This window comes from Aulonocara sp. 'chitande type north' Nkhata Bay, linkage group LG18 (assembly GCF_057382095.1).
Source record: "Aulonocara sp. 'chitande type north' Nkhata Bay isolate Kocher_YH1m ecotype deep benthic linkage group LG18, A_spYH_male_GT1.1, whole genome shotgun sequence".
Taxonomy (NCBI): domain Eukaryota; kingdom Metazoa; phylum Chordata; class Actinopteri; order Cichliformes; family Cichlidae; genus Aulonocara; species Aulonocara sp. 'chitande type north' Nkhata Bay.
Window position 1 is genome coordinate 2,707,039 of NC_141361.1, and position 60,181 is coordinate 2,767,219.

A 60,181-nucleotide genomic window follows, 5' to 3' on the forward strand; every position below is an offset into this window, starting at 1 on the left:
AAGTACATGAGAAAAGTTAATCTAATAATGAAAAGCTTTTGTAGAATACGCAAACGGGTTTAATGAGAGTGACATAGCGCACAATTTAAAACTTCCTCTTCAGATTGTTTATTGTTAATCATGTGACCATAGTGGATTATTTCATGTCGGCTGCTATAACAAAGAATTTCCCAAACATGGAATAAAGTGTTTAACTTTTAAAGTTGAAACAAAATGTTTAAAATAGTTATTTACACTTTTTTCTTGGAATGAGACTAAAATATATATTGATCAAAATGTCTGTTGTAAACTATAATAAACATTTTCTAGTAGGATACATTGCTGTAAAGAACATTTATATAACCCGTGATGCAGATAATACAGATGCACGTGTGCTGTGTTCTTTTATGAAAATGTTTTCTTTGTGTTTATTTTTCCTCTGAAAGCAAAACATAAACGGGGGATAAAGTTAAGGCTATATACTAACATCCTTTATTTGTCCCACAAGGGGAAATTTGGTTGTAACAGCAGCCAGAAAAACACAAATACAAACAAACAGCACTTTTTTTTTAAACTTATTTACATCATGGACAATAGTTACCAAAAACAGAGTGTACAGTTATTAAAATTAAATAAATTAAATACAGGTAAGAGGCAAAATGAAACTTGAATGAAGGCTGAAGCATTACAAGACATTCTTGTCTTTATATCTTTAGATAAGTACAGTGCTGAGCATAATCCTGTAATTTTATGTGAAGATAAATATGTTATTTAAATATGTAAAAATCTTATTGAATTCATTCAATTTAATTGTAATTATGTTTTTCCGCAAACTGGTACTTTATAGAAATCTCAAAAAAAATAAATAAAAAATAAGCGAGCAAACACAGTTGCCATTTAACTGTATTTCTGTTTTTAAAAGTGTTTTTCAGTTTCCATGTGATGTTTTTCCATGTAGTTTCCAGATCAGACTGAATCCAGTGTATGTAGTGAACTTTGTGCTGATGAGTAGTTTAGTGATCAGAGTCCATGTAGTTTCCAGGATCAGACTGAATGCAGTGCAGTGCTGGAAGCTGCTGCTGACTGTGTGAATGTGTGTCTGTGCTGCTTGTTGCTGCTGTCAAACTTCAGATGAGCAGGTAGTGAAGCCCGTGGTGAGCGTGTACCCAGCAGCATCCAGAGCCCACCTGGAGGGGAACAGCTCCCTGCTGTGTGTGGCCTCAGCCATGTTTCCTCCTCTGGTCCAGTTCTCCTGGAAAAGACAGAAGAAGAACGGCGGAGAAGCGGAGGAGCTGCCCCCTGCTGAGGGAGAGCAGCTGGAGCTCAGAGAGGCGGGACGCAGTGCCTCCATTTTAGTGGTTAATCGGGATGATCCCTTCACATACATATACAGCTGTCATGTGAGACATCAGGGAGGCACAGTGGAGGCCCAAACACAACAAGGTAAAAAGATTTGGCGACAGGACGTCATTGATGTAGCTTTGTAAATTTGACATTTTCAAATCTGAGGGCTGATATTTCTTAAAGCATTTTATTGCTTTTCTGTTTCAGAGCTCCTCTCTTATGTTCTCCAGTCTCAGTGCAGGGTGAAGCTGCTCTGCCTGCTGTACACAGTGCTGATAGTGAAGAGTCTGGTGTACTGCTGTGGACTCTCTCTGCTGATGATGCTCACAAACAAGGGAGCGTCCACCAACTGCACACATGCTGACTGCTTTCTGATTGGCATCTTTCACACTCAGATTTCCCCACATGAGCAGGCAGACATATAAATTAAGTTGTGGCTGGTAAAATCCATCCATCTTCTTCCTCCTATTCGGGGCCGAGTCGCAGGGGCAGCAGCTTAAGCAGAGAAGCCCAGACCTCCCTCTCTCCAGTCACCTCCTCCAGCTTGTCCGGAGGAACACCAAGGCGTTCCCAGGCCAGCCGAAAGAGATAATCTCTCCAACGTATCCTGGGTCATGCTGGGACATGCCTGGTGGTTTGGAGAAATGTTTATCATTTATACCCTTCTTAAATATAACCACCTGAAAGTATAAAATAGATATGCAAATATTAAAACAGTCGTTGTTTTAAAGTGTAAATGTTTCATATGGAGTCTTCTTTCTTTTGTATAAGGTTTTGTTTTTTTTCTCAGTCAGGTATGCAAACTATCAAAACCCTGCACAAAGACGGGGAACATACGTGTGCTATGATCATTATAGTAAAGAGCTGCTTGGTTTTTTTTTAAGGAATGTATATTTTTCTTCTTGACTGATAACACAAGAGGAAAGGTTTTTTTCTTTACATGACATTTGTTGCACTTTGTATATAAGAAGAAGGTGGCTTGTTCCCTTTTCCACCAATCCAAATGCAAAGATATATTCTTTCTCAGTTCTGGGTCCTTGTATAGTGAATATGTGAGATTTATTCTTACAATCACAAACTTGTTCTGTACAGATTCAGCACAGGTTTAAAAAAACATCATCTAGCGCTTGGAGAAAATAATGACGTTTTCAGTGAGCAGAGCAGTCCAGCACATCTGTGTTTGAACCAGTTATTCAGTTTCGGGTTTCAAACATTCAAAATCTTTTCCTCTTTAAACGTTACAGAAAAAGTAATGGTGCCTCTTGGCTTCACTCCAGGATCATGCAGCTGTGCCATTCATGTGGGTTGATGCTTGAAACCTAGTGTAACAGTGTAGTTGTTTTATGTAAAAATAAAGACTTGATTCTGATGAACGTGTTTCTCGTTTCAGTCTTTGATGCATAACGACGTATATGAATGCAGCATTCACAGATCAAACTTGCTCTCCTGCAGCAGACGGGCTGTGTGGGTTTCTGCTCTGCAGCCTCCACACCGTTAGCTGTGGCTTTCACTTTAATAACACAATGACAGTTACAAGCAGGAACTCTGCTTCAAGAATGATTCCAGGAAGGATCTGTGTTCTTCACCTGTGAGAGAAACAGCTCAAATCCTCAACTCACAGCTGACAAATGAACTTATTTGAACTTTATCATTATACATGTGTAAATCCAGGGTGATGAAATGCACTTTTAATTTGGTTTCATCACAAAAGAAAAATACAAAATGTCTAAATATTATCTCACAGAATCATTGCTGGAGTTTTAACTGAAGAAGTGGATAAATCAAGACAATGACACTTGTAAAAACAGTCACAGAAGCCAACAGTCAGTAGTACATTGTGTCTTTGATCTGGTTAATTATTCAGACTTTTTATTAATTTAAAAATGAAATAGTAACTGAAAAAATAAAGTCTGTTGTAGTTGAGGATCAGTATTAAATGCAACTCTGAACATATAATCAGTTATCACATTTAAACATTTCTGCGCCTGACTCTGCTAATTGTAAAAATTATTAAATTATTTAGTCTGACCCTGGTGACATAATAGATTATAGCGCATGTGAAACGTGCAAGAATATCAATATTTTGAGCATCATTTTTAGTTTATTTAACCTTTATTTATACATTTAGTCCCATTGAGACTCATGTCTCATGTACAAGAGAGACCCGTTTCCTCCAAACATGAAAATGTTTATTTACTGATGAAATTTCAAACAGATGTATTTGAACTCCTCTGTCAGCTGACATGTAAATGTTACATTTGAGAAACTTCTGTTTCTTCTTGTACGTTCATGTGAGAGACCGAAGCTCTAAGACAAAATATGCAGAATAAAATTTTGATTAAAACTCTTATTGATTTTCTGATGAACTGCAGTGAATTAAAACTGACAAAACATGAAGCAGATGCTGATTTTTATTATTTATAAAAACTTTTAGAATATTAAATGAAAAGGAGTCCATCTACTAGAAAACTGTTGAGTCCAAGTAAAGAATTAAATGAACATGAATGTCAGGGTAAGTACAAAAAACCAAAAACAAACTTGCCCCCCTCCCCATAAACCCCCCACATTGAGCCACAACACATCGCTTTTATTTTCACCTACTGAGAGTGTGAGGAAACAGTCAGTCAGCATGTGTGCAGTTGGTGGACGCTCCCTTGTTTGTGAGCATCATCAGCAGAGAGAGTCCACAGCAGTACACCAGACTCTTCACTATCAGCACTGTGTACAGCAGGCAGAGCAGCTTCACCCTGCACTGAGACTGGAAGAGAGGCCTGTGGAGCCTGGAAGTGAAACACAAAAGACGTGTGTTGTCCGTGTCTTTAAGGGGATTCACAGTGGAACAGGCACCAAGGCTTAAGGGCCTTTTTCTGGTTGACCCTCCACGTTCCCCCTCATGCTTGACATAGCAGCTGTATCTGTACGTGTAGAGATCATCTGTATAATCTACTACAATAGAAGTTGTCCGTCCCGCCTCTCTGAGCTCCAGCTGCTCTCCCTCAGCAGGGGGCAGCTCCTCCGCTTCTCCGCCGTTCTTCTTCTGTCTTTTCCAGGAGAACTGGACCAGAGGAGGAAACATGGCTGAGGCCACCATAACCGCATTAAGACGGCAAATCTGCTGTAACGAGTTAACGCGGATCGCCTCGTGCGTGGGGCTGCACGGCGTCAACGCGTTAGCACGGTTAGCTCATTAACGCGTTAGCACCGTGCAGCCCCACGCACGAGGCGATCCGCGTTAATTCGTTACAGCAATAGTTACAATATAACAACAATAATAATTTTACAGATGAAATATTTCACGTGAAGCTTTTGCAAACATTTATGTCTGAGGCTGAAATCAGTCTAAATGCTCATCGTTGTGTTTAATCAAATCACTTTTACTGTCACATCACATGTGCTGCTGCACTGAATCAGCACATGTGAGTTTAATATTTAATCAATATTTAAATGATAGTTAATCTGAGCAGTTACTAAACCCCGTTCGTCGTGCTGCTATAGGCAAAAGAAAAAAACTAACTTTCACTCATTTGCTTTCTAAGGTTCATTTTGCTTTCACCAGGTTGAACCTCGTTTTACTTTCATTCTTTGGGGCATAGATTGAACACAGCGTTGCAAACCTTCCTCAGAGGTTCATGTCCACATTGATGATGACAGCGTCACACAGTTTGACATGTTAGCTGCACACACATGATGTGAATTTGCTGTTTGACCACATCCCAGAGCTGTTTATTTCTACTTTACAATCATTACAGGTTAAACAATGTTCTATTCCAATATTGAAACACTTCTGTAGAGATTCCTCTCCAAATAAGAAATGTGATCCAACCAAGATCAATAACAGTAGTGCTGCATTAGCTTCAAAGTTTATTGCAATCCAGATGTTTGGTATTATAAAGAGACACCTTAATTTATTAATATACTAACATTTACTAAAACCGAACCTCAACTATATTCAGTCAAAACAGTTTTTATTGTCCTGCGATTGAGCCACAGGAAGTGTTTCCAAACTTGTCATCAAAAGACATTTTTATTATTGCATCATTTTACAATAGTTACTTATTGCAGAAGTTAATAAATGATTTATTTTGTTGTGTCTGTGATTTCTTGCTGACAGCTGCTGAAATATTAATCTGAAAAAGTTTCATTTCTGCAGCAACTTCTGATTGTGGTAATTAAGTCTGTGAGCTCAGTATGTTTGTGACTCTGAGATGGAGGTGAAACATGTGAAGCTGGGCTGTGGTTTACTGCTCTCTTCCTGTCACAGACACTGTTTGACATCTGTTCATCTGTTGGTTTTTGTTCAGGCTGCAGGGATCATTTGTTATTGTGATGATCAGTTTTGAAACAGGAGCTGTAGTGTGTGGCTGCTTGAACAGGTTTAACTTTGTCTCTCTGAAGCTCACATCCATTCTGTTTATTCACATTGAGAAATCATCTTTCTGAGGAAGATTACAACTTGATTCAACTTGACTGTCGAGTTTATCTATGTTAAGAATCGCTGTAAAAACTTATTTGTCTGGTTTCTGGTACCAGAATACTAATCTTCCATCACGCTGTTCAGTCCCTCCTCAGCTGAAGGAGGAATTTTCTCCAACATTCCTGGTCAATGTTAAATCACCCTGAGTCAGCTCTGCTGCCACAGTAACCAGCACTGTGGACACACACACACACACACACACACGGTTGTTTTCATGGTCTTTGTTAAAATTGGATGTCTCCTGATTGGCTGGAAACACTCACCTGAACACAGACAGCACAGAGCAGCAGCTGGGAGGAAAAGCATTTTGTGCAGTGGTGTTTCCTCTGGTGAACCTGGGGAGAAGTGGCGCTCTGATGCAGCTGAGGCCAAACAAGGACGAGCTGAAATGTAACGAGTCTTCAGACTTCCTATTGGACAAAAGACAAGACTGGTGGTGCTTATGTGCTTAAAATGCATTAAAATAAATGTGTTAAGTCTTTAGTAACATGATGAATTTGGAGAAAACAAGCGTCTATTTGACTGATTTAAGTTTAACGTCACAGTAAATAACTGGAAACATTTTAGTAACCACATGTCAAAACACAGTTATGTTTTCAGTGTCTCACACAGCTGAATGAAATTAGCAATAAAAACATTTTTTCTCTGATCATTTTTTCTTTTTAATATCAACTCATACTGACCTGGATGATTGAGCACGCATGGAGACATATCAGTTGATACATTTCTTACAGACCTTTACTATAAATATACACTTGTTTGTTATTATTTCAGGAACCAATATAAATACAAATATAATATAAATATTTTGACTCTACTGTACGTTGTTATGCACAAATGTTCACAGTTTTTGTTTTGTTATTTTAGGGAAGACAACAAACACACTGTACGTTCACACTTTATAATATCTTCTGTAAATGCTCTTCTCAGTGGAAAATTATGGGTAAGAACGAAGGTCGAGTGTTGAGCCTGAGCATCGTCTCTCCTCTGATTCCACTAAAGTTCATTTCTCAGCTCTGAGTCCAGGACTTGAGCTGTTTCTCTCACATGTCAGGTCGTTACTGGAATCATTCTTATCTAGAATTGGTGGTTGCAGCTGTTGTTGTGTTGAAATGCAAAGCCACAGCTGACAGTGGAGGCTGCTGAACAGAAACCCACACAGCCCGTCTGCTGTAAGAGAGGAAGTTTGATTCACACAGGTCAGCGTGTGTCACTGAAGGAAACAAGAAACAAATTCTTCACCTTAAGTCTTAAATTACAGCCACTCTGGTTTCACTGTGTAGTTTAAGACTCATCAAAATACATTTTCTGCACTCTGACTGTGATTTACAAAACTCCAGATGTTGTTGGGTTACGTTTGCTTTACAATTACAATTTATTACAATTATCAAATACATTCAGTTACATAAATGTGTAAAATAATGCTCGACTATGTAGTCATTCATATGGGCAACTCATTAAATACAAACAACTTTGCTTGGATTATGTTTGACTGTTGATTCTGGATTTTGTACCTTAACAGTTTTACTTCAGATTCCTATAACAAACATGTAAAGGCTGAAAACAGGTTTGTGACACGGCTCTGGATGCTGCTGGGTACACGCTCACCACGGGCTTCACTACCTGCTCATCTGAAGTTTGACAGCAGCAACAAGCAGCACAGACACACATTCACACAGTCAGCAGCAGCTTCCAGCACTGCACTGCATTCAGTCTGATCCTGGAAACTACATGGACTCTGATCACTAAACTACTCATCAGCACAAAGTTCACTACAGTCATAGTTCATTTGTTATCTGCATCATGCAAATGAAAATGTAATCAATAGGTTTTACAAAATCATTTTTAGTGTTTTTCTTGATACAGATTCTATTTAAGAACATAAATATCCTGTAATCACTAATAAAAGAGACGATTTTCAGCGATTCAATGATTTTGTTTGGATGAAAGTTTTAATTTTAATTCATTTTTTTTCTCTTTTTCCTCAGAGCACTTTAGGGATAAACAAACTATAGATACTGTTTGGTGTTTTGTGGACATACTTCTAGCTGAAACACAGCTGGAATTAAGGTGTTTTGAATTTAAATAGAAATATGAGCTCAGGGGAAAAATGATCGACACTAGAATATGATGTTGACCTGCACTGTATGACACATTATTGCCCTTTATATAAAACATCTTGTGGATATTTCAAGTCATCAACATTATGAGTCGAACATTGTTTGTGATATTTTGTGTGGGACAACAAAGTGATTTTTTTCATGCCCACATGTTTTGGCTTTGTGTGGGTTTTTAATAGGTTATGACATTCAGACAGTAGCACGAGATAATGTGTTAATACAAGTGAGTCGGACCCACTGATGCTGATAAACAAAGACTGAAAAGTCTGTTTTTCCAAGATGGAACATTTTAGAAATTTAAATGAATAAAAATGAGAGCCGCTGAAGGCCCCGAGCACTTGATCTTTTACTGCCTGCGGTAAAAGATATGGAAAAAACACCCCAAAACCTGGGGGAGTGCTTTGCTCTTTGTTATATCTGTTTTTTGAGTTGTTACTGAAGTTTGTAGTGTGTGTTTGTGTCATGTTTTCACCACAGAGATGTAAATATAGTTTAGAGAATAAAATAAGGCCTTCAGTCTGCACTCCCCACTTGCCCCGGGGCGGTCTTTAATCTGGGAGCTTGAGGGCTCCTGTGTACGGCCGGGCGATATGAGGAAAATCTAATATCACAATATTTTTTGGCTATATCACAATACACGATATATATCACGGTATGTTTAAATAAGCTCCAATAACAAGTTTTAGTTTCAACCATATCGTGTCTAACATTGGTACACTCATTCACATCAACCATTTTTTGCTTTGAATACAGAAATATCTGAATGAATTGAACATTTTTATTATAACCACTTTTAACCATCAGTTGCTCACTGAGGTTTTTCACCAATGTCAACACCTGACAGTAAACTCTCTCTGTGGTCGACACTAACAAACACAAACTATAGCAACAAAAGTGGACCTCAAGGTAGACGACACAAACGAAAACAACTGAAATTACAAAGGTGCTCGTTTGTGCTTATAACATGTAAAATTGTAAAAAAAAGAAAAGAAAAAACCTCTTCTGACCTCAAATGACAGAAATAGAAGTCTAGACGGTGACTATAAAACCGACTGACGTGGAACATTACAGGTATCACAGCTCGTTTATTTAATGTTTCCTTTGGTGTGCGGGGAGACGTTGAACACGTTCATGTTTACAATTGTTTTCATTAGCAGTAGATGACTCTTCCGCTGGTGGAATAAATCTGTGGTATTGCTACCTTTAGCAGCAATAGTTGTCAAATTTGCAAATTACCAAAAGTAGGAATATTTGGAAACATCTCTGTGATCTCTACTAAGACAAAAGGATGGGAGAGGCTGGTGTGGTCTCAACACTGTTCACAGTGTTTCCTTCAGTGCTGCTGACAGCGTCTCACAGCGTGCTGTGATACCTGATACCTTGTAAATGAGTCATTTACCTCAGAGCCGATTTTTAGGCTCTCGCCTTTAGTTCATGTTTGTTTTCATCACTCGTTGTCGTCACACCGAACCTCCTGTAACAAACTTCACTTAATTCTTCGCCATCGAGCGTCTGAGTTTGTCTGCGCCTGAGTCCACTCCTCCATGACAACATCTGTTTCATATTTGCTCTTTTTCACTTCATAGTAAATCACTTAACTTGTTAGAGATTATTTACCCTGACATAAAACACAAATCTGTGGAATAAATCTCATCAGATTTTATATTTGCATCTAAGATTTTAAAATCACAGATTCTTTAAAAGCATCACTAAAGTTCAGCGAATTTCTAATTTGTCCTCCTGCACTTGTGTCAAATATGGACACGCCTTTGTCCTCATGAAGGTTTGCCTTCACTCAGACCCATGCCCTGCTGTTCCTACCATGCCAACATACAGACACATGTCAGGCAATGAGTTGGAATAAAGTTGAATCAAACCTTGAAACACAGAGATGGATGATATTTTATACCTTTCATTTATAAACAGTCAAAGCAGACGGGGTCATTTTTGAGCCCAAAGGAAAACCTGATTATTTGCTGCCAGTAAAAAACTTGAAGTCGTTTAAAAACAGCTTCCTACATTAACTTTGACATAAAGCCGTCTGTGATCATCTGTTAAAGCGACCGACTCTGGTTGTGAAACAATGATCACAATAACTGATCATTTCATGTATTTTTTACACTGAATTGATCGACAATTTATACTTTAAAAACACTGAAATGAAGTGGGGACATTTGTGACCCTGAGGACCACAGGTGTGTGGAAATCGGGACATTATGAGGGTTAAATCTTAATATTAATATCAACAGAATTTACAGCACAGCGTGGGTGAACTTAATAAATATTCAGCACTGGTTCAATCATCAAATTGATGAATGTTCTTTGTTTGAGTTTGTCTCTCTGTGCTGCTCTTAATTATAATAATTATGTTTTATTTCAATTATATTATTTGTATAAATTGTACTAGTCTGAATAATTAAGCTGATTAATCAATGACACATTTTGATGAAACATTTTACATATTTATGATTATTAGAAAAAGATGGAAAGATGCTCAACATCCATCTGAACTGATGGTGTTTTGTGAAATTGTTTTTACAAATCTTGTCTTAATTTATTCCCTTTTTCAGTGTTTTTAAATCATAACGGTTCAACTTGAGTTCTGTGGGATTTAATGTTCAGACTTCATCTTGTATTTGTCTTTTGTGATCGTACTAAACATCAACTGTGTAACAGCTCTGAGTTCACACTTTGTTTCTCTCACACACATGAACACAGATGCTTCCTGAACAACTTGAAGCAGAGTTCATGCTTGTAACTGTCGTTGTGTTATTAAAGTGAAAGCCACAGCTAACGGTGTGGAGGCTGCAGAGCAGAAACCCACACAGCCCGTCTGCTGCAGGAGAGCAAGTTTATGATCTGTGAATGCTGCAGTCACACAGGTTATGTATCACAGAAGAAATGAGAAATGCATTCTTAAAATCACAATCTTTATTTTTACTTCAGACAAATAACTACACTGTTATTTTGTTATGGTGGGATCTGAATGCATCAGTTTTTCTGCAGAGATGTACAAAAGAAATCTTCACATAAAGAATCTACACTTTTACAAACACATCAAACATGTTTATCTGTAAATTTATGTTACACAGTTTAAGATGATTAAATGAGAAAAGGTCAAATGCTCAGTAATGAAACATTGAACCAACCAGAAGTTAATTTACATTTCTGACTGCTGACTGGAGGAAATCTGATGGTGAGAAAAGGCGAGCAGGAAACAGTCAGTCAGCATGTGTGCAGTTGGTGGACGCTCCCTTGTTTGTGAGCATCATCAGCAGAGAGAGTCCACAGCAGTACACCAGACTCTTCACTATCAGCACTGTGTACAGCAGGCAGAGCAGCTTCACCTCGTGTATAGAAGGAAGATAATCTGTGGGTGGATAAAGAAAAGGAGTCAAATGTTTGGAGCTGCAGTGAGAAATGTCAGTCCTCTGCTGCTCTGCTCTCTTTGACAGCATCTCCACATGAAGCTGAATCACTGCTGAACACAGTCAGCAAGCCTTCATTACCTTGTTGTGTTCGGGCCTCCACTGTGCCCCCCTCGTGCTTCACCCAGCAGCTGTATTTATATGTGTCAGAATGGCTCCCATCAACCATCCTGATGGCAATGGTGCGTCCCGCCTCTCTGAGCTCCAGCTGCTCTCCCTCAGCAGGGGGCAGCTCCTCCGCTTCTCCGCCGTTCTTCTTCTGTCTTTTCCAGGAGAACTGGACCAGAGGAGGAAACATGGCTGAGGCCACACACAGCAGGGAGCTCTTCCCCTCCAGGTGGGCTCTGGATGCTGCTGGGTACACGCTCACCACGGGCTTCACTACCTGCTCATCTGAAGTTTGACAGCAGCAACAAGCAGCACAGACACACATTCACACAGTCAGCAGCAGCTTCCAGCACTGCACTGCATTCAGTCTGATCCTGGAAACTACATGGACTCTGATCACTAAACTACTCATCAGCACAAAGTTCACTACATACACTGGATTCAGCTTCATATCAAACACAGTCATCACCTCATGTCATCATGGCTCACATGAGGAACACTCAGCAAGTTGTTAAAAATAAAAACTTTAGTTGAAAATATATCCATTTGTCTTGATACAAGTGAAAATGTATTTTCCATATTAGTCCTTACAGGATTTCTAACAGAGATCCTCTTCTGTATAAAAATGCATTAATCTTAATTCATAATATTTCGCACTAAAAAGGAAATAAAAAGTAATTCCACATAATTCAATTCATCCAAGAAAATTCACATTCTTGTCATGTATAATACAATTTATTTTAAAGACCATATGTTGTTTTTTCTTTATTTCTTTTAGTTCAAAAATTGGAAGAAAACTACTTTGATAAATGAGTTACAGCTAAGGCGAGCTGTGTGGAGTGAGAGAAGAACCCAAAGATGTAGAAGAGTGCGCTTTATTGACACTGGGTGAAAATGCAGAGTAACACAAGGACAGGAACTAACTACAAAAACCTGACAGCATGACGCGCAGGATGATGTGCGGGATAATGCTAGGGTGAAACACAGAATAACACATCGAGGTAACACAGACGGACCAGTGACGAACTCAAGAAAACACACTATAAATACATATAGGGAAATAAGGAAACTGCACACAAGAGCGAGACACGGCTGAACCAAACTGACATTCCTTCAACTTTTTCTCGGTGTGATTTCATATATATTATATATTATTGGGCAATAAATATAAATTTTTCTTAATACAACTGAAATGATATATAAAACATATTATAATAAATAACATACTTGTTTTACAAAGTGAATGATTCTGAACTATTTTATTACAATGATGACAAGAGCAGAACATCAGTTTTGTTTTTGCTATACTTTTTAAAAATATGTGAATGTATCACTGCACACATTTAAATGCAATTAATATGAAATTTATAGTAGAGTAAAACAAATTCATTAATCCGTGTTTATGATATAATATCTAAAGAATGTGAAATTATTTTACAAAGTTGTGTTTTCTGCCAAAATCTTTGAATTTTGCAATTAACACAAATCAAACAAGCAAGAAATACTGAAAGACTGTAACAATCTCATATTTTATCCTGCATTTTTTAATCACATTTTACACAAATTTTAAATGTCTCAGTTTTTATGACAATTAACATATTCATATATATATATATATATATATATATATATATATATATTTAAAAAAAAGACTGATTGAACCAGGAAAATGTCTCTTTGACAATTATCAAAAACCATGTCTACATTTTCACTTCAGCATTATTTATATTTACAAATTTACTGCTTCGAGATTACTTCTAATGTCAAATATGATCTTGTGTTGAAAACCAGCAGAATCACTGAGAGGATCAAATCCTAAATATTTGTAACATCACTAATATTTGCAGAAATAAAGAATAACTTTAGTTGTTCAGTGAGATTTCAACATGTTTTCAGAGATTATTGAGCTTTTCTTATGTAACAATGGCTGCAGATGAATTCTCTACTAATGATGAAAAACTAACATGTAAAGCCTGAAGCAGCAGAAACTGACTTTAAACACATTTTCAGCTTCTACAATAAAACAACTGAAGGAAAATAAATGTTTGTTCTTACCTGTTACATACAGTTTAGTTCCAGAGCCAAAGATGAGGTAGTACCATCCTCCTCTCACAGTGAGACAGACTGCTACAAAAACCTGTCTGCTGTTGAACGTGTCAGCTGAGGTGAATGAGTCCAAATGAGGAAGCAGGATCATATTTCAGCTCCATGATGTGTTTCTCTAATGTTCATATCAACATGACTGTCTCTTCTTCTCTTTTCTTTTAGCCACACTAGCAGCACGGCTCTGATGTTAATGTCAGTCTGTTGGTCAGTCCACTACTTTAGTCCACATGAAAACAGAAAATCACTATATAAGCACCAGTCCATTTATCCCATCAATGATGCACCACTACAATGAAACATGCTGCTGATAGGATCATGGTTTGGCCCATCTGGCTCACCATCATTATGAGTTTTGAATTCTAGCAGCAAATTGTAAAGAAAACTATCAGAACATCTGTCTGTGAACTGAATCTCAGGAGAAAGTGGGCCATGCAGCACCACAATGACACAAACCAGTCACGTTTGTTCTCTTTGTTCCAAATAATGGTGAAAGAAAAAGAATCCAGTGAATCCAGCGAGTGATGTGATGAGTCTCTGATGTCTTTCTGATGTGGTTTTGTTGCGTCCTTCAAACCACACCTGGTGTATTTTAGAAGAGAAACATGTTGGTCTGCACAGGCTCTTCTATTTTCAGCACTGACAGGATTTCCTTTGCTGTTTCTTCTGTCCTGCACATTTTCCTCTGTTTTGTGCAGCTTGATGGAGCTTCTGTAAAAAATAGAGTCAGAGTTATTTTTAGTGGTGCAGAGCAAAGAGATGCTTCAGGGATGCTTCTGAAATGTGCTGTGGCATGTCTGCTGGAATCATCAGAGTTGTACTGAGTGGCCTCAATCAGCTCCAGCAGCCTCGTAGGAACACACAGCGTCCATGCCTGCTGTTAAAAATAGAGCTTTGCAACAACCGAGTCCAACAGAGTCCAACAGAAATGGTGTGAAAGAGCTGGAAGTTCATGTGAGAAAATCCAACATGTCAGAATTAAAGCTGCTCTGTGTCAAAAATGGAGTCAAATTCTTCCAAACTGATGTGCTGGACTGATTATCAGTTACTGCAGGTGCTCCAGCCGAGGAGGAGCAGGAACCAGCAGAACTGCCAAACCCCACCGACACACATCACACACCACAAATGCCACACTCACAGAGAGACAAAGATAGAAAACAGAGGGAGGAAAGATCGATGGTGGGTAGGCAGCAGAGGATCAGGGGACCATAACACCATCTTACACAGTTATTAACTAATGAGCTCATTGACTAATCTGAAACATCACTTTGATTTTTCTAACAGCTTCATTGGAAGTTCAGCTCACAGTGGATCTGCAACATGAGCAGCTGAAGAGCTTCAAGAGCTGAACTTGAAGTTTAAACACACAGTTGTACAGAAACTGTGGCAAAATGGTTTAAACAACATCTAGTTATCAGAGTGACCGTCACAAATCTGATCTCAGCTCAATAAAAAAACAAAAAGTTTCTGATGGAAGAAAAGTGACAGAGAGGCTGAAGTACTTTCCCCTGTCATCACATCTTTGAGGGGGTAAAAGGATTTAACATCCAGCCTCATGTGTTAGACCCAGATTTGTGGCATCACTGTAAGAAAAGAGCTTTTTCCCCATGTGCTCGTAGTAAATCATCTTTATTTTTCATCAAAGTTATAATCAAAGTATGATCCTGATCAATATGTTAAATAATAAATGTAGTAAGTAAAATAACTGCTGATCTTCTGTAAACACAGTGATTGGTGACGACCTACCAGAGGGAGGAGAGGTGGGGTGAGTGAGCACTTATCAGAGCATAAATTGGAGCCTCAGAGATGTTCAGGTTCTGTTTCCAGCAGTTCTGTGTGATGAGCAGTTCAGATGATCGGATACCAGAAATTCACCTTTGGAAATTCTGGCAGAGACACCAGAGACATCAACCAGCTGCCCAGACAGTGGACTTACAAATTCATCATGGATTTGGCTCCATCTCTGCTCATCATCATCATCATCTTTGCTCTGTTGGATTATAATTCTAACGGTTTGGACTCCCATCATTCTACTGGTGGATTGCAGCTTCTCCCAACACTGAGAAGATCTGGGGTCTCGCTGTTTTCCTGAAGTATCGAATATTCAAGGATTCCTGCTTTCCTGTTGGATTGTTTCCATTAGCACAAAACACTGAGATGAAACAAAATTCAGCACAAGATCAGCTCATTCTCTCCTCCAACCTCTCTCATCCTTTAAAATCAGCATTAGCTCAGAGTAGGTTAATGAGATAATTATGATTGATGTGATTTTCTTATTATTTTGTGACTGTTATTATCATTTAATTCTGCCTCTGCTTCTCTCCTGCCAAATAAAGTAAAATATCCTGTAATTACAGTCTAAATTGTGGACATACCCTTTTTAAACCTTTGTGAAACAGTAAAGGTAAATATAAGAATATTAATCATTTTATTATAAACAGTTCTTAGAGGTTACTCCGGGCCTTTAAATATAACTCTGTGGCGTGAATAAGGCACGGCGGGACCACGGAGCAACGTTCAGAGCCAACTTTATTTAATTCACGTCACACCACACACACACCAACCCCTGAGTCCCCGTGTTTTAACACGGCGGGCGTGATTGCGGATGCCGTGCAGGTGCGTCCGCACGGCACCGCAGACCACGCCCCACCACAAACTCTCTCTTGGGGCTGACTGTTCAGGCCTCTGACATCAACCCTGTTACTAACAAGTTCCACGATCTAGGGGGGGAGCTGTCATACTGAGGGGACTGGTAGGATTTGACCTGCAAGGCTACTCAGCTCTTTGTTTCTTGTCAGTGGACAGAGGGACAACACCTGGACTTTGGTCATTAGAGCTGGGCGAGTCCCCTCACCCACACCGGCTCCATGTGAACTCTACAGACCAGCTTAACTATAAATCAGCTGTGCAGATGTGAAACTGGTGATCGTTGCATCTCCACTTTTTACTGTGTGCATGCTTGTGTGTGGTACTTATGTGGCTGGGGTGAGTTTGTTACCTTTGTGGTGGGGAGCCTTTCTCGACAGTCTCCAAAAGTTGATTCTCTTCATCTGGACGTAGCGTTTTCAGTGGGAGAAACGTTTCGTCACTCATCCGAGTGACTTCTTCAGTCTCAGCTGACTACAGGTTTTCCCAGTCTTATAAACAGTACATTTTCATAATGACTGAAACCAGCCCAGAATCTGTTGTCACTGCTTTCACCTTACTGCACTGTAAATAAACGCACTGTCTTTATTTCTGAGCTCCGTGCCTGAGTCCACTCTTTAACAACCGAGACACCCACTGAAGGAACAATGGGCTGGGGGGTCAGTTCTTTCATCATAATTCTCATGATCATTGATCAACAACCACTGATCAAAGACCATAATTCATCACTGATCATTCATTCTTTTCATATAGTTATCGATGTCACACACTGCTCCAGACTTTTAATTCAGCCGATTTTTTTGTCATTCAAATATTTTAAATGTTTTTTTAAAAATCCAGATGTAACCCTGTGTTTCTGAGCTCAGGTCTTCTATCTGGTCCTCACAGGGCAGCTATTACAAACATGTGATTTATAGAATATGATGCTGGATATTAAACAGAATGTATTTAAAATTAGATCTACCTTAAACATATGCAGCAGTAATATTAATTCATTTAACACTGATGGGAAATATTTTTGTAATATAGGCCCCCTCCTTTGAATCGAGGAAGGGGTCTGTTACGACCCGGCTCGAAATGACCGTAACAAGAGCGGGGTGTCCCGTGACTTCCCATGCCCAAACAGACACAGCCACAGCATCGGGCTTTTAACAATAGTTTATTGACAACAATGGCACTCACAGTAGTGGGAGTGTATAATTTCGGGGTGAGCTAAGGCCAACACAACAAACAAAACTCAACCTAATCTTCGGTTCCCCTCTGACCTGTTTATGGAAAAGAAAAGAAAGAAACAACACAGTCTGACCTCCCTGGTCTACAAACACAGGAGAAAAGAAGGCTTCCCAAAATAATCGGCAGCTCACCCCTACTTGCTCCGCACTTCACACACATGCCCGACCTTTTAACCAAATAGCTATTGCTACGGCTGCTCCGTCTGGACCTGAGGCAAGTGAAAGGGAAGTCTGCCACACCCCCCGCGCCGCAGCTGTTCGGTCGCCCTTTTATAGTCCATGTCCACAGCAGGAACCAGTTACATCAGGCCGCTCCTTAGGTCCACCAATCACAGCCGAGCCCCTGCACAGGTGAATTTGCATACACACATTAAGAAACAGATAACCCACCAACACAGGCACGTAACACCCCCCACCATAAGAATTAAACATCCACTGCATGTTTAATTCCTACCTGTTTACACTGCTCTAGATAGGGCATCAGCGAGGACATTATCGAGGCCCTTTTTATGGCTAATTTGTAAGTTGAAGTCTTGTAAAAGGAGGGACCAGCGCATGAGTCGCACACAGCCACCATCACCCTCCTGCTTTCCGAGGTAGGTGATGGTGGCTTTTCCAAACTCACATTTGGTCAGATTTACAGTGAGCGATGCTTCCTCGAAACGCTTAAAAACAGTTAAGAGGGTTTGGAGATGATTGCTCCAGGAAGCAGAATAAATGACCACATCATCTAAGTAGGCCTCACAGTTAGGGACCCCGGCCAAAACCTTAGCCAATGTCGCTGGTGCATTACGCAAGCCAAAGGGCATCACGGTATACTGAAGGAAGTGATCGGGGGTAACGAATGCAGAGATCTCAGACGCTCTTGCAGTTAAAGGGACCTGCCAATATCCCTTTAATAAATCCAATTTGGTCACATAAGTAGCGGATCCCACCCGATCAACACAGTCATCCATCCTAGGTAATGGGAAAGAGTCTGCTTTAGTGGCCACATTCACCTTTCGATAATCCGTGCAGAATCGAGGTGTATTGTCAGATTTGGGCACTAACACACATGGGGAGCTCCATGCACTAGCACTTGGAACGGCTAAGCCATGCTCAAGGAGGTAATTGACTTCTCTCTGCATTATTTCCCTTTTTACTGGATTCACCCGGTACGCATGTTGTTTAATTGGCTTATGCCCCTCCACATCAATGTCATGACTTAAGACAGTCATTTGGCGCGGGTGATCAGAGAAAAGTGACAAGTTATTTTTTATCAGCGTAATGATATCAGTTTGAGCAGTTTCAGGTAAATCGGCAACAAGTGATTCAAGATCATTTAAAATTACTGAATTTTTCAGCCCACTACCTAATGCAGCATCATCCCTCCCAGATAATCCGTCATCCGACAGTTTGTAGGCGGGGAGGATGGCAACAGCGCACACCGGGGGCGCTGTTGTATTTTGCTTACGGGGATAGAACAGTTTCAACGTATTCACATGACAAACCCTGGTTTTTCGCCGCCGATCTGGAGTGCGAATCACATAATGGTTATTGTCGAGTTTATATTCCATACTGTAAGGACCAGCAAACTGTGTTAGTAAACTGGACCCTACCACAGGCAGTAACATCAACACCTTCTCCCCTGGTTGAAAACTTCTATCCACAGCTTTTTTGTCAAAACGAGCCTTCATTTTAGTTTGCACTTGCTTTAAGTTTCCCCCGGCTATTTTCCACGCTAGGCGAAGCCTATCTCGAAGCTTACTCACATAGTCATGTACACTACACGGCTCCTCTGGGGCCTCCGACAGCCATTTTTCCCTCAAAAGTCGGAGAGGGCCTCGGACCACATGTCCGAAAACCAACTGCGCGGGGCTAAATCCCAGCGACTCCTGTTTAGCCTCCCTAATGACAAACAACAATAGGGGCAACCCCTCATCCCACTCTTTACCAGACTCCAAACAGAACTTACGTAACATAACTTTGAGAGTTTGGTGGAACCTTTCCAAAGCACCTTGACTTTCAGGGTGATATGGACTGGATGTAACGTGCTTAGCATGTAGTTCTTTAACAACCTGTGCAAAGATTCTGCACATGAAGTTGGTGGCTTGGTCCGTTTGAATGATTTTCGGCAGCCCAAACACAGAAAAGAATTTAATCAAAGCTTTAATTACTGCTTTGGCTTTCACCGTACGCAGCGGAATGGCTTCCGGAAATCTCGTTGCTGAGCACATTACAGTAAGAATATACTGATGACCGGCTTTTGTTCTCGGCAACGGTCCCACACAGTCTAGTATTACCTTTTCAAAAGGTTCACTCATTATTGGAATAGGAGTTAATGGCGCAGGTGGAATGGGCTTATTGGGTTTGCCCACCAACTGGCAGGTGGCACAAGATCGACAGTAAGCAGCTACATGTTTTTTTTAAGCCAGGCCAAAAGAAATTGCCCAGCACTCGGTAATAAGTTTTATTTATTCTGAGGTGCCCAGCCATGCCGGCATCATGTGCTAAGCTTAGCACCTGATCACGATGCTGAGATGGTACCAGCACCTGTGTAACACTTGATGTTCCACTCTGATCAGAAGACCACCACCTCATTAACACGCCATCCTGCAGGAAAAAACGGGGAAGGGTGCTTTCCCCAGCCGTGACAACGGCTGCAAAACAGGAACTCAAAGACTTGTCGTTTTCCTGAGCGCTTACCAAAGCGTCTTTATTCACATCGCCGCTCAATGCCGGTATTAAGTTTAGCACACTGTATTTATCGCTGTGGAGCAGGGAAATTATTTTACTGCTATTGTTAAATAATCATCATCATTACCATTGCATTAATAATATAATCTGTAGTATGATCATTGCTTTAACAATGTAACAGATAGCTTTAAGATGGCCTTAAGATGTTTATGCATACGGTTATCATATTAACCTTGTATTCCAGATGCAGTTTTAACTATTTTATACATATTGCATATCTGTGCTTATTTTGAGTTGATGTTCGGTTCATTAAGGGTCTTAAGCTTCACTGGCATGACTGTCCAGGTGATACATGCTGAGGGAAATTAGAACATAGAAGGAATTGCAATACATGCTTAAAAAACACTTATATCAGGTCATTTTTATATTAAGCTTTTAGTATATTGCATTCAGAGGTTTAAACAGTGTGTCTTTCAGAAAGACTAAAGTCACAGGCTGACAGGAAGCTGCAGGCTTGCAGAGAGTTTGCAGAAGTGAAAGCAGAGTCTAAGTTATTCTGAGGAGCTGGCTAGACGAGGCTATTTGAATTACTAGGTTATTCAAATTGTCTGTTATACTTTTATATTCTTTTATTAAGCTTTCATTAGAGGTTCTTGATTAAAACATTTATTCAACATAGTACATGTAGTTTCAGTTAGGTTATTGTACATAAGGAGGAGCCTCTGTTCTGGTGAAAGGTCAGAAGTGCAACGGGTGAGATGAGAGAGCATTTAAGGACGAGACACAGACAGTTAGTAGGCGAGAGGTGACATAGAGGCTGAGTGAGGTCAACACATACACACACACATTAGTTAGATTTATTTATAGGAGAGAGGTTAGTCATGTCTGGTTGTAACTACGAAATTGTCTCGGTAAAAGAGGAACCGTTCCTTGTTGTCTCTGAAAATAAGGAACGAGGTCTTGCACGATGAGTGGCTGAACAGGAAGTCAAAAGGTTGACTGGAGGAATCGGCCATGAAAATAGAAGATGATGTTTTTTTAAACTGTGTTAAAAGTCATTGTGGTTTTGATTTGACGTATGTATATATTCTGTCTGTGACGTATGAAGGGGCATCATTAATTCAAACCCTGATGCTATAAAAATCTGTGTATGCTTTGATTAAGTCGAAGATCAATCCCTGTCTGCGTACAGAGTGGTCTTCCCACGCGTGTATTCATTAAAATCAATTGTTTGACCAAGCTCTTGGACCATGGTTGTTTGTACTCTCCTTCCTCAATTTTTGAACCTTAACATCCCCCACACTGTCTTTCTCCCGTACAGAAGGTTTTTGCTCCCCAGCCACAAATGTATCTGAGATACTAACCACATCAGCAAATTTACACGCTTGCGCCCGCGTAACAGTGCAAACGGGAAAAACTGTCGCTTTTGGATCAGCTGCAACAGGTGTATCCATCACTTCAGGCGGTGGAAACACTTTCCCCCCGGCCAAATCGTTGCCCAAGATAAACGACACACCTTTGAACGGCAACTGTCGTCTGAAGAACACTCATTTCAATTCCCCACACCAACACATCCGTGTGGCAGGCGGTTTTATCCGTCAGTGGCAACACATCATCTAACATAAAAGATTGATGTGCCCCGGTGTCTCGGAGAATGGTGATAGGAACCCTGTCCTTCTCTTCTCCTGCCACCGAAACGAAGCCTTGGGAAAGGAAAGGTTTAAAAGAATCAGAATCAGAATCAGAATCAGAAACTTTATTGTCATTGTCATGAGAACAACGAAATTAAGAATGGTCCCCGATCATTGCATCATCCCTAGCAATATCAAAATATAAATAAAACAATAAAATTCAATAAATAAAATAGATAGAATACTTAAAATACTAATAAGATATAACAGTAAAACATTCACATACATTCCCACACACATGCTTCAGACCGTGCATAGATTAACACAAGAGTGGCGTGATGGACATTTTTTTGTAGTATTCAGATGTGTTATTGCAGTTGGATAACAGCTGTGTTTGAGTCTATTAGTCCTTGCTCTGATTGCCCTGTACCGTCTGCCTGAGGGCAACAGTTCAAACAGGGAGTGGCCAGGATGTGAGGTGTCTTTTATGATGTTTTGGGCCTTTTTAAAACAGTGGGCGTTGTGTAGAACTTCCAGTGTGGGGAGAGGGCAGCCAGTGATCTTTTGGGCGGTGTTAATGATCCCTTGGAGTGCTTTCCTCTGAGCCCCTGTGCAGCTAGTGTACCAAATACATATGCAGTAAGTTAGAACACTCTCAATGGTGGCTCTGTAGAAGGACACCAGCAGTCTCTGTGTGATGTTATTCCTCCTGAGAATTCTCAGGAAGTACAGTCTCTGTTGGGCCTTTTTCAGCAGCTCGGAGGTGTTCACACTCCAGGAAAGGTTCTCCTCTTTATTGACTCCCAGGAAGCGGAAGCTTGCCACCCTTTCTACACAGTCCCCATTTATGAATAGTGGTTGGATCTCTGCCTTTTTCCTTCTGAAGTCTATTATGAGTTCTTTGGTTTTTGAAGTGTTGAGGAGGAGGTTATTGGCCTTACACCATGACGTCAGCTGCTCCACCTCGTCTCTGTACGTAGACTCGTCTCCCTTGGAAATGAGCCCCACCACTGTGGTGTCATCTGCAAATTTCACAAAGATGTTGCTGTGGTGGCGAGGAGTGCAGTCGTGTGTGTAGAGAGAGTAGAGCAGTGGACTGAGCACACAGCCCTGGGGTGAGCCAGTGCTGAGACTCAGGGCTGAGGATGTGTGATGGCCAACTCTGACTCTCTGTCTACGGCCCGAGAGGAAGCTATTGATCCACATGCAGGTGCTGTATGGAAGCCCCAGGTCTTGTAGCTTGGCCACCAGTTTGTGTGGAAGGATGGTGTTAAAAGCTGAGCAGTAATCCACGAAGAGCATCCGCACATAGCTACCATGCTCTTCCAGGTGAGTTAATGCAGCATGGAGTGGGGACTCTACCTCCATCTCTGGGTCACACCCCTGCGTCTGATCAGGACCGATAGGTGGGGAAACTACTTTAATGAGCCCCACGGGTCCCTTAGACCCTCTGCGCTGCTCTTTCTTCCGCAGCGCAGGACAACTGGCGATCAGGTGACCAGACTCACGGCAATAAAAACATTCCCGCCTTTCGGTTTCCTCCTGTATCGCCCTTTGGGTCTGTTTAGGAGATTTTTGTCTCTTCTCCTGCTCTCCCCTCACTTCTCGTCCTGCCCCGGTTGAAAATGGAAAAGGGTAACACCACCTGGGTCTGGGTGCAATTCCCCCCTCCGGGGGCAAGGGTACCTAGACCCGGTTTGTAGAGTACGCTTGGGGAGTGTGATTGTGTGTACAGCGTCTCTTTATGTCTGTCTCCACGTTGGTTGAGTGTGGAGTGAGTGCATATGAGAGTATGAGGGTGGGAATGGATGTTTGTGTCTGTGTGTGCCTGTATGTCTGTGTCTATATGTCAGGTTGGGTATCAGACGCCACCTCTCTGGGGACATCTCAGGCCCTCCAAGGTTTGGAGGCCTATCTCCACCCACCACCACTTCCCCTGCCGGTGGCGGACTCCCTCAGGTGTCGGTGTGTTGGTGGTTCTTTGTGTCTGGGGGTGGGCGTCCGGGTACACACCGGCTCACTCCTTGGCGGCCGCTTGTCGGGGCCTGGGGCTCGCTCGGGCCCCTTTGGAGGTGGGGTGCCCCCGGCCTCTCGGCCTGGGGCTCGGTCACTCAGGCACAGCTGGGGGCCGGCGGAGCTCACGGGCGCGTCACTGCAACTCCCCCTGACTTCTGCTCCGCGGCTGCTGGGCGAGCCCTCATCTGGGACTCTCCTCAGCTCTTTCTGGAACAGTGGCGCGGCTGCCCCTCTGTTGGTCTTCCATGGTCTCTTGTGTTCTGGGGGCCTCTGGATGTCTGGAGTTTTGATCTCCTCCATACCCGCTTCACACCCTGGAGGACGGGGCTGTGGCCCCCCCACACTCCCTAGCAGATCATTACATGGAGAAACCTTTGGAATGCAAGCATGCTGATCCACACAGGTATGCACACATGGGTATTCACAGACGCGGACTAAAGCTTTCTTGGCTGCTGCCTCAAAGCACACTGTGCGCTGTCTATCTTGCGTGCTGCACAATATCGTTTATTATTTAGTAAATATTGATATCTATGACTAGCTAGTTTATTGTGATGGTGCTTTGTTTTCTCTATTATTATGTTGCTCTTTGTTGTTTGCTGTCTCCTCTGTTAGTTTTTTTTTGTTTGTTTTTTTTTTTTCTCCATACAGGTGACCCAGGAGTTCTTTTTTTTTTTTCTCTCTCTCTCTCTTCCCCCCCCTTCTCACCGTCTCTTCTCCCCTTTGGTTTTCTTTCTTTCTCTCCCCCTCTTTCTCTCATTCATTCCCCCTGTCCTATTTATAAAATAAAAAAAAAAAAAAAAAAAAAATGACAAAGGATGAACTGAAGCTCTGCCATCACGTAATGTCGCATACTGCTGTTTCTGATGTCATTTAAAGAAAAAAAAAAAAGAAAAAAAAAAAAAGAAAATGATTTTATGTGTGAGGGTGAATTCATCTGCTAAAACTGCTGCTTTTGCCAGGGACATCACCTTCTGCTCATTTAGATAAACTACCAACTGATCCGGGAGAGACTTTTTAAATTCTTCTAAAAGAACCAACTCCTTCAATCCCTCAATATCCTTCACTTTGCTGGCTTGCATCCAGCGTTCAAACAAGTGATGTTTCTCACGGGCAAACTCCACAAAGGTTTGTTCAGCGGTCTTTTTACTTTTACGAAATTTCTGACAGTAAGCTTCAGGAACTAATTCATACGCGTGCAGAATTGATTTTTTTTACGATATCATATTGGAGGCTTTCGTTAACGGAAAGGCTAGTACATACTTCCTGAGCCTTGCCGATTAACTTACACTGGAGTAGCAGCGCCCAGAACTCCTTAGGCCAACTCAATGCAGCTGCTATACGCTCAAAAGCGTTAAAATAGGAATCAACCTCGGACTCCCGAAACGGAGGTACTAGTTTAACATGTTTGGTGATGTCAAAACTTGGTGAAGCAACTGTGGATGTGTCAGGGCGACTCGAGGTAGGTGTGGAGGCAGCGGAAACAGGTGTCGAGACAGCGGCGGGCTTACGCTCCAACTCCAACGCTCTGACCCGGAGGTGCATAGCTTGCACCTCAAGCTCTTTAGCGCGAACCTCTACCTCCCTTATACGGAGGGTCAAACAGAGGTCCTCCGTAGACCCTACTGCCTGAGGCTCCTCAGCCGCCCCAGACCCCACCTCTGCCACATCCGACCCCGCCTCATCCGCATCAGGCTCCACCTCAGCCAACATGCCAACGGGTCCTTTGGCATCTGGCTCCAGCTCAGCCTCCGGAGCCACCTCCACGCCGCCCCTACCAGGCCGCTTTACAGCTGCCGTCGGGGAAGGGAGAATGCCCCGCTCCACCAAGCCTACACACAAAGCATCCCTCACCTCCGCTTTACGGGCATTATAGGACACTTTGATATCAAAAAAACTTGCTATAATAAGCAAATCCGCCTTTCTACACAACTCTATCTTATCCCAAGAAGGCGAGGTAACAAAGTCATCTAAAGAAAACTCCATCCTCCCACGCACCTCACTCTTCCCCACACACAAAAGAAAAGCAGACCGAACAAACCACAGACCACAAAAACAAGACAAAAAGGACGAGCCCCCAAATCATGTTACGACCCAGCTCAAAATGACCGTAACAAGAGCGGGGTGTCCCGTAACTTCCCACGCCCAAACAGCCAACCTTTGGAATACAAGCGCGCTGATCCACACAGGTATGCACACGGGTGTTCACTGCTCGTAGACTTAAATTACACCTTTCTTGGCTGCTACTTCGAAGCACATCTGTCCTGCGTGCTGCACAACAACATTGAATATTTAGTATTTACTGCTGTTTACACTTAGCTAGATTAATGCGATGGTGTTGTGTTTAGTATGTTGCTTTTTTTTTTTGTTTTTTTTGCTTGTTTTCTATTCTTCTCTCAACAGGTGATCCAGGAGATTTTTTATTTTTTTTCTCCCCCCCTTTCTCACTGTCCCTCTCCCCTTCTGTTTTTCCTTTCCTTCCTCTTTCTTTCTCCCTTTCCTATCTCTCACTCATGTCTGTCCCGTCTGTAAAATCTGAAAATAAAATATAATAAATAATAAAAACAAAGATCGACCAAATGGACCAATACGGCAATGCCACGATGATCCATTTGGCAAAGTAAATCCATTGGGTATCCTTGTTGGTCTTCAGACAACAATTCTGATGGCTAAAGAACCAAATGGGACAGGCAGAAAAAAAAAAAAAAAAACAGACACAGCCACAGCATCGGACTTTTAACAATAGTTTATTGACAACAATGGCACTCACAGTAGTGGGAGTGTATAATTTCGGGGTGAGCTAAGGCCAACACAACAAACAAAACTCAATCTAGGCTTCGGTTCCCCTCTGACCTGTTTATGGAAAAGAAAAGAAAGAAACAACACAGTCTGACCTCCCTGGTCTACAAACACAGGAGAAAAGAAGGCTTCCCAAAATAATCGGCAGCTCACCCCTACTTGCTCCGCACTTCACACACATGCCCGACCTTTTAACCAAATAGCTATTGCTACGGCTGCTCCGTCTGGACCTGAGGCAAGTGAAAGGGAAGTCTGCCACACCCCCCGCGCCGCAGCTGTTCGGTCGCCCTTTTATAGTCCATGTCCACAGCAGGAACCAGTTACATCAGGCCGCTCCTTAGGTCCACCAATCACAGTCGAGCCCCTGCACAGGTGAATTTGCATACACACATTAAGAAACAGATAACCCACCAACACAGGCACGTAACAGGGTCTAAGTGTACATGTTTCGCCATCTTACAATGCTGTGATTGCAGCCATTCCCCAACTCTCTGTGAATGGTGCTCTTGACCACTGATCAATGGTCATGACAATTTGCATGATCATGATGAACTGACCTCCAAGGCCAATGTTCCCTCAGTGGGCTGGTTTCAGTCATTATGCAAATTTACTGTTTATAAGATTTGGGGAAACCTGCAGTCAGCTGAGACTGAAGAAGTCACTCAGATGAGTGACGAAACGTTTCTCCCACTGAAAACGCTACGTCCAGATGAACAGAATCAACTTTTGGAGATTTAATTACCTGGATGATTGAGCATGCATCAAGACCTTTCTCCGAAGTCTCCCAGGTTTCTTTTGTCCGGATCCAAAATGGAAAAGCTCTCCTGCGGTGACTAGTTGCTGGCGACATGTCTCGAAGATCGCACACTCGGCGCTTGCCGAGGGTCCTGCAGCCAGCATTCTCCTGGAGTATTGCTTGTGGCCTCGCAGATTCACGTATCTAGTAGGTCCTGCTGAGGATCACCTGCCCAGTGTGTGGGAGTTCTCTGGTGGACATGGAGCTGTTCTCACAGTCTCACGAGTTCGTGCTCGGTGCCCTCTCCATGCTCGCTGTTGTAAGCTGTGTTCCCTCTGGGAACATGTCATGCAGAGAAGGGAAGCTCCACAGTCCTGCATAGATTGTTTCATATTGCCAGCACATATCGGAGAGGCTCGTGCTCGCTTTTATTCTCTAAGCGCACCAGCCAGCGACTTCCCGACATGCCTAAGGTTAATGTAGGGAAGGTGGATGCCTCACAGGCAATTGTAGAGTGTCCACAATTTGCTGTGTAGCCAGCTCCCTCTCTCACCAGCCAGGGGCTACTGGAGACAGCTATCAAGAGGACTTTGAGGCTGAGTCCATCCTCTATTCCGCAGGCTGCTACCTGTCCTATGGGCAGCCGGGTCATGTTTTTTGAGGGGATGAACAGGGCATTCACAACTCTGGATATTGCCCTCCCCAAGGACCTGGCAACGGTGACCTCCAGGTTTGGCACTGGTGTCGCTGCTGCCTGATTTTAAGGACCTGGTGTGCAGGCAGTTTGCCTCCCCTGGTGCTGTGCGCAGGTGATCCTCTGCCTGCAAGATATTTTCTAACATGCAGAGGCAGGAACAGACCTGTGGTCTGCTTTCCCCAGTGAATCAGACTCTTGCCCTGTTGGTTGCATGCCTAGCAAGGACTGTAATATTATGAACTCCCTGCTGGCTAGACTGCACAGGGTTATGTCTACCCAGGCCTGTCTAGCCAATACAGCATCCATTTTGTCCCTCTACCTGTGTCACCTGTCCAGTCAAGTGCAGAAATGTGCCAAGTCCCAGGTTCAGAAATGATCACCAGGGCTGCCTGACAAGGCTACCTACCAGCAGCCATTGTCGGCTCAGGGAAACCCAACTCCTGCAGCATGCTCTGTAAGCGCTATGAAGCCCAGGGTTTCCACGCTTCAGTCTGCTCCTGAGGCCTGGAGCCCTGGGGATCTCAGGGCCCAGCTGGAGGCCTTTCGCAGAAATAACGCCGGCATGCAGGAGAAACTGGGAGGAGATGCAGTTGGAGGTCAGGCCCCCTCCCTCATGACTTTTCCACGGACTAGAGCAACAGTCCCCTCCCCTGTCTGTGGACAGCGTGGGGCGGCTGGTCATCTCTGGGGACAGACCCTTGGGTCGCGTTCCCAGCATGGTCCCCACCTCCCAGCTGGCTACGCCCCCAGCCCCCCTCACCTGTGTGTGGAAACAGTCGATCCTCTCTGGGGATGGACCCTTGGTCACGTCACGACAGCCTTCGTCTCCCGGTCGGCTTAGCGTCTTGCTGGCTGATCATAGCGACCTGCTCCGTAAAAATGTTTTGTATGTAAAAGATTTTAATGAATGGTTCAGTATTAGTGCAAATGTTCTCACTGTAACTGAAACACTTTAGAAGATTTTAATGATCACAAAAACCAGATGTTGGTGGTGATATGATAATAAAGATAATAACACTCACCTTTCTCTGTGGATGTCCAACCAGGGTAACACACAACAATCCCAGCATGTGGGAACATCATCTGTGGGATGTTCTCCTTTAAATATCTGTGTTGATGAGATGAATAATGTGGACACTTGGATTGAGAAAGAACACAACAGTCAGTCGTCTTTGTCAGGTATGGAGGAAGGAAGGCAGCAGAAGTCTCGGCAGAAGAGAATATCCAAGCTAATGGACATCATCCCAGTGGCTCCTGGTGTTGTTAACAGAAAATACAAAGTTACTGTCACATAAAATATAAGTTTAGAGGAAGTTCAGAGAATTAGATCCACACCTCTTCTAGTGTCACAGTTACACATCCTCATCTTTCAGAACAAGAACTCAGCCTTCAAGGTGGATTTGAAACTGTTGCATTTAATGACACAGATCATATTTAAAATACACATACAGGTAAATTTATAACAGAAAGTTTAACCTCCACAAAAAAGTTCAAAATAAATGACCAAGACTGTGACAAATAAATCAGCACAGCATAGAAAGTTAGCTGTTAATATGAGAGCCTCAATTTTAATCTGTTAACTACATGTTAACATGTTGCAGCTCCAGCATTTATTGATTTATCAATTAAACTATTAAAATTAATCTTACAGTAATGAGTCTTTGTCCTTTATGAACTATTAGTTTATTAGATTTATATTTCCTGGAGTGTTATTCCCAGGAAAGATTAGGATGTCAGCCTCTCTGACTTTGTCTCTCGTGAACTCATTTCTAATCTTGTCCAGTGAAAGTCTGAACATCTTCAGTTCGGCCTCCTGTCTTTTTATCAGAGCCACAGGATCCAAACCAGACATCACAGCAGCTCTCACCAACATCCTGTAAACCTTCCTTTCACTCTGCTGCTGTCCTTCTGTCACAAATCACCTGACAGTCATTTAAAGTTAGCAGCACAGTGTGGCTGTGACAATGCTGCTCAAACTTTCCTAAATTACATTCCAAGTTATATACTGCTCAACAACATAAAGGGAACACTTGGAGTTACATTGTGTTGTTTAAGGGTTCCCTTTATTTGTTGAGCAGCATATATTAAGATCATTTAAGCAGATTACTGTGAAGGACTTTAATGGTTTGCTGATGGATTCGCCTCCATCTCCTGTGTTCTTGCTGTCAGGTGGATCCTTGTGATCCTGTAAACAGTGATGCACCTGAGAGTCACAGACAGACATGTGGGACACAGACAGACCTCTTCCACAGCAGATGTCTTTAGTTCACAGGAGGAAAAATACAGGTGTGATAATGACGGCTGCATTCCAGTTAGCAGAGGTCCTGCTTTGTGGATCAGAGTCAGTTTCAGCCTGCTGTGTTACAGTGGACAGCTACAAATAACAGGTGTAGCCTGAAAGGTCGATCAGATGAAGGTTATTGGTTTGAATCCATGTTCAGAGGTTGGTATCTATCTCTCTGAGATTACTTTTTTTTGTTCATAAAGTTGTTCTGAGACAAACTGCTGCTGCCTCCAGCTGACTGGTTCCAGGTGTTGCAGGTATGAATCCTCCTGATGGTTCAGTCTGAGAAGAACTGAAGTCAGAACAGTTTTAAAATGTTTGCTGGCACAAAAACACAACCTGACATCCAAGGTGAAATTCTGTGATTTAGAAGTGGAACTACAGAGAGGAGTGGTGATATCACGGCCACTGAACTGTGATTAAATAAATGTTTTAAAGAACAAACAGTGTGCTCTGTAGAGCTGTTTGATAGCCAGAATACACAGAAGTCCTGCTCTCACACTGACAGCAGTGATGGACACGTACAGCTTCATGATGGCTGCCAAACACACAAAGAACACGACAGGATCAACAACCTGTGAAACAGTTTTAGCAGTTTTTATACAAAATGTCATCTCTGTCATTCTAACTGTAAGCGATCATTAGCTAGATTAGCCACACGGTATTAGAGGGTTGTTGCTAGTTAGCGATGCTGCACACCTGTTACTCCCGTAGTCTTTATGCTTCAATGATTCCACAGGTCTCATTTTTTCTTATCCTATTTTAGACAGAGATGACATCAGCAGCAGACTCCACAGAGACCCAGAGTTACTGTTAGTATCTGAATTATATGGATTTAAACAGTTTTAGATTCAGTTCACACAGAGCGCTCTACAGCCTGCTAACATGGAAAGTTTAAATGAAATAAAGCACACTGACAAAAGGTTTGATAGAAGTGTAGTTTGTTCTTTTCATTTAATAACAGGGTCCAAAGTCCACATCATTATCTTTTTTTTTTTTTTTTTTGCCTGTCCCATTTGGTTCTTTAGCCGTCAGAATTGTTGTCTGAAGACCAACAAGGATACCCAATGGATTTACTTTGCCAAATGGATCATCGTGGCATTGCCGTATTGGTCCATTTGGTCGATCTTTATTTTTATTATTTATTATATTTTATTTTCAGATGTTACAGACGGGACAGACATCAGTGAGGGATAGGAAAGGGAGAAAGAAAGAGGAAGGAAAGGAAAAGCAGAAGGGGAGAGGGACAGTGAGAAAGGGGGGGAGAAAAAAAATAAAAATCTCCTGGATCCACATCATTATCAACAGCTACATTCACCCTGGGGAACAACAAGTGAACGTGACCATGAGGACCAAGCTGGGTTTCCTGGGTCCAGAGGTTTGAGAAATGTCCTCCCTTTCATTTATCACAGCTTCTGTTGACCCACGGAGGAAGACTCCTGATGTGTCATTTCAGAAACATCAGGAACTGAAGGTCACCGCAGGGATCAAGCAGAACTCGCAATCTTCACCAGCAGCTTCCTCAGAGGGAAATCTTCAGACCTCCACTAGACGCCCAAAATAGAAGATGGACAAATCTGCATTTCATGAGCAGTGTGATAGAGACCTTTACTTTGTGTGATGTTAGAAGTTTTCACATCATCCTCAGATGAAGCACAGAGACTCTGGACTTTTACATAATGATGTTATATTCAGTCCTGTAGAAAGTTATTTAAAATATATATTATCCTTTCTGGTTACTCTGGTATGAAGGACTCTGAATGACTTCATGGTAAAAAACACAATATTGGCAAAACACAGTGTGAGTGAATTCCAGATTCAAGTTTTTAGTTCAACATACAAGTGACGACCTTTGACCTTCATCAGGTTTTACTTAATTGTGTCAGAGAAAATCTCACTTCATGCAGCTGACGACATTCAGTGTTTAAAACAGAAGCTGTGCAGGTCTGAGATCAGCAGCTTTCTGAAACACCAAACTGAGTTAATATTTATGCTCCTATATAGTGACACAGTTACATGGATGTTTAATCCCTTTGACTTCTTGTCTTTAACTTTATCAATCAAACAGCTGCAGCTTCCACTGACAAAGAGTGAACATGTAGGATGATGTGTGTGATGTCACTGGGTGGTGCTGAGGGCAGCTCCTAAAATCACAAAGAGAGCAGAATCATCACAAACTGTGAAAGTTTATCCATCAAACCTGAAGTAAAGCTGACTCTTCTCTGTCCTCACACACTTCAGGATCTGAAGTTCTACAGTTCTGCTGACAGCTGATAGATGAGCTGTTTGTTAAAAAAGACAAAGTCTTATATACTAACACATTATCCAGTATAATATTTACCTTTGAGTCATTGCTGCTTTTAAATGGAGACCTCAAAGATGAGATGATGAGCAGGTTTCCAGTCCTGGTTCAGTCTGCTGAGTATTGGTCAACATATATTATTGATCTCTAAGGATGGAAGATGTACAGAGTACTGCACATGTAACTTTGTGAACAAGACTCATTAAGAATACATCAGACTGATTTTAAACCTGAATATTTCAAACAAAGTCAGTAGAGAAAAATCTATAAATAAATATACAGTCTGGAACAAAATCCCAGAAACTTCCTGTGATTAAATGACTAAGATTCAATTTGAGGAAATGAAGTTATGTGAGTTAAAACTGGTGAACGAGAGTGTTTTACATGGAATCACTTTTTCTGCTGTTAAATCTGTGTGTTTGATCCAGTCAGACTCTGATTCTTCTTCAGCAGCGATGCTGGAAATGAAATTAAGCAGCCAAAGCTGCTCAAATGTGATTGGTCAGAAACACAAACAGAGAGCAGAAATCTTGTCCTGTGATTCCAGATTTGACATATTCAGATACAAAATCAGTTTTTTTCTATCAGAGAGAAAAGAAGGTGACAGAAAGATGAGGCACCGTGACTGATTCATCCTCTATAAACATCCACAGGAAACTGATGGAAACCTGTCCAACAACATCAGCGTCCTAATGAGCCGCTGCTAGAAGGACAAAATCCTGACCTGACATCAGTCCAAGTGTCTGGTTAAATGTACTGAAAGGTGTTAAACAACAAGTGCTGCTGGAAGAGTTTTCATGAAGAGAACATTAACACTGTGAATGAGGGATGGACTTTGACTCAGTTTGACACAATCTGTTTTTCTTTCACTTTGAATAAATGTTTTTGTGGGACTGAGGATACATTTGTTTACATTTGGAAGTTTGATGTCATCTGTTCCTCTTGTTTCTGTCTTAAAACAGGATGAAAAATCTGTTTAAACAGAAATAAATCGAATTGAATTTCTGACAGCAGTAAATAAAAATGGTCCCTGAGCTCAGTATGTTTGTGACTCTGAGATGGAGGTGAAACATGTGAAGCTGGGCTGTGGTTTACTGCTCTCTTCCTGTCACAGACACTGTTTGACATCTGTTCATCTGTTGGTTTTTGTTCAGGCTGCAGGGATCATTTCTCACTGTGGGGAGCTCTCTTCCAACAGTTACAGTAGTAGGTGGCTGAATGATCGGATTTAACTTTCTCTATCTTCAACTCACAGCTGTTCTGTTTATTCTCAGCTGAAAAATCATCTTTCTGAGGATGACCATATGTTTTGTCTATGTCACCATTTGTTTTATCAATATCAAGTATCACTTTGAAAGTTTCATTTTCTTTCTTCTGGTACCAGTATATCCAGTCATAATCACACTTATTAATCCCTCCACAGCTGAAGGAGACACTTTGTCCAACTCTCCTGGTCAATGTTAAATCGTCCTGAATCAGCTGTTCTGCTGCCATGGTAACCAGTGCTGTAGAGACACAGACAGACAGATGAAGGTTAGTGTGACAGTGTTTGTTACAGGTTGACTTTGTTGGCTCCTGATTGGCTGGAAACACTCACCTGAACACAGACAGCACAGAGCAGCAGCTGGGAGGAAAAGCATTTTGTGCAGTGGTGTTTCCTCTGGTGAACCTGGGGAGAAGTGGCGCTCTGATGCAGCTGAGGCCAAACAAGGACGAGCTGTGAGATCAGACGAGGGCCACGTGGTTTCTAACAGGTCCTCAAAGCTCCCATCAGCCCCTGCGGCCCACAGATAAGACTGCTGCTGCTGATTGACAGCTCAGCTGAAGCTGCTGTGGTTTCATCGTCTTCATTTCAATCTGACAGCAGATCCAAAAATCTGGGTCACATGATGCACAAACACTCAGAAACATTCATGTTGCTGTGAATTTAGTAACACACACTGTTATCTGTGGTTTAACAGCTGTGATGAAAACACTAAATATAATGAAACTATTAATAAAAATACAAACATAAAAAATAATATTCTGTAAAAATCATTTAAAAGTTCATAAATTATAAACAAAGGACTTTAAAAGAATAAAATCTCATGAAACATAATTTATAGTCAAATTCTTTTTTCTTTTTTTTGTTTTTAAGGTTTTAGCTTCTGTGAAGCACTTTGAGATTTTTATCTTGAAAGGTGCTCTATAAATAAAGTTTTACTTACTTACATGTGGTTCGGTTGTGTGTTTAAAATATGTTTATCTTTGTGAATCAAAATGAATAAATAATATTCACAGCATCTCATTTTTAATTGTCCTGTTTTATCGACGACGGTTTTAAGAATCATTAAAATGATGATCATCAATTCTAATATCTATAAACAGTAATAAAAACAGGGCTGTGTTTCACGTCAGCTTCATTTATTTGTAGCCATGGTTAGATTTCATCTGCAGCAGGCAGTCATCCACCTTTACACACACATTTACACAACAGTACAAAAGTACTTTTTGATTCCTGAAAGAGAAATAAGACAAATGTTGCCTTTGTATCATCTCTGATATGGAAGGGATCATTTGAAGATGTGAGTGAAGGACACAAATATTTGGATCTGGTGTTGTTCTACATTTTAGGACTAAAAGACAGAAGGAAGAAAGTGAAAGTGACTGTGCGAGGCGTTGAAGTCATGAAGTCAAGTGGAGGCCGCTGACTGCTGTTACTTTCTGCTGTACAGGTTCAACAGGGACTCACAGTCAGCCTGCTAGAACATTTGGATGAAGAGAAAAAGGAGGAAAAAGACTTTGAGGGACAAATCCAATAAGATCAGCATGTTTTGAATGTGGGAATACAACAGTTTCCTCCACCATGACACACACTGGAGCCTCTTTTTGCTCACAGCTTCACTGTTTGTCTCAAAGTTCAGTTTGGAGGCCAAAATTGTTGCAACACATTTGTAAGTTTGCACTAATTTCACTGTGTGACCCTTAATGGATGTAATGAAAGAATCAGTCAGTGAAATATGAAGCTGTGCTGTAAGTTTGGATACAGTCAGTTTGTGCTTCACTCACACGGGTTGTTGTTGATCACACAATGAAAGTAGAATCAAACTCTTCATCTTCAAATCTTTATTGTTCACACAAACACAACTACACTGTTTGACATTTGAAAATCAAAGTGAAAACTTGTGATAAAAATATTCCTGATGGTTTTTGTTACTACAATAAAAGTCACAATAAGCACAAAAAGAATTCTAACTCAGAGCAACAATACATGTAAAGATGTATTTATTTCAGACGATCTTCTAACTGTTGAAGAAAAAGGCAAAATAAGCTCAACACATCATAACTAACATTTGTGATCAAAGTGATGAATGAGATGAATTGATGAGATGTGATGGTGAGAAAAGGCGAGCAGGAAACAGTCAGTCAGCATGTGTTCAGTTGGTGGACGCTCCCTTGTTTGTGAGCATCATCAGCAGAGAGAGTCCACAGCAGTACACCAGACTCTTCACTATCAGCACTGTGTACAGCAGGCAGAGCAGCTTCACCCTGCACTGAGACTGGAAGGACACTGAAGGACAGACAGACACAAAGAGACAGACAGACAGTCGGGTTATTCCTCTCAGATCAAGGAGAAAAAGTCCAAATAGAAACAGTCACAGCTTCTTCTTCAAGTGGATGAATTGATGTAGTGTTTGTGTCCACTTGGGGGCAGAAGAACTCCACAAGCAGCTAACAAACTGATCTCTGACATATTATGGTCTGTCTGCTGTTTGGTGCTGAGCAGCTAGTGTACAGTGGCTTTATCAGAGCTTGTTGGATGAAGATTTGATCAATTAGTGCAACTTTAAGAGCCTAAACTTGTTCCAGCTGCCTCATTGGACATTGGAGCTGTCCATGCAGAGAGGCAGCAGGTGATCTTACAGTCAGCTGGCTGCAGAGCTGGCAGGTCTGCTGGCTCTCTCTCTGGAGGACAGGAGGCTGCTGGAGCTGGAAGCTCTGAAACAGAAAAGGAGTCAAATGTTTGGAGCTGCAGTGAGAAATGTCAGTCCTCTGCTGCTCTGCTCTCTTTGACAGCATCTCCACATGAAGCTGAATCACTGCTGAACACAGTCACCAAGCCTTCATTACCTTGTTGTGTTCGGGCCTCCACTGTGCCCCCCTCGTGCTTCACCCAGCAGCTGTATTTATATGTGTCAGAATGGCTCCCATCAAGCATCCTGATGGCAATGGTGCGTCCCGCCTCTCTGAGCTCCAGCTGCTCTCCCTCAGCAGGGGGCAGCTCCTCCGCTTCTCCGCCGTTCTTCTTCTGTCTTTTCCAGGAGAACTGGACCAGAGGAGGAAACATGGCTGAGGCCACACACAGCAGGGAGCTGTTCCCCTCCAGGTGGGCTCTGGATGCTGCTGGGTACACGCTCACCACGGGCTTCACTACCTGCTCATCTGAAGTTTGACAGCAGCAACAAGCAGCACAGACACACATTCACACAGTCAGCAGCAGCTTCCAGCACTGCACTGCATTCAGTCTGATCCTGGAAACTACATGGACTCTGATCACTAAACTACTCATCAGCACAAAGTTCACTACATACACTGGATTCAGCTTCATATCAAACACAGTCATCACCTCATGTCATCATGGCTCACATGAGCAACACTCAGCATGGTTTTAAAAATAAAAACTTTAGTTGAAAATATATCCATTTGTCTTGATACAAGTGAAAATGTATTTTCCATATTAGTCCTTACAGGATTTCTAACAGAGATCCTCTTCTGTATAAAAATGCATTAATCTTAATTCATAATATTTCGCACTAACAAGGAAATAAAAAGTAATTCCACATAATTTAATTCATCCAAGAAAATTCACATTCTTGTCACGTATAATACAATTTATTTTAAAGACCATATGTTGTTTTTTCTTTATTTCTTTTAGTTCAAAAATTGGAAGAAAACTACTTTGATAAATGAGTTACAGCTAAGGCGAGCCGTGTGGAGTGAGAGAAGAACCCAAAGATGTAGGCGCTGACTCAGATGAGAAGAGTGCGCTTTATTGACACTGGGTGAAAATGCAGAGTAACACAAGGACAGGAACTAACTACAAAAACCTGACAGCATGACGCGCAGGATGATGTGCGGGATAATGCTAGGGTGAAACACAAAATAACACATCGAGGTAACACAGACGGACCAGTGACGAACTCAAGAAAACACACAATAAATACATATAGGGAAATAAGGAAACTGCACACAAGAGCGAGACACGGCTGAACCAAACTGACATTCCTTCAACTTTTTCTCGGTGTGATTTCATATATATTATATATTATTGGGCAATAAATATACATTTTTCTTAATACAACTGAAATGATATATAAAACATATTATAATAAATAACATACTTGTTTTACAAAGTGAATGATGCTGAACTATTTTATTACAATGATGACAAGACCAGAACATTAGTTTTGTTGTTGCTATACTTTTTAAAAATATGTGAATGTATCACTGCACACATTTAAATGCAATTAATATGAAATTTATAGTAGAGTAAAACAAATTTATTAATCCGTGTTTATGATATAATATCTAAAGAATGTGAAATTATTTTACAAAGTTGTGTTTTCTGCCAAAATCTTTGAATTTTGCAATTAAGACAAATCAAACAAGCAAGAAATACTGAAAGACTGTAACAATCTCATATTTTATCCTGCATTTTTAATCACATTTTACACAAATTTTAAATGTCTCAGTTTTTATGACAATTAACATATTCATATATATATATATATATTTTTTAAAAAAAGACTGATTGAACCAGGAAAATGTCTCTTTGACAATTATCAAAAACCATGTCTACATTTTCACTTCAGCATTATTTATATTTACAAATTTACTGCTTCGAGATTACTTCTAATGTCAAATATGATCTTGTGTTAAAAACCAGCAGAATCACTGAGAGGATCAAATCCTAAATATTTGTAACATCACTAATATTTGCAGAAATAAAGAATAACTTTAGTTGTTCAGTGAGATTTCAACATGTTTTCAGAGATTATTGAGCTTTTCTTATGTAACAATGGCTGCAGATGAATTCTCTACTAATGATGAAAAACTAACATGTAAAGCCTGAAGCAGCACAAACTGACTTTAAACACATTTTCAGCTTCTACAATAAAACAACTGAAGGAAAATAAATGTTTGTTCTTACCTGTTACAGACAGTTTAGTTCCAGAGCCAAAGATGAGGTACCATCCCACTCCCACAGTGAGACAGACTGCTACAAAAACCTGTCTGCTGTTGAACGTGTCAGCTGAGGTGAATGAGTCCAAATGAGGAAGCAGGATCATATTTCAGCTCCATGATGTGTTTCTCTAATGTTCATATCAACATGACTGTCTCTTCTTCTCTTTTCTTTTAGCCACACTAGCAGCACGGCTCTGATGTTAATGTCAGTCTGTTGGTCAGTCCACTACTTTAGTCCACATGAAAACAGAAAATCACTATATAAGCACCAGTCCATTTATCCCATCAATGATGCACCACTACAATGAAACATGCTGCTGATAGGATCATGGTTTGGCCCATCTGGCTCACCATCATTATGAGTTTTGAATTCTAGCAGCAAATTGTAAAGAAAACTATCAGAACATCTGTCTGTGAACTGAATCTCAGGAGAAAGTGGGCCATGCAGCACCACAGTGACACAAACCAGTCACGTTTGTTCTCTTTGTTCCAAATAATGGTGAAAGAAAAAGAATCCAGTGAATCCAGCGAGTGATGTGATGAGTCTCTGATGTCTTTCTGATGTGGTTTTGTTGCGTCCTTCAAACCACACCTGGTGTATTTTAGAAGAGAAACATGTTGGTCTGCACAGGCTCTTCTATTTTCAGCACTGACAGGATTTCCTTTGCTGTTTCTTCTGTCCTGCACATTTTCCTCTGTTTTGTGCAGCTTGATGGAGCTTCTGTAAAAAATAGAGTCAGAGTTATTTTTAGTGGTGCAGAGCAAAGAGATGCTTCAGGGATGCTTCTGAAATGTGCTGTGGCATGTCTGCTGGAATCATCAGTGTTGTACTGAGTGGCCTCAATCAGCTCCAGCAGCCTCGTAGGAACACACAGCGTCCATGCCTGCTGTTAAAAATAGAGCTTTGCAACAACCGAGTCCAACAGAGTCCAACAGAAATGGTGTGAAAGAGCTGGAAGTTCATGTGAGAAAATCCAACATGTCAGAATTAAAGCTGCTCTGTGTCAAAAATGGAGTCAAATTCTTCCAAACTGATGTGCTGGACTGATTATCAGTTACTGCAGGTGCTCCAGCCGAGGAGGAGCAGGAACCAGCAGAACTGCCAAACCCCACCGACACACATCACACACACCACAAATGCCACACTCACAGAGAGACAAAGATAGAAAACAGAGGGAGGAAAGATCGATGGTGGGTAGGCAGCAGAGGATCAGGGGACCATAACACCATCTTACACAGTTATTAACTAATGAGCTCATTGACTAATCTGAAACATCACTTTGATTTTTCTAACAGCTTCATTGGAAGTTCAGCTCACAGTGGATCTGCAACATGAGCAGCTGAAGACCTTCAAGAGCTGAACTTGAAGTTTAAACACACAGTTGTACAGAAACTGTGGCAAAATGGTTTAAACAACATCTAGTTATCAGAGTGACCGTCACAAATCTGATCTCAGCTCAATAAAAAAACAAAAAGTTTCTGATGGAAGAAAAGTGACAGAGAGGCTGAAGTACTTTCCCCTGTCATCACATCTTTGAGCGGGTAAAAGGATTTAACATCCAGCCTCATGTGTTAGACCCAGATTTGTGGCATCACTGTAAGAAAAGAGCTTTTTCCCCATGTGCTCGTAGTAAATCATCTTTATTTTTCATCAAAGTTATAATCAAAGTATGATCCTGATCAATATGTTAAATAATAAATGTAGTAAGTAAAATAACTGCTGATCTTCTGTAAACACAGTGATTGGTGACGACCTACCAGAGGGAGGAGAGGTGGGGTGAGTGAGCACTTATCAGAGCATAAATTGGAGCCTCAGAGATGTTCAGGTTCTGTTTCCAGCAGTTCTGTGTGATGAGCAGTTCAGATGATCGGATACCAGAAATTCACCTTTGGAAATTCTGGCAGAGACACCAGAGACATCAAGCAGCTGCCCAGACAGTGGACTTACAAATTCATCATGGATTTGGCTCCATCTCTGCTCATCATCATCATCATCTTTGCTCTGTTGGATTATAATTCTAACGGTTTGGACTCCCATCATTCTACTGGTGGATTGCAGCTTCTCCCAACACTGAGAAGATCTGGGGTCTCGCTGTTTTCCTGAAGTATCGAATATTCAAGGATTCCTGCTTTCCTGTTGGATTGTTTCCATTAGCACAAAACACTGAGATGAAACAAAATTCAGCACAAGATCAGCTCATTCTCTCCTCCAACCTCTCTCATCCTTTAAAATCAGCATTAGCTCAGAGTAGGTTAATGAGATAATTATGATTGATGTGATTTTCTTATTATTTTGTGACTGTTATTATCATTTAATTCTGCCTCTGCTTCTCTCCTGCCAAATAAAGTAAAATATCCTGTAATTACAGTCTAAATTGTGGACATACCCTTTTTAAACCTTTGTGAAACAGTAAAGGTAAATATAAGAATATTAATCATTTTATTATAAACAGTTCTTAGAGGTTACTCCGGGCCTTTAAATATAACTCTGTGGCGTGAATAAGGCACGGCGGGACCACGGAGCAACGTTCAGAGCCAACTTTATTTAATTCACGTCACACCACACACACACCAACCCCTGAGTCCCCGTGTTTTAACACGGCGGGCGTGATTGCGGATGCCGTGCAGGTGCGTCCGCACGGCACCGCAGACCACGCCCCACCACAAACTCTCTCTTGGGACTGACTGTTCAGGCCTCTGACATCAACCCTGTTACTAACAAGTTCCACGATCTAGGGGGGGAGCTGTCATACTGAGGGGACTGGTAGGATTTGACCTGCAAGGCTACTCAGCTCTTTGTTTCTTGTCAGTGGACAGAGGGACAACACCTGGACTTTGGTCATTAGAGCTGGGCGAGTCCCCTCACCCACACCGGCTCCATGTGAACTCTACAGACCAGCTTAACTATAAATCAGCTGTGCAGATGTGAAACTGGTGATCGTTGCATCTCCACTTTTTACTGTGTGCATGCTTGTGTGTGGTACTTATGTGGCTGGGGTGAGTTTGTTACCTTTGTGGTGGGGAGCCTTTCTCGACAGTCTCCAAAAGTTGATTCTCTTCATCTGGACGTAGCGTTTTCAGTGGGAGAAACGTTTCGTCACTCATCCGAGTGACTTCTTCAGTCTCAGCTGACTACAGGTTTTCCCAGTCTTATAAACAGTACATTTTCATAATGACTGAAACCAGCCCAGAATCTGTTGTCACTGCTTTCACCTTACTGCACTGTAAATAAACGCACTGTCTTTATTTCTGAGCTCCGTGCCTGAGTCCACTCCTTAACAACCGAGACACCCACTGAAGGAACAATGGGCTGGGGGGTCAGTTCTTTCATCATAATTCTCATGATCATTGATCAACAACCACTGATCAAAGACCATAATTCATCACTGATCATTCATTCTTTTCATATAGTTATCGATGTCACACACTGCTCCAGACTTTTAATTCAGCCGATTTTTTTGTCATTCAAATATTTTAAATGTTTTTTTAAAAATCCAGATGTAACCCTGTGTTTCTGAGCTCAGGTCTTCTATCTGGTCCTCACAGGGCAGCTATTACAAACATGTGATTTATAGAATATGATGCTGGATATTAAACAGAATGTATTTAAAATTAGATCTACCTTAAACATATGCAGCAGTAATATTAATTCATTTAACACTGATGGGAAATATTTTTGTAATATAGGCCCCCTCCTTTGAATCGAGGAAGGGGTCTGTTACGACCCGGCTCGAAATGACCGTAACAAGAGCGGGGTGTCCCGTGACTTCCCATGCCCAAACAGACACAGCCACAGCATCGGGCTTTTAACAATAGTTTATTGACAACAATGGCACTCACAGTAGTGGGAGTGTATAATTTCGGGGTGAGCTAAGGCCAACACAACAAACAAAACTCAACCTAATCTTCGGTTCCCCTCTGACCTGTTTATGGAAAAGAAAAGAAAGAAACAACACAGTCTGACCTCCCTGGTCTACAAACACAGGAGAAAAGAAGGCTTCCCAAAATAATCGGCAGCTCACCCCTACTTGCTCCGCACTTCACACACATGCCCGACCTTTTAACCAAATAGCTATTGCTACGGCTGCTCCGTCTGGACCTGAGGCAAGTGAAAGGGAAGTCTGCCACACCCCCCGCGCCGCAGCTGTTCGGTCGCCCTTTTATAGTCCATGTCCACAGCAGGAACCAGTTACATCAGGCCGCTCCTTAGGTCCACCAATCACAGCCGAGCCCCTGCACAGGTGAATTTGCATACACACATTAAGAAACAGATAACCCACCAACACAGGCACGTAACACCCCCCACCATAAGAATTAAACATCCACTGCATGTTTAATTCCTACCTGTTTACACTGCTCTAGATAGGGCATCAGCGAGGACATTATCGAGGCCCTTTTTATGGCTAATTTGTAAGTTGAAGTCTTGTAAAAGGAGGGACCAGCGCATGAGTCGCACACAGCCACCATCACCCTCCTGCTTTCCGAGGTAGGTGATGGTGGCTTTTCCAAACTCACATTTGGTCAGATTTACAGTGAGCGATGCTTCCTCGAAACGCTTAAAAACAGTTAAGAGGGTTTGGAGATGATTGCTCCAGGAAGCAGAATAAATGACCACATCATCTAAGTAGGCCTCACAGTTAGGGACCCCGGCCAAAACCTTAGCCAATGTCGCTGGTGCATTACGCAAGCCAAAGGGCATCACGGTATACTGAAGGAAGTGATCGGGGGTAACGAATGCAGAGATCTCAGACGCTCTTGCAGTTAAAGGGACCTGCCAATATCCCTTTAATAAATCCAATTTGGTCACATAAGTAGCGGATCCCACCCGATCAACACAGTCATCCATCCTAGGTAATGGGAAAGAGTCTGCTTTAGTGGCCACATTCACCTTTCGATAATCCGTGCAGAATCGAGGTGTATTGTCAGATTTGGGCACTAACACACATGGGGAGCTCCATGCACTAGCACTTGGAACGGCTAAGCCATGCTCAAGGAGGTAATTGACTTCTCTCTGCATTATTTCCCTTTTTACTGGATTCACCCGGTACGCATGTTGTTTAATTGGCTTATGCCCCTCCACATCAATGTCATGACTTAAGACAGTCATTTGGCGCGGGTGATCAGAGAAAAGTGACAAGTTATTTTTTATCAGAGTAATGATATCAGTTTGAGCAGTTTCAGGTAAATCGGCAACAAGTGATTCAAGATCATTTAAAATTACTGAATTTTTCAGCCCACTACCTAATGCAGCATCATCCCTCCCAGATAATCCGTCATCCGACAGTTTGTAGGTGGGGAGGATGGCAACAGCGCACACCGGGGGCGCTGTTGTATTTTGCTTACGGGGATAGAACAGTTTCAACGTATTCACATGACAAACCCTGGTTTTTCGCCGCCGATCTGGAGTGCGAATCACATAATGGTTATTGTCGAGTTTATATTCCATACTGTAAGGACCAGCAAACTGTGTTAGTAAACTGGACCCTACCACAGGCAGTAACATCAACACCTTCTCCCCTGGTTGAAAACTTCTATCCACAGCTTTTTTGTCAAAACGAGCCTTCATTTTAGTTTGCACTTGCTTTAAGTTTCCCCCGGCTATTTTCCACGCTAGGCGAAGCCTTTCTCGAAGCTGACTCACATAGTCATGTACACTACACGGCTCCTCTGGGGCCTCCGACAGCCATTTTTCCCTCAAAAGTCGGAGAGGGCCTCGGACCACATGTCCGAAAACCAACTGCGCGGGGCTAAATCCCAGCGACTCCTGTTTAGCCTCCCTAATGACAAACAACAATAGGGGCAACCCCTCATCCCACTCTTTACCAGACTCCAAACAGAACTTACGTAACATAACTTTGAGAGTTTGGTGGAACCTTTCCAAAGCACCTTGACTTTCAGGGTGATATGGACTGGATGTAACGTGCTTAGCATGTAGTTCTTTAACAACCTGTGCAAAGATTCTGCACATGAAGTTGGTGGCTTGGTCCGTTTGAATGATTTTCGGCAGCCCAAACACAGAAAAGAATTTAATCAAAGCTTTAATTACTGCTTTGGCTTTCACCGTACGCAGCGGAATGGCTTCCGGAAATCTCGTTGCTGAGCACATTACAGTAAGAATATACTGATGACCGGCTTTTGTTCTCGGCAACGGTCCCACACAGTCTAGTATTACCTTTTCAAAAGGTTCACTCATTATTGGAATAGGAGTTAATGGCGCAGGTGGAATGGGCTTATTGGGTTTGCCCACCAACTGGCAGGTGGCACAAGATCGACAGTAAGCAGCTACATGTTTTTTTAAGCCAGGCCAAAAGAAATTGCCCAGCACTCGGTAATAAGTTTTATTTATTCTGAGGTGCCCAGCCATGCCGGCATCATGTGCTAAGCTTAGCACCTGATCACGATGCTGAGCTGGTACCAGCACCTGTGTAACACTTGATGTTCCACTCTGATCAGAAGACCACCACCTCATTAACACGCCATCCTGCAGGAAAAAACGGGGAAGGGTGCTTTCCCCAGCCGTGACAACGGCTGCAAAACAGGAACTCAAAGACTTGTCGTTTTCCTGAGCGCTTACCAAAGCGTCTTTATTCACATCGCCGCTCAATGCCGGTATTAAGTTTAGCACACTGTATTTATCCCTGTGGAGCAGGGAAATTATTTTACTGCTATTGTTAAATAATCATCATCATTACCATTGCATTAATAATATAATCTGTAGTATGATCATTGCTTTAACAATGTAACAGATAGCTTTAAGATGGCCTTAAGATGTTTATGCATACGGTTATCATATTAACCTTGTATTCCAGATGCAGTTTTAACTATTTTATATATATTGCATATCTGTGCTTATTTTGAGTTGATGTTCGGTTCATTAAGGGTCTTAAGCTTCACTGGCATGACTGTCCAGGTGATACATGCTGAGGGAAATTAGAACATAGAAGGAATTGCAATACATGCTTACAAAACACTTATATCAGGTCATTTTTATATTAAGCTTTTAGTATATTGCATTCAGAGGTTTAAACAGTGTGTCTTTCAGAAAGACTAAAGTCACAGGCTGACAGGAAGCTGCAGGTTTGCAGAGAGTTTACAGAAGTGAAAGCAGAGTCTAAGTTATTCTGAGGAGCTGGCTAGACGAGGCTATTTGAATTACTAGGTTATTCAAATTGTCTGTTATACTTTTATATTCTTTTATTAAGCTTTCATTAGAGGTTCTTGATTAAAACATTTATTCAACATAGTACATGTAGTTTCAGTTAGGTTATTGTACATAAGGAGGAGCCTCTGTTCTGGTGAAAGGTCAGAAGTGCAACGGGTGAGATGAGAGAGCATTTAAGGACGAGACACAGACAGTTAGTAGGCGAGAGGTGACATAGAGGCTGAGTGAGGTCAACACATACACACACACATTAGTTAGATTTATTTATAGGTGAGAGGTTAGTCATGTCTGGTTGTAACTACGAAATTGTCTCGGTAAAAGAGGAACCGTTCCTTGTTGTCTCTGAAAATAAGGAACGAGGTCTTGCACGATGAGTGGCTGAACAGGAAGTCAAAAGGTTGACTGGAGGAATCGGCCATGAAAATAGAAGATGATGTTTTTTTAAACTGTGTTAAAAGTCATTGTGGTTTTGATTTGACGTATGTATATATTCTGTCTGTGACGTATGAAGGGGCATCATTAATTCAAACCCTGATGCTATAAAAATCTGTGTATGCTTTGATTAAGTCGAAGATCAATCCCTGTCTGCGTACAGAGTGGTCTTCCCACGCGTGTATTCATTAAAATCAATTGTTTGACCAAGCTCTTGGACCATGGTTGTTTGTACTCTCCTTCCTCAATTTTTGAACCTTAACATCCCCCACACTGTCTTTCTCCCGTACAGAAGGTTTTTGCTCCCCAGCCACAAATGTATCTGAGATACTAACCACATCAGCAAATTTACACGCTTGCGCCCGCGTAACAGTGCAAACGGGAAAAACTGTCGCTTTTGGATCAGCTGCAACAGGTGTATCCATCACTTCAGGCGGTGGAAACACTTTCCCCCCGGCCAAATCGTTGCCCAAGATAAACGACACACCTTTGAACGGCAACTGTCGTCTGAAGAACACTCATTTCAATTCCCCACACCAACACATCCGTGTGGCAGGCGGTTTTATCCGTCAGTGGCAACACATCATCTAACATAAAAGATTGATGTGCCCCGGTGTCTCGGAGAATGGTGATAGGAACCCTGTCCTTCTCTTCTCCTGCCACCGAAACGAAGCCTTGGGAAAGGAAAGGTTTAAAAGAATCAGAATCAGAATCAGAATCAGAAACTTTATTGTCATTGTCATGAGAACAACGAAATTAAGAATGGTCCCCGATCATTGCATCATCCCTAGCAATATCAAAATATAAATAAAACAATAAAATTCAATAAATAAAATAGATAGAATACTTAAAATACTAATAAGATATAACAGTAAAACATTCACATACATTCCCACACACATGCTTCAGACCGTGCATAGATTAACACAAGAGTGGCGTGATGGACATTTTTTTGTAGTATTCAGATGTGTTATTGCAGTTGGATAACAGCTGTGTTTGAGTCTATTAGTCCTTGCTCTGATTGCCCTGTACCGTCTGCCTGAGGGCAACAGTTCAAACAGGGAGTGGCCAGGATGTGAGGTGTCTTTTATGATGTTTTGGGCCTTTTTAAAACAGTGGGCGTTGTGTAGAACTTCCAGTGTGGGGAGAGGGCAGCCAGTGATCTTTTGGGCGGTGTTAATGATCCCTTGGAGTGCTTTCCTCTGAGCCCCTGTGCAGCTAGTGTACCAAATACATATGCAGTAAGTTAGAACACTCTCAATGGTGGCTCTGTAGAAGGACACCAGCAGTCTCTGTGTGATGTTATTCCTCCTGAGAATTCTCAGGAAGTACAGTCTCTGTTGGGCCTTTTTCAGCAGCTCGGAGGTGTTCACACTCCAGGAAAGGTTCTCCTCTTTATTGACTCCCAGGAAGCGGAAGCTTGCCACCCTTTCTACACAGTCCCCATTTATGAATAGTGGTTGGATCTCTGCCTTTTTCCTTCTGAAGTCTATTATGAGTTCTTTGGTTTTTGAAGTGTTGAGGAGGAGGTTATTGGCCTTACACCATGACGTCAGCTGCTCCACCTCGTCTCTGTACGTAGACTCGTCTCCCTTGGAAATGAGCCCCACCACTGTGGTGTCATCTGCAAATTTCACAAAGATGTTGCTGTGGTGGCGAGGAGTGCAGTCGTGTGTGTAGAGAGAGTAGAGCAGTGGACTGAGCACACAGCCCTGGGGTGAGCCAGTGCTGAGACTCAGGGCTGAGGATGTGTGATGGCCAACTCTGACTCTCTGTCTACGGCCCGAGAGGAAGCTATTGATCCACATGCAGGTGCTGTATGGAAGCCCCAGGTCTTGTAGCTTGGCCACCAGTTTGTGTGGAAGGATGGTGTTAAAAGCTGAGCAGTAATCCACGAAGAGGATCCGCACATAGCTACCATGCTCTTCCAGGTGAGTTAATGCAGCATGGAGTGGGGACTCTACCTCCATCTCTGGGTCACACCCCTGCGTCTGATCAGGACCGATAGGTGGGGAAACTACTTTAATGAGCCCCACGGGTCCCTTAGACCCTCTGCGCTGCTCTTTCTTCCGCAGCGCAGGACAACTGGCGATCAGGTGACCAGACTCACGGCAATAAAAACATTCCCGCCTTTCGGTTTCCTCCTGTATCGCCCTTTGGGTCTGTTTAGGAGATTTTTGTCTCTTCTCCTGCTCTCCCCTCACTTCTCGTCCTGCCCCGGTTGAAAATGGAAAAGGGTAACACCACCTGGGTCTGGGTGCAATTCCCCCCTCCGGGGGCAAGGGTACCTAGACCCGGTTTGTAGAGTACGCTTGGGGAGTGTGATTGTGTGTACAGCGTCTCTTTATGTCTGTCTCCACGTTGGTTGAGTGTGGAGTGAGTGCATATGAGAGTATGAGGGTGGGAATGGATGTTTGTGTCTGTGTGTGCCTGTATGTCTGTGTCTATATGTCAGGTTGGGTATCAGACGCCACCTCTCTGGGGACATCTCAGGCCCTCCAAGGTTTGGAGGCCTATCTCCACCCACCACCACTTCCCCTGCCGGTGGCGGACTCCCTCAGGTGTCGGTGTGTTGGTGGTTCTTTGTGTCTGGGGGTGGGCGTCCGGGTACACACCGGCTCACTCCTTGGCGGCCGCTTGTCGGGGCCTGGGGCTCGCTCGGGCCCCTTTGGAGGTGGGGTGCCCCCGGCCTCTCGGCCTGGGGCTCGGTCACTCAGGCACAGCTGGGGGCCGGCGGAGCTCACGGGCGCGTCACTGCAACTCCCCCTGACTTCTGCTCCGCGGCTGCTGGGCGAGCCCTCATCTGGGACTCTCCTCAGCTCTTTCTGGAACAGTGGCGCGGCTGCCCCTCTGTTGGTCTTCCTTGGTCTCTTGTGTTCTGGGGGCCTCTGGATGTCTGGAGTTTTGATCTCCTCCATACCCGCTTCACACCCTGGAGGACGGGGCTGTGGCCCCCCCACACTCCCTAGCAGATCATTACATGGAGAAACCTTTGGAATGCAAGCATGCTGATCCACACAGGTATGCACACATGGGTATTCACAGACGCGGACTAAAGCTTTCTTGGCTGCTGCCTCAAAGCACACTGTGCGCTGTCTATCTTGCGTGCTGCACAATATCGTTTATTATTTAGTAAATATTGATATCTATGACTAGCTAGTTTATTGTGATGGTGCTTTGTTTTCTCTATTATTATGTTGCTCTTTGTTGTTTGCTGTCTCCTCTGTTAGTTTTTTTTTGTTTGTTTTTTTTTTTTCTCCATACAGGTGACCCAGGAGTTCTTTTTTTTTTTTCTCTCTCTCTCTCTTCCCCCCCCTTCTCACCGTCTCTTCTCCCCTTTGGTTTTCTTTCTTTCTCTCCCCCTCTTTCTCTCATTCATTCCCCCTGTCCTATTTATAAAATAAAAAAAAAAAAAAAAAAAAAATGACAAAGGATGAACTGAAGCTCTGCCATCACGTAATGTCGCATACTGCTGTTTCTGATGTCATTTAAAGAAAAAAAAAAAAGAAAAAAAAAAAAAAAGAAAATGATTTTATGTGTGAGGGTGAATTCATCTGCTAAAACTGCTGCTTTTGCCAGGGACATCACCTTCTGCTCATTTAGATAAACTACCAACTGATCCGGGAGAGACTTTTTAAATTCTTCTAAAAGAACCAACTCCTTCAATCCCTCAATATCCTTCACTTTGCTGGCTTGCATCCAGCGTTCAAACAAGTGATGTTTCTCACGGGCAAACTCCACAAAGGTTTGTTCAGCGGTCTTTTTACTTTTACGAAATTTCTGACAGTAAGCTTCAGGAACTAATTCATACGCGTGCAGAATTGATTTTTTTTACGATATCATATTGGAGGCTTTCGTTAACGGAAAGGCTAGTACATACTTCCTGAGCCTTGCCGATTAACTTACACTGGAGTAGCAGCGCCCAGAACTCCTTAGGCCAACTCAATGCAGCTGCTATACGCTCAAAAGCGTTAAAATAGGAATCAACCTCGGACTCCCGAAACGGAGGTACTAGTTTAACATGTTTGGTGATGTCAAAACTTGGTGAAGCAACTGTGGATGTGTCAGGGCGACTCGAGGTAGGTGTGGAGGCAGCGGAAACAGGTGTCGAGACAGCGGCGGGCTTACGCTCCAACTCCAACGCTCTGACCCGGAGGTGCATAGCTTGCACCTCAAGCTCTTTAGCGCGAACCTCTACCTCCCTTATACGGAGGGTCAAACAGAGGTCCTCCGTAGACCCTACTGCCTGAGGCTCCTCAGCCGCCCCAGACCCCACCTCTGCCACATCCGACCCCGCCTCATCCGCATCAGGCTCCACCTCAGCCAACATGCCAACGGGTCCTTTGGCATCTGGCTCCAGCTCAGCCTCCGGAGCCACCTCCACGCCGCCCCTACCAGGCCGCTTTACAGCTGCCGTCGGGGAAGGGAGAATGCCCCGCTCCACCAAGCCTACACACAAAGCATCCCTCACCTCCGCTTTACGGGCATTATAGGACACTTTGATATCAAAAAAACTTGCTATAATAAGCAAATCCGCCTTTCTACACAACTCTATCTTATCCCAAGAAGGCGAGGTAACAAAGTCATCTAAAGAAAACTCCATCCTCCCACGCACCTCACTCTTCCCCACACACAAAAGAAAAGCAGACCGAACAAACCACAGACCACAAAAACAAGACAAAAAGGACGAGCCCCCAAATCATGTTACGACCCAGCTCAAAATGACCGTAACAAGAGCGGGGTGTCCCGTAACTTCCCACGCCCAAACAGCCAACCTTTGGAATACAAGCGCGCTGATCCACACAGGTATGCACACGGGTGTTCACTGCTCGTAGACTTAAATTACACCTTTCTTGGCTGCTACTTCGAAGCACATCTGTCCTGCGTGCTGCACAACAACATTGAATATTTAGTATTTACTGCTGTTTACACTTAGCTAGATTAATGCGATGGTGTTGTGTTTAGTATGTTGCTTTGTTTTTTTTGTTTTTTTTGCTTGTTTTCTATTCTTCTCTCAACAGGTGATCCAGGAGATTTTTTATTTTTTTTCTCCCCCCCTTTCTCACTGTCCCTCTCCCCTTCTGTTTTTCCTTTCCTTCCTCTTTCTTTCTCCCTTTCCTATCTCTCACTCATGTCTGTCCCGTCTGTAAAATCTGAAAATAAAATATAATAAATAATAAAAACAAAGATCGACCAAATGGACCAATACGGCAATGCCACGATGATCCATTTGGCAAAGTAAATCCATTGGGTATCCTTGTTGGTCTTCAGACAACAATTCTGATGGCTAAAGAACCAAATGGGACAGGCAGAAAAAAAAAAAAAAAAACAGACACAGCCACAGCATCGGACTTTTAACAATAGTTTATTGACAACAATGGCACTCACAGTAGTGGGAGTGTATAATTTCGGGGTGAGCTAAGGCCAACACAACAAACAAAACTCAACCTAATCTTCGGTTCCCCTCTGACCTGTTTATGGAAAAGAAAAGAAAGAAACAACACAGTCTGACCTCCCTGGTCTACAAACACAGGAGAAAAGAAGGCTTCCCAAAATAATCGGCAGCTCACCCCTACTTGCTCCGCACTTCACACACATGCCCGACCTTTTAACCAAATAGCTATTGCTACGGCTGCTCCGTCTGGACCTGAGGCAAGTGAAAGGGAAGTCTGCCACACCCCCCGCGCCGCAGCTGTTCGGTCGCCCTTTTATAGTCCATGTCCACAGCAGGAACCAGTTACATCAGGCCGCTCCTTAGGTCCACCAATCACAGTCGAGCCCCTGCACAGGTGAATTTGCATACACACATTAAGAAACAGATAACCCACCAACACAGGCACGTAACAGGGTCTAAGTGTACATGTTTCGCCATCTTACAATGCTGTGATTGCAGCCATTCCCCAACTCTCTGTGAATGGTGCTCTTGACCACTGATCAATGGTCATGACAATTTGCATGATCATGATGAACTGACCTCCAAGGCCAATGTTCCCTCAGTGGGCTGGTTTCAGTCATTATGCAAATTTACTGTTTATAAGATTTGGGGAAACCTGCAGTCAGCTGAGACTGAAGAAGTCACTCAGATGAGTGACGAAACGTTTCTCCCACTGAAAACGCTACGTCCAGATGAACAGAATCAACTTTTGGAGATTTAATTACCTGGATGATTGAGCATGCATCAAGACCTTTCTCCGAAGTCTCCCAGGTTTCTTTTGTCCGGATCCAAAATGGAAAAGCTCTCCTGCGGTGACTAGTTGCTGGCGACATGTCTCGAAGATCGCACACTCGGCGCTTGCCGAGGGTCCTGCAGCCAGCATTCTCCTGGAGTATTGCTTGTGGCCTCGCAGATTCACGTATCTAGTAGGTCCTGCTGAGGATCACCTGCCCAGTGTGTGGGAGTTCTCTGGTGGACATGGAGCTGTTCTCACAGTCTCACGAGTTCGTGCTCGGTGCCCTCTCCATGCTCGCTGTTGTAAGCTGTGTTCCCTCTGGGAACATGTCATGCAGAGAAGGGAAGCTCCACAGTCCTGCATAGATTGTTTCATATTGCCAGCACATATCGGAGAGGCTCGTGCTCGCTTTTATTCTCTAAGCGCACCAGCCAGCGACTTCCCGACATGCCTAAGGTTAATGTAGGGAAGGTGGATGCCTCACAGGCAATTGTAGAGTGTCCACAATTTGCTGTGTAGCCAGCTCCCTCTCTCACCAGCCAGGGGCTACTGGAGACAGCTATCAAGAGGACTTTGAGGCTGAGTCCATCCTCTATTCCGCAGGCTGCTACCTGTCCTATGGGCAGCCGGGTCATGTTTTTTGAGGGGATGAACAGGGCATTCACAACTCTGGATATTGCCCTCCCCAAGGACCTGGCAACGGTGACCTCCAGGTTTGGCACTGGTGTCGCTGCTGCCTGATTTTAAGGACCTGGTGTGCAGGCAGTTTGCCTCCCCTGGTGCTGTGCGCAGGTGATCCTCTGCCTGCAAGATATTTTCTAACATGCAGAGGCAGGAACAGACCTGTGGTCTGCTTTCCCCAGTGAATCAGACTCTTGCCCTGTTGGTTGCATGCCTAGCAAGGACTGTAATATTATGAACTCCCTGCTGGCTAGACTGCACAGGGTTATGTCTACCCAGGCCTGTCTAGCCAATACAGCATCCATTTTGTCCCTCTACCTGTGTCACCTGTCCAGTCAAGTGCAGAAATGTGCCAAGTCCCAGGTTCAGAAATGATCACCAGGGCTGCCTGACAAGGCTACCTACCAGCAGCCATTGTCGGCTCAGGGAAACCCAACTCCTGCAGCATGCTCTGTAAGCGCTATGAAGCCCAGGGTTTCCACGCTTCAGTCTGCTCCTGAGGCCTGGAGCCCTGGGGATCTCAGGGCCCAGCTGGAGGCCTTTCGCAGAAATAACGCCGGCATGCAGGAGAAACTGGGAGGAGATGCAGTTGGAGGTCAGGCCCCCTCCCTCATGACTTTTCCACGGACTAGAGCAACAGTCCCCTCCCCTGTCTGTGGACAGCGTGGGGCGGCTGGTCATCTCTGGGGACAGACCCTTGGGTCGCGTTCCCAGCATGGTCCCCACCTCCCAGCTGGCTACGCCCCCAGCCCCCCTCACCTGTGTGTGGAAACAGTCGATCCTCTCTGGGGATGGATCCTTGGTCACGTCACGACAGCCTTCGTCTCCCGGTCGGCTTAGCGTCTTGCTGGCTGATCATAGCGACCTGCTCCGTAAAAATGTTTTGTATGTAAAAGATTTTAATGAATGGTTCAGTATTAGTGCAAATGTTCTCACTGTAACTGAAACACTTTAGAAGATTTTAATGATCACAAAAACCAGATGTTGGTGGTGATATGATAATAAAGATAATAACACACACCTTTCTCTGTGGATGTCCAACCAGGGTAACACACAACAATCCCAGCATGTGGGAACATCATCTGTGGGATGTTCTCCTTTAAATATCTGTGTTGATGAGATGAATAATGTGGACACTTGGATTGAGAAAGAACACAACAGTCAGTCGTCTTTGTCAGGTATGGAGGAAGGAAGGCAGCAGAAGTCTCGGCAGAAGAGAATATCCAAGCTAATGGACATCATCCCAGTGGCTCCTGGTGTTGTTAACAGAAAATACAAAGTTACTGTCACATAAAATATAAGTTTAGAGGAAGTTCAGAGAATTAGATCCACACCTCTTCTAGTGTCACAGTTACACATCCTCATCTTTCAGAACAAGAACTCAGCCTTCAAGGTGGATTTGAAACTGTTGCATTTAATGACACAGATCATATTTAAAATACACATACAGGTAAATTTATAACAGAAAGTTTAACCTCCACAAAAAAATTCAAAATAAATGACCAAGACTGTGACAAATAAATCAGCACAGCATAGAAAGTTAGCTGTTAATATGAGAGCCTCAATTTTAATCTGTTAACTACATGTTAACATGTTGCAGCTCCAGCATTTATTGATTTATCAGTTAAACTATTAAAATTAATCTTACAGTAATGAGTCTGTGTCCTTTATGAACTCTTAGTTTATTAGATTTATATTTCCTGGAGTGTTATTCCCAGGAAAGATTAGGATGTCAGCCTCTCTGACTTTGTCTCTGATGAACTCATTTCTAATCTTGTCCAGTGAAAGTCTGAACATCTTCAGTTCGGCCTCCTGTCTTTTTATCAGAGCCACAGGATCCAAACCAGACATCACAGCAGCTCTCACCAACATCCTGTAAACCTTCCTTTCACTCTGCTGCTGTCCTTCTGTCACAAATCACCTGACAGTCATTTAAAGTTAGCAGCACAGTGTGGCTGTGACAATGCTGCTCAAGCTTTCCTAAATTACATTCCAAGTTATATACTGCTCAACAACATAAAGGGAACACTTGGAGTTACATTGTGTTGTTTAAGGGTTCCCTTTATTTGTTGAGCAGCATATATTAAGATCATTTAAGCAGATTACTGTGAAGGACTTTAATGGTTTGCTGATGGATTCGCCTCCATCTCCTGTGTTCTTGCTGTCAGGTGGATCCTTGTGATCCTGTAAACAGTGATGCACCTGAGAGTCACAGACAGACATGTGGGACACAGACAGACCTCTTCCACAGCAGATGTCTTTAGTTCACAGGAGGAAAAATACAGGTGTTATAATGACGGCTGCATTCCAGTTAGCAGAGGTCCTGCTTTGTGGATCAGAGTCAGTTTCAGCCTGCTGTGTTACAGTGGACAGCTACAAATAACAGGTGTAGCCTGAAAGGTCGATCAGATGAAGGTTATTGGTTTGAATCCATGTTGAGAGGTTGGTATCTATCTCTCTGAGATTACTTTTTTTTGTTCATAAAGTTGTTCTGAGACAAACTGCTGCTGCCTCCAGCTGACTGGTTCCAGGTGTTGCAGGTATGAATCCTCCTGATGGTTCAGTCTGAGAAGAACTGAAGTCAGAACAGTTTTAAAATGTTTGCTGGCACAAAAACACAACCTGACATCCAAGGTGAAATTCTGTGATTTAGAAGTGGAACTACAGAGAGGAGTGGTGATATCACGGCCACTGAACTGTGATTAAATAAATGTTTTAAAGAACAAACAGTGTGCTCTGTAGAGCTGTTTGATAGCCAGAATACACAGAAGTCCTGCTCTCACACTGACAGCAGTGATGGACACGTACAGCTTCATGATGGCTGCCAAACACACAAAGAACACGACAGGATCAACAACCTGTGAAACAGTTTTAGCAGTTTTTATACAAAATGTCATCTCTGTCATTCTAACTGTAAGCGATCATTAGCTAGATTAGCCACACGGTATTAGAGGGTTGTTGCTAGTTAGCGATGCTGCACACCTGTTACTCCCGTAGTCTTTATGCTTCAATGATTCCACAGGTCTCATTTTTTCTTATCCTATTTTAGACAGAGATGACATCAGCAGCAGACTCCACAGAGACCCAGAGTTACTGTTAGTATCTGAATGATATGGATTTAAACAGTTTTAGATTCAGTTCACACAGAGCGCTCTACAGCCTGCTAACATGGAAAGTTTAAATGAAATAAAGCACACTGACAAAAGGTTTGATAGAAGTGTAGTTTGTTCTTTTCATTTAATAACAGGGTCCAAAGTCCACATCATTATCTTTTTTTTTTTTCTTTTCTGCCTGTTCCACTTGGTTCTTTAGCCGTCAGAATTGTTGTCTGAAGACCAACAAGGATACCCAATGGATTTACTTTGCCAAATGGATCATCGTGGCATTGCCGTATTGGTCCATTTGGTCGATCTTTATTTTTATTATTTATTATATTTTATTTTCAGATGTTACAGACGGGACAGACATCAGTGAGGGATAGGAAAGGGAGAAAGAAAGAGGAAGGAAAGGAAAAACAGAAGGGGAGAGGGACAGTGAGAAAGGGGGGGAGAAAAAAAATAAAAATCTCCTGGATCCACATCATTATCAACAGCTACATTCACCCTGGGCAGCAACAAGTGAACGTGACCATGAGGACCAAGCTGGGTTTCCTGGGTCCAGAGGTTTGAGAAATGTCCTCCCTTTCATTTATCACAGCTTCTGTTGACCCACGGAGGAAGACTCCTGATGTGTCATTTCAGAAACATCAGGAACTGAAGGTCACCGCAGGGATCAAGCAGAACTCGCCACCTTCACCAGCAGCTTCCTCAGAGGGAAATCTTCAGACCTCCACTAGACGCCCAAAATAGAAGATGGACAAATCTGCATTTCATGAGCAGTGTGATAGAGACCTTTACTTTGTGTGATGTTAGAAGTTTTCACATCATCCTCAGATGAAGCACAGAGACTCTGGACTTTTACATAATGATGTTATATTCAGTCCTGTAGAAAGTTACATATTTAAAATATATATTATCCTTTCTGGTTACTCTGGTATGAAGGACTCTGAATGACTTCATGGTAAAAAACACAATATTGGCAAAACACAGTGTGTGTGAATTCCAGATTAAAGTTTTTAGTTCAACATACAAGTGACAAGTGACCTTTGACCTTCATAAGGTTTTACTTAATTGTGTCAGAGAAAATCTCACTTTATGCAGCTGACGACATTCAGTGTTTAAAACAGAAGCTGTGCAGGTCTGAGATCAGCAGCTTTCTGAAACACCAAACTGAGTTAATATTTATGCTCCTATATAGTGACACAGTTACATGGATGATTAATCCCTTTGACTTCTTGTCTTTAACTTTATCAATCAAACAGCTGCAGCTTCCACTGACAAAGAGTGAACATGTAGGATGATGTGTGTGATGTCACTGGGTGGTGCTGAGGGCAGCTCCTAAAATCACAAAGAGAGCAGAATCATCACAAACTGTGAAAGTTTATCCATCAAACCTGAAGTAAAGCCGACTCTTCTCTGTCCTCACACACTTCAGGATCTGAAGTTCTACAGTTCTGCTGACAGCTGATAGATGAGCTGTTTGTTAAAAAAGACAAAGTCTTATATACTAACACATTATCCAGTATAATATTTACCTTTGAGTCATTGCTGCTTTTAAATGGAGACCTCAAAGATGAGATGATGAGCAGGTTTCCAGTCCTGGTTCAGTCTGCTGAGTATTGGTCAACATATATTATTGATCTCTAAGGATGGAAGATGTACAGAGTACTGCACATGTAACTTTGTGAACAAGACTCATTAAGAATACATCAGACTGATTTTAAACCTGAATATTTCAAACAAAGTCAGTAGAGAAAAATCTATAAATAAATATACAGTCTGGAACAAAATCCCAGAAACTTCCTGTGATTAAATGACTAAGATTCAATTTGAGGAAATGTGAAGTTATGTGAGTTAAAACTGGTGAACGAGAGTGTTTTACATGGAATCTCTTTTTCTGCTGTTAAATCTGTGTGTTTGATCCAGTCAGACTCTGATTCTTCTTCAGCAGCGATGCTGGAAATGAAATTAAGCAGCCAAAGCTGCTCAAATGTGATTGGTCAGAAGCACAAACAGAAAGCAGAAATCTTGTCCTGTGATTCCAGATTTGACATATTCAGATACAAAATCAGTTTTTTTCTATCAGAGAGAAAAGAAGGTGACAGAAAGATGAGGCACCGTGACTGATTCATCCTCTATAAACATCCACAGGAAACTGATGGAAACCTGTCCAACAACATCAGCGTCCTAATGAGCCGCTGCTAGAAGGACAAGATCCTGACCTGACATCAGTCCAAGTGTCTGGTTAAATGTACTGAAAGGTGTTAAACAACAAGTGCTGCTGGAAGAGTTTTCATGAAGAGAACATTAACACTGTGAATGAGGGATGGACTTTGACTCAGTTTGACACAATCTGTTTTTCTTTCACTTTGAATAAATGTTTTTGTGGGACTGAGGATACATTTGTTTACATTTGGAAGTTTGATGTCATCTGTTCCTCTTGTTTCTGTCTTAAAACAGGATGAAAAATCTGTTTAAACAGAAATAAATCGAATTGAATTTCTGACAGCAGTAAATAAAAATGGTCCCTGAGCTCAGTATGTTTGTGACTCTGAGATGGAGGTGAAACATGTGAAGCTGGGCTGTGGTTTACTGCTCTCTTCCTGTCACAGACACTGTTTGACATCTGTTCATCTGTTGGTTTTTGTTCAGGCTGCAGGGATCATTTCTCACTGTGGGGAGCATCCTTGTAACAGGAGCAGTAGTAGGTGGCTGAATGATCGAGTTTAACTTTCTCTATCTTCAACTCACAGCTGTTCTGTTTATTCTCAGCTGAAAAATCATCTTTCTGAGGATGACCATATGTTTTGTCTATGTCACCATTTGTTTTATCAATATCAAGTATCACTTTGAAAGTTTCATTTTCTTTCTTCTGGTACCAGAATATCCAGTTACGATCACACTGTTCAGTCCCTCCACAGCTGAAGGAGACACTTTGTCCAACTCTCCTGGTCAATGTTAAATCGTCCTGAATCAGCTGTTCTGCTGCCATGGTAACCAGTGCTGTAGAGACACAGACAGATAGATGAAGGTTAGTGTGACAGTGTTTGTTACAGGTTGACTTTGTTGGCTCCTGATTGGCTGGAAACACTCACCTGAACACAGACAGCACAGAGCAGCAGCTGGGAGGAAAAGCATTTTGTGCAGTGGTGTTTCCTCTGGTGAACCTGGGGAGAAGTGGCGCTCTGATGCAGCTGAGGCCAAACAAGGACGAGCTGTGAGATCAGACGAGGGCCACGTGGTTTCTAACAGGTCCTCAAAGCTCCCATCAGCCCCTGCGGCCCACAGATAAGACTGCTGCTGCTGATTGACAGCTCAGCTGAAGCTGCTGTGGTTTCATCGTCTTCATTTCAATCTGACAGCAGATCCAAAAATCTGGGTCACATGATGCACAAACACTCAGAAACATTCATGTTGCTGTGAATTTACTAACACACACTGTTATCTGTGGTTTAACAGCTGTGATGAAAACACTAAATATAACGAAACTATAAAGAAAAATACAAACATAAAAAATAATATTCTGTAAAAATCATTTAAAAGTTCATAAATTATAAACAAAGGACTTCAAAAGAATAAAATCTCATGAAACATAATTTATAGTCAAATTCTTTTTTTAAAAAACAAACATGTGGTTCTGTTGTGTGTTTAAATATGTGCACACTGTGGTTCTGTTGTGTGTTTAAATATGTGCACACTGTGGTTCTGTTGTGTGTTTAAATATGTGCACGCTGTGGTTCTGTTGTGTGTTTAAATATGTGCACACTGTGGTTCTTTCCCACATCTTCTAATGTGTTTTGTTCCAAGTTGGTTTCAGACTGAAGGATTCATTAAAGCCTTT

At 42.4% G+C, this 60,181-nt stretch overlaps 4 protein-coding genes across 6 annotated transcripts in view; 1 reads left to right on the forward strand and 3 right to left on the reverse strand.

Annotated features, from left to right (window-relative positions):
- Positions 1 to 1,869, forward strand: part of LOC147307621 (immunoglobulin kappa light chain-like) — a 7,392-nt gene extending 5,523 nt beyond the window's left edge. Inside the window, exons 4-5 of the mRNA XM_086271874.1 lie at positions 1,111 to 1,422; positions 1,531 to 1,869. Of these exons, the coding sequence (XP_086128000.1) occupies positions 1,111 to 1,422; positions 1,531 to 1,748 (530 nt within the window). The 3' untranslated portion in view covers positions 1,749 to 1,869. The remainder of the gene's footprint in view (positions 1 to 1,110; positions 1,423 to 1,530) is intronic.
- Positions 1,870 to 3,943: 2,074 nt separating this feature from the next.
- On the reverse strand, positions 3,944 to 7,541 carry LOC147307622 (uncharacterized). Of its 3 annotated transcripts, XM_086271946.1 has the most exons (3): positions 7,376 to 7,541; positions 4,207 to 4,462; positions 3,944 to 4,140 (listed from the first exon to the last, which is right to left on the reverse strand). In XM_086271946.1, the coding sequence occupies exons 1-3, from the start codon at positions 7,466 to 7,468 to the stop codon at positions 3,944 to 3,946; spliced, it is 546 nt and encodes a 181-aa protein (XP_086128072.1). In that variant the 5' UTR covers positions 7,469 to 7,541. The 3 variants fall into 3 exon arrangements, with proteins under 3 accessions (XP_086128072.1, XP_086128070.1, XP_086128071.1); XM_086271944.1 differs by having other exon boundaries at positions 3,944 to 4,462; XM_086271945.1 differs by lacking the exon at positions 7,376 to 7,541 and having other exon boundaries at positions 3,944 to 4,401.
- A 3,304-nt stretch (positions 7,542 to 10,845) lies between these two features.
- On the reverse strand, positions 10,846 to 14,593 carry LOC147307623 (immunoglobulin lambda-like polypeptide 1). The gene is made up of 3 exons (XM_086271942.1): positions 13,509 to 14,593; positions 11,427 to 11,738; positions 10,846 to 11,287 (listed from the first exon to the last, which is right to left on the reverse strand). Exons 1-3 carry the CDS (start codon positions 13,648 to 13,650, stop codon positions 11,139 to 11,141), a joined length of 603 nt encoding a protein of 200 aa, XP_086128068.1. The 5' UTR covers positions 13,651 to 14,593; the 3' UTR covers positions 10,846 to 11,138.
- Positions 14,594 to 35,511: 20,918 nt separating this feature from the next.
- LOC147307624 (uncharacterized) lies at positions 35,512 to 39,844 on the reverse strand. Its single transcript, XM_086271927.1, has 4 exons — positions 38,763 to 39,844; positions 36,683 to 36,994; positions 36,476 to 36,550; positions 35,512 to 36,122 (listed from the first exon to the last, which is right to left on the reverse strand). Exons 1-4 carry the CDS (start codon positions 38,899 to 38,901, stop codon positions 35,989 to 35,991), a joined length of 660 nt encoding a protein of 219 aa, XP_086128053.1. The 5' UTR covers positions 38,902 to 39,844; the 3' UTR covers positions 35,512 to 35,988.
- Between the last annotated feature and the right edge of the window lie 20,337 nt (positions 39,845 to 60,181).

Bases quoted from the DNA above. Each gene is read 5' to 3' on its own strand.
- LOC147307622 (XM_086271944.1), bottom strand. From the start codon at position 7,468: ATGTGTGTCTGTGCTGCTTGTTGCTGCTGTCAAACTTCAGATGAGCAG. The intron at 4,463-7,375 runs GTGTCACAAACC...CCCACGCACGAG, and splicing joins ACCCAGCAGCATCCAGAGCC to GCGATCCGCGTTAACTCGTT.
- LOC147307623 (XM_086271942.1), bottom strand. From the start codon at position 13,650: ATGATCCTGCTTCCTCATTTGGACTCATTCACCTCAGCTGACACGTTC. The intron at 11,739-13,508 runs GTAAGAACAAAC...GTCAAACTTCAG, and splicing joins AACTAAACTGTATGTAACAG to ATGAGCAGGTAGTGAAGCCC. The intron at 11,288-11,426 runs GTAATGAAGGCT...ATCCACCCACAG, and splicing joins GGAGGCCCGAACACAACAAG to ATTATCTTCCTTCTATACAC.
- LOC147307624 (XM_086271927.1), bottom strand. From the start codon at position 38,901: ATGATCCTGCTTCCTCATTTGGACTCATTCACCTCAGCTGACACGTTC. The intron at 36,551-36,682 runs GTAATGAAGGCT...TTTCTGTTTCAG, and splicing joins GGAGGCCCGAACACAACAAG to AGCTTCCAGCTCCAGCAGCC. The intron at 36,123-36,475 runs GTAAGATCACCT...TCTGTCCTTCAG, and splicing joins AGCTCTGCAGCCAGCTGACT to TGTCCTTCCAGTCTCAGTGC.